The sequence below is a fragment of the Saccostrea echinata genome, unplaced genomic scaffold (assembly GCF_033153115.1).
Source record: "Saccostrea echinata isolate AGI-Se365-2 ecotype Australia unplaced genomic scaffold, CSIRO_AGI_Sech_v1 ptg000050l, whole genome shotgun sequence".
Taxonomy (NCBI): Eukaryota; Metazoa; Mollusca; class Bivalvia; order Ostreida; family Ostreidae; genus Saccostrea; species Saccostrea echinata.
This window is the reverse complement of record NW_026889799.1, coordinates 1,156,510-1,228,598: the sequence shown is the minus strand read 5'-3', so window position 1 is coordinate 1,228,598 and position 72,089 is coordinate 1,156,510. Positions and strand designations below refer to the sequence as shown.

Sequence of the window (72,089 nt, the reverse complement as noted above, 5' to 3'; positions counted from 1 at the left end):
GTAATGCAGTGCCTTGTGTGTATCCCCCCCCCCCCCACACACACACACAAACACACACATTATGAAAGTTGCACACTTTTAAACATGATGTTGTCCATTGGCATACATATACAAACATGTAACATAATATAAGCACAGCATGTCATGATATCAAATTATAATTTAGATGCAGTCACACTTACAATGTATATTTTGTGGAGTCAAACTGCACAGTGTACAATGTATGTGCACTGTACATACATGTACAAGAGTATAAGACCCTATAAATTTTAATTTATACCTCTGGCAATCAAAGATATGTGAATTTTTACCAGTGGTTCATATTTTAAATTCATCCATAGAATTTTTATCTACCTGTATCACTAGGCTGTAAATTTGTAGATTTTCTACATTAATGAAGATAAAATATTTGAATTTTCATTTGTCTGACTACATGTACATTAAATCAGTCTTATATGTACATGTATATACATGTACATGTATTTATGAAGTGTTTATATTTATAATTTTTTTATCATTGTAGCTGTCACAGAACTGGTTAAAACTGGCATTTACATCAGACAGAACTATCAAAATAGATGCATCAATTTCTCCACTGGGTATGATCACACTAAAGCATTTCACATTAATTTTATAGTATGCCAGTGTTAAATATTTTTTTTAGAATTGTGTATAGGTGAAAGAATTAAATGTTATCTCTAGTATATTGATTTAATTTTTTTTTACTTAAATTAAGTATAGCTACCAATTCTACTTTTGCAAATGTCATAGGTTTTAATTTCCCAGATAAGTTTTGTATCAAAAGTTTGTTTCCATTTATTTTATGAAATTCAGAAAATATAGTATAGCATGGTTTGTTTTGCACAATGCAATGTCATTTCATTCTACAATAGTAATCATTATGTATTTCACTCATTACATATATATTGTGTTGTAGCTACTCCCAAACAATTTGGACAATTCATTCAGGCAGCAAGCGTTTGCACCAATAAGATAATAAGGTATGCTCCATATTAGCTATAAACCATACATATTCCTAGCAAGATTATTGAAATGTTTTGATAATAAAAACAGTAGAGTCATGTATATGCTTTCCATGTTACTCAATGCATTGTTTTGAGTATCACTTTTTTAAAACCCCAGTGAACTTTCCGTAATGGTATTTCATTTTGTTTTCAGAATTGATTTCATCCAGAAGAATTGTCTGAATTGTGGACTGTTTGAAATATTTTGCACCTGCTCAGAAATCCCTTCACAGCCTGCCTTTGAATTTGAAAAGCTGTTTTTAATTAAATAAATTTTCTAGATAAATAATACTTTGAATTTTTAACAGTACAATGGTGTGAAAGTTTGAAGGTTGTTAAGGTTTGAATATCTTTACTTGCATATTCTGACAAGCGCGTAGCTGCCTATACGCAGGTGCGTACACATCGTTTTCAAATAAAAAAAAATTTGGGGGGGGGGGGGGGGAAGTGAGAGATTTGTGAGAAGAGAAAAAATATCAATACCATCCAGCAGATATTTGTGTTTCAAATTATTTTATTTCATACTGTTTCGATTCCATTTTTATATTATCATGTCTTTATTAAAAAAATGTTGTAATGTTTTATTAAATCATTGCCAAAACCAAGTAAAACATTCATTAATTTGTAATTCTTCTACAACACATTGATAATTATTTTAAAGATCTTCGAGAAAATATCAACCTTTGAATGCTGTGATCCACTAGAATATGATTTGAAATATAACATTATTTTTGTTAATAATTGAAATTAATTATATTTGTGATGAAAGTTAAAAAAGAAGAGAAAAAACAAGATCTAAATTTCAGCATGTATATTAATTGTGTTCACCTGTTCTGTTACAGAGTATATGTTTCTTGATTACAAAGTTTTTACTATGATTATCTTGTTTGCGCATGGATTGATAATAACTCAAAAAATGAGACTTAAGCCCTCCCCCTCCCCCCAAACGTGATTTGTGCTACAATACCCAAATAAGTAAAACCTGATGTCAACATTGTTTAATAATTTATTTTTAACATGCAAGTAAGGTACATGTATTTATATGGTATCAAAGGAGCCAGAGGCAAACTAGTGATGCAGAAGGGGGGGGGGGCAGATCTGTAGAAAGAAAAAAGCAGGTTATTAAATACAGTAGTAAGCACCCCCATCCCTTCCTTCTGTGGGGGGGGGGGATCCTGTCCACAAGTACCTGTGGAAATTTCTTGATACATAAACAGAATTTAAAAGCATGTATTAGACATCTTTTGAAGGGGAGAGGGCACAGCCGTAATTAAAAGTTATATAGAGACTAGGAAGGAATGAACTGTCATTAAATTTTGGCTAAGAACTATTACCTAAACTCTTCACTTTCACATTTTCAATTACAGATTCTTGTTTTTAAAAAGCTATACATGTACATGTATCTATTAGATGCATAAATTATGTTATTAATCATTTTATCTTAAAGGAAAAGTAAAAATCTCAATCAAACTTGTTCCGCATATTATGCTCTCTGATTCATTACTCAACAGATGCTTCATATACATGTAAGAAGGGAAGACTGCAGACTGCAGGTGTGATAAATTCACAGCATGCAGCTCCAGCCTTAATTCCAACTTTGTTCCAAAATATTATTATTCAACGCGAAAAATTAGAATTAGCCGATAGAATATTTTGAATCACTTCGGAAATGCTGCCGTAACACCAGACAGAGTTCACAATATCGAGTGATTTTGATTGACAGGTGTAGCGCCGTTCTGCATGGATTTCGTGTAACTATACATGTACTGCAGATTGTGGTTGAAAATAATAAACAAACAGATCTAAAGAAAAGATAGTGTATACTGTACATATATTTGTTAAGAACCAGTTCATTCATAAAACGAATTTAGTCGTATTATGTGGGCCCATGTTAGATTTGACAGGTTGATTTACTAGTAGAAATTCAATGGACCACAGTCATTTAGGGTATTCCGAATCACCCCGCACATCGCGACTCTCGGTAATTTACCTTACCGCTGTACCTTACACGACACATGCACAGGTGTGACAACCAAACAGTCATTATTAGTAAGGTCTATACTTATTGCATACAACAAATAAAGAGGTAAACATAATGCGTTAACTAAAAGAATTAATTATTTTAATTCATTAACTTCCTATCCTTTTCGAAGAAAATGCCCGTGTAGAAACGTATTTCTCATCGATGTCGTAGCGTTGTTGGTGGATGAAACATGGCATATAAGGTATCGATAGAACGGCAATTTTATAAGCTTTTGTGAGTATTATTTGTTTTTTATAACACCTCAAAAATATACTAGTTATGGCCGCATTTGTAGCCCCCTACAGTTTCGAACCACGTGTGTACATGCCCCTAGCCAAATAAATTGCACACGCTACATGTATACTTGTTATATGTCAGATTATTATTTTTTTATAACATTGTTTTTCTTAAATGCAAGGGGTATGAAAGTAATGATTTGACAAAGCAAGAGCTACAATAAGACTATCCCGGGTCCCGGTATACACTTGATCAGTGTTGATCAATGTTCATATGTACGAGTACACGTATGCAAATAATTCGACAGCTTTTGAAGATTTCAACATACATTTTTGTAACACGCATATTTGTAATAACCACTTTATATGCAAAACAAAATTTCATTCTCTTATATGGTAATATGGACGTCGTAATAGATCTGACTGAATGCTTGACATGCCTGTTTCAAAAACGTTTCCTAAGTTATCTTAAGATATGCCTAAGTTATAACTTTAGAAGTTCCTAAGATTTATCACAGCTGTATCGCGAAACAATCTTATCTAAAAAAAATTTATAAGTCATTTCTGAAGTTGTGCCTTTAGGGACTAATAAAATATCATTCCCGCTCTTTATACAACTCTCAGTATGGTATATATTTTTAGATTCAAAAAGGAAGGGTGCGAGGATTGGGGATTGCCCCCACTTTTAAAGGATTTGGACACAAGTATGCTTAACTTTGCGAAGTGTGTTGCGAGATCCAAGCATTCACAGACACACCCTTTCAAGCCATCTTCCCTTCCGAGCACACGATATTTGTATTTTAATTTTTAAACATTGTTCTAGGTGTTATACATTTACTTTATTTTGTTCTTATAAGGTATCTACATGTAAATAAAATTTTAAACTGAATGCTTCATAGCGAACACATGCGAGTTTATATTTTTCAAACAATCTTTGCCAATTACTACACTGCATGTACACGTTAGTTGTTTGTGCGGTGTAGAGCAACTATCAGAGTACACAATGTATTTCAACATCGAGGTGCCCGCGGCTCTCTGTGGCATCGTGTATGTAAACGAGGACTGGACTACAACACTTAAGACACAAAGCGGCAAAGATGGATGAAACTGTTTGCTATCTTACAAAGACTTGAATTATAGTACATTTGAAGGAATTTTTATTTATGTTAATGTTTATTTAATTCTATAAATAATAAATGGACATTCACAAGAGTGATGGTAAAAATAATATGTGCGTAGCATCCGTAGTAATTACAATTATTTACCGAAGCCCCCATTCAATTACAATTGCAGATGAATTAAAATACAACAACACGGGATAGAGCATTTTTTTAAAAATGTATTGTTGCGTGAACAGACAAAAACAGCGATTAAAATTCAAAATGATTTTTTGCACCAGTGTTTGGAATTAAGATTATAAAAGATCGGTAAAGTAATCTTACTGATTCGATATAATTAAAAACATACCTTTCCATTAATTAATAGCACTTTGTACAAAAACCACGTTTTAAACCTTATTAAAAAGAAAATTAACATTAAATACCGCAGGGTATATTATTGATAGCAAGTCTGTTTAAGTTATACACATGAAGAGGTCTGATTTCCTTGCCGAATGAAAAACGTTACCTGTTTACCTGGCCTGCTTTCTAATACGTATTACGCAATACCCATGGTATACTCGAACAAAACAACATTTTCATTAGATCAAAAAGGTGTAAAAGAACAATTTTGTTCCCAAGATCCAGATCGAAATATTTACCGTTTTTGAGTTATAAAGCAAAAACTTTTAAGGGCCCAAGATCCCTAATCATAGGGGCCAGCCCCTTTTAAATAGTATGATATGAAAGCCCTTGCAATTATGCACAACTTTTGTTCTACATGTCTTAACAAAATATTTCTAGTTTTCAAGATATAAAGGAAAATATGTCAAATTTTTGCTGTTTTCCGCGTTCTAACTTTTGACCCCTCTCTAGCGCCATTTTTAATGCAAAAATCAAAAAACAAAAACCGATGTGCACAACTTCAATGCTTCCTCTTTTCAATTTCAAAGCGTTTTGTGCTCCAATTATAACCATTTCTGAGCCTTTGTCTGGAAATCGGAGGCATGCTAAATTCAATCAAAGGGGAATAACTCGTGAACAGAAGGTAATTTCCGAATTGTATTACGGTATTCTGACAGTGTTTTGTAAAGTCTAAAAGCTCTGAAAATTTGAACGAAATCTGTTTAAAAATGAGGAAGATATGAAGCGTCAAAGTTGGCGTCTAGGAAAAAAAAAAGAATAATAAGAATAATCTTAATCATCACAATCAGTAGAAGGTCTTCCGTTGGAAACGGAAGACCTTAAATATTTATAAGGGTATAACAAAACTGAATATATTTTGTATATTTAACCAATACTCTCTGTTATTGTTGTTTCATTTGTTTTGCGGATCAACTTCTATTTTTTAATTAAAAAAACGGAAATAAGATTTACTCCAGATGCACCTCTATGTTCTGGGGAGGGTCGGCGTCAAATAATAGTGTTCATCTAAACTAGGTTATAATGATTACATAATATTTCACTATACTTCCCGTATTTTTCGTTATACGACTGGGCAAGCTCAAGTGAAATTTCCTTTCTTTGTAGAATAAGAAAGCTGCAAGGTGCCAGAAATTTAACTTTAAAAAATAGATATAAGGAATCACGACGATAAGAGTAAATTAAGTTCATGAAAATAATCGGACGTCACTTAGAACAACTTAATTGAATTGTTCAGTATAAAATTCAGTCTTTTTAGTCAATTTTGTCTTGAATTTATTCTAAAGATAAAAGCTCATCCTGTTAGTTCAACTTCGAGTGTTCCAGGGGTCCGTGTTTTTGCCTGTTCATGATTCGTTTTGTTTACTGGTTTATGAGATTGGTCATTATCAGTTATTTTATTTATCTTAAAATTATATTTCCAACTAGTTTACTTTTCTGCAAAAAATATGTTTTTAAAAATGGATTAAGTGGAGTTTGAACAATGAACTCATCTCTAATTAAGTCCTATGGTGTTCGAGTCAGCAGGAATCATCCTTATTCTACACATATCCTGGTCCATAGGACCTCTACATAAACATATCCTGGTCCATACGACTTTTTCATTCAAAGTTTTCCTAAAATACTGATTTTTCCCCTTATCATGTAACTATTTTTCTTCCTTCTCATTAAGTTATTTTTAACATATAAAGATTCAGTTTATTTTATTTCAATGAAACATTAGACCTCCAGACCATAAACAGAGATTTTATTGTCATCAGAGAATATGAAATAAAAAATCAACGACAGAAGTGTGCTTTCTAATAAAAATAATTTTATACTTCAGCATATGTATGAAATCAAGCACTTATTTACATGAGGTACTGATATTATATATAAATAAATTCATGGCCGGAGGAACCGGGGGGCAAAGGGGGGGGGCGCCCACCCCAATAATTTTGCAGATATGTAGATTACAATAGTAAACATAGATACTATATGCTTGTGGCCCCTCAATAAAAACGTCTGATGACCTTTTTTTGGCTTGTCAAGGAAATGATTGGTAGTTGACGACCTTTTTTTGCTTGTCAGGAAAGTTTTGGTAGTGTCCCCTCAACTGTCAACAGAAAATTGTTTGGATGTGCCCCCCAAACTGAAATTGCTTCCTAAAGGCCTGATGTTAGAATAGTTTATATGAGTTATGCTTTCACACAAGGTGACCATCGCTTTCTTTCATATTCATATAATAAATTAAATGGACCTTAACCTGACCAATATCTTTGTCATAAAGAATACTTACATTATTTGAATCATTTTCAAATTTTCTCCAATGTCATGGCTTCTAGTAAAATAGGACAGAAAAATTACGGCAAATTGGAAAATGAACATACCCTAACTTAAAATTCTCACAATAAATCTTTAGAAAATAAAATAACTTGCATCTAAATTGAAAAGTAAGAGACACTATTTGAGATCATATCATTTAAGGACCCTCTATACACTAATGAAATATGTTTTGGGACTTTGAGAAAATTATTTAGCAAAAAGGAGGATATTTTGAAATTAACTAACTCATTTTTTATATAGGGAGCGTGCCTTTTTTATTCAGGAAAAATCTTCAAAGACAATGAAGTAATAGAAAAGAAAAATTGCCTTCGCTTACTCGAATGGATAAAATACATGCAAATAAAGTTTTCAAATACTCTATCTTGGTCTAATATAATGTTTAGAATACTTGGATTTATTTCAAATTATGTGATTTAGTTCAGATTACAATTTATTCTACTTGTATGTCAAATGGTAGGTCAGTCTAATTACACAAAAGTACCCTGAAAATAGGGTGCAGTGTGGAGAGGGTCCTTAAGATGTCAAAGATAGGGTTGAATTAAATAGTTCTTGGGTGTACTATTTATCTTTTTATAGTAGATTTCATAGTGAGTATTATAATTTAATCAACAATAATTAGAGAAAAAATGCTTTTAGATTATTGAATAAAATAAAGCATTTTTTTTATCATGTATTTATTTATTTACTTTTTTGGTTTGTTTATTTATTATTAGCAGTATTATTATGAACAAGGTATTAAGTAATAACCGCCCCGCCCTTATATCCACCTGCACACTTAACACAGACATTTTCATAACTCATTTTGTGTGTATTCTGTACATCGGAACGTTTCACATTGTCTTGTCTACACAAAAAAAAAATATAAGCACTTCATCGTTTTGACAAATTTCTTGTCAGACTCACAGATGTGTACATTTAAGTACTACATGTAATATTTTCAGCTTTCATTCAATTAAGATTAAGAGAGTTACACAAAAGATAATTCGTTATGTTAGTTAAATCATAAATAAAGGCGATTTTCTATCTCTTTGATCAGAAGAGTCAATAATTTCCTAAGACATATTAGCAAACATTAAACAATTGGGAAAAAAAGAGTTTCTAATTAATTAACATAGCGAGTTATTGTTGTCCCATCAAAATCAGACGGGTTTGGTTTCATTATTTTTATTATAGAACTTTTTTTTTTTTTTTTTTTTTTTTTTTGTTCAAGAGAAATTCTAAGATGTGTGCTTTCTTAAATGATTAACGTTGTAAGAGTATTTTCCCTTGTTAAATCCACCTTGTCCTTCCTTTGTTAGCATTTCTACTGAACGCTAGGGGGCGGCAAAGAACGATAACTCTAAATCAGCGGAAGTTGTGATTTGTGGAGTGGAGTCCGTGCAATCAAATACGCGCCACACAGTCTTTCGGTATATCTCGACGCAGGACATTACCTGGGGAATGACATTGTGTAGGTAAGTAAAATTAAACATGTATAGGTATTTGGTTTGGTTATTTTATTAAGTTTATGCTACTTACTTGATTAATTCGAAAGAAAATTGAATTTAAAAACAAATGTCTGAAATGTAGAATACAAAAAAAAATATTTTTTTGCACAGGTATTTCTGCTTCTTGCAAGTTCTATCATTGATTAATAGATGGGGAAATATGAAAAAAATATATGTGGAAAATCACAAGTGATATAAATGAAGCAATTTTTGTCAATCATTTTTAAAATATATTGAAGCGGTATTTTGTTCTTTTAATTACGTCCCTTTTCAATCAGCTGTTTATAGTTTGTTTCTATATTATATCATCATGGATAAGCCCACATAAGGTATGTGGAGTTCTTTAATAATTATAATATTTGTATTTACATGTTTTCTTTTACTTATAAATAAATATTTATAGTAATGCTAATTTATTTCACTATTTATGATGATGATTACAGTATAACAATCACAGTTATAATAATTTTAATTAATAAAGATAAGTTAATATATACTGGATGTATCGTAATAAAGTAATATTATTTTAACTTTATGCATCAGTTTAATTTTTCTTTTTTATTTTATTTTATTATTATTATTTTTTTATGGTTTTATTTTTTGTAGAGAAGACATAATTCCAGAATTGAATCCAGTACCATATATGCAGAAAATAGGTACTTATCCTTTTCCTAATTTTGTTTGTGTGTGTGTGTTTTGTGCACAAATTTCATTGGAAAGAAAAATATTCTCTCTTATCTGCACTGCCATTGCCTTATCTTAACGTGTAAGTTTCCCATGGTATATAATAGAATATGTTATAAGGCCTATAAAAAAATTTGATTCCGCTTTCAGATTGAAAAAAAAGTAGGATAGGTAGACCAGTATGTTTTTGTTTGTGTAGCTTTATAGACAAAAATAAGGGTCAGTGCTATAAGTGGGAACAAACCTTTTTCTTTTTTGTAAGGCTCAATACATGTATAAAATATTTTCTTCTGTTTTAAATACAGAAAAATACATGCATATATACGTTAAGACATGGAAATTTATGCTTATCATTTACAGCATATATGGTAAATATTTCGTTATAGTTGTGAAACTCACCAACATGATAAATTATTCTGACATTCAGAACATTTTTCAAAAGGTGCAAGGAGATTCCAGAGCATTTCATGAAAAAAATTGTAAAGTGCTTCAAATAGAAAAGGACCTTGTAAATCCTATAAGTTTATTTACAAAAGCAAAACGAACTTTAAATGAAATTAAAAGACTTAAGAAATTTCCAAATAAGGACAAGTATTTAGAAAAATTAAAGTTAGAATTCATTTTGCCTTCTATGAAACAAAAACAAGTTGACAGTGTACAAAAAGAAAATAAAAGACAAAAAAACTGAACACGATTCCTGTGCTGATTGTGATCATTTGAGAAAAGAAAACAAAAAAGTAAAAAAAAAAAAAAAAAAAAAAAAGGCTAAAAAAATATCAAAGTACATGTCCTGAATCAGAAGTTAAAGAGAAATAAATGCACTATTCAAAGATTACAGGCCACAGTCAGCAGCCTCCGTATAAAATTAAAAGAGTCTGTGTCATCCAGAGAAAAAAATAAACAAAATAAAAATTTTACTACTGTTGGTACCCAATGTAACACGATGAAAACGGATATAAATGCCTTAAGAGAAGAAATTGAAAACTTAAAATCATCTCTGGAAGATAATGTCTATGAACATGATGAAGAAAATGAAAATCAGAAAATATTAAATTTCAGAAACACTGAATGTAGAGGCAATCCATACCATTTCAAATTAAGAAAAAATTTATATGAATTTAGAAGTAGAAATATTCCTTCTCAACATATTAGTCCCATTATTGAAGAAGTGTTAGGTCTAGTTGATGTTTGTGTAGAGGAGTTGCCACATCCATCAACTGTTGCAAAACTAAGTAGTGAGTTAGGTATTATTAGTCGTGCTCATATTTGTTCGGAAGTAAAAGACTTAATTTTACAATTCACAGAGATGCAACAACAAAGAAAGGAAAACATTATTATGGAGTGGAAGTTTCCACAAATGAAAAAAGTTTTACAGCTGGGTTGAGGGAGGTTGTAGATGGCAAAGCAGAAACATATGTTAGTTGTTTGAAAGAAATTTTTAATGATACATGTACTGACTCAGAAGACCCCAATTTTGATATTATGAAAAATGTGAGTAATTTTATGACAGATAGAAGTGCTACAGAGCAAAAAGTGAATAACATTTTGGAGGTTGAAAAAAAGTGCCATTCAAATCATGACTGTGCTATAAATTCTTTTAAATGTTCTGTGCATCCTCTTTTGCAATTTTCGGATGTTTGCCTGAAAGAAATATCTAAACTAGAAAACGATCATAAAATAAAATTTGATACAAATATAAATGAGTGTGCAACCATGTATTTATTGCGTTGTGTTTCGAAACTGTTTCACAAAGATGGATGTGGTGACCCCTTACTTGCTGCTACATATTTGAAAGACAAGTTGAATATTTCAAGGGTACCAATCATGAAGTTTAGGGGAAACAGATTCAATACTTTGTTTTACAATTCAGCAGGAACATTTTATCTTCATGAACATATTTTAACATACCTAAAAGAATCAAAGAGTTCTTTAAATTATATTTATACTTACATTTGTACAGCTCTTGCAGATAACAGTATTTTATGTATTTTACGTGCACTAGGAATTCTAAATGTACTTTTTACACAACCTTATTGGACTTATGCAGAAGTTTCTACTTCTGCAATTGAAATTGGAAGTGTGTATAGAAGACTTGTTTATTTTCTTGAAACCTGTATTGAAAATCCTAAATTGCTTTTACACAACAAAATACGATTGTTCTGTGGTCCAACTCTTTATGATGAAGTGTCATCATATCTTTTTTTACCATCTGCAAATGATGTTGGAACTTGTCATGTTTTAGAATGTCTTTGTGTTGTTTTAAAAGAAAAATGTGAGCACCTTTTTAAGGATATTTTAAATGGGGGTAAATTTTATGACCCACCCAAAGATGTTCTTTTAAATAGTCAGTCATGTCCTCCAAACAATATAAATGTAGAAAGGCTTATGTCAAAATTAGATTCTAACATTGCAAAAGCTCCTACTTACAATATTAATACAATGGAGAGCATTATCATGTTTAAAAATAATAAAACATCTGAATGGTTGAAATCAAAATCTGAATCAGAACAATGTGAAATAATTACAAAAGCCAGGAAAAGAAATACAAATGTTTTAAAAGTCGTGAAAGAACGAAAGCAAAATTTATTCAAAAAACACTTAGAACAAATAAGGGAGAGACAAAAATCTGTACTGTTAAGAAATCAAAAGAAAGAAAAACAGCTTAATTCTGCAGTTGAAAAAATAAAATCACATGGCTTATGGAGTGATAGGAATCGTGTTCAGAATGAATTAGAAAAACTTCCCTCAAAAAAAGAAAAATTGTCAGCCTTGAAAGAACAAATTAATTTATTAAAGACTGTATTCATTTTGCCTCCTTCAGACAAACATTTAACTCATTTTAGCAAAAACAGAAAAATGCATGACGTAGAAACTCTGACAAACAATTTCCTCACTTTAATTGAAAAAACTATATCAAGAAGTTCTGTGAAGGATACACCATTAAAACCTCTAGAAATAATAGGAAAATATTTCGAACACCTTTGGACAGACCAAGGTCAGGACACTCGTGTGGGAAGGAAAGATTGTTTCCTGTAAGGATGGAATATTTAAAGTATTTATAAAATATATTATGATTTCGAACTTTTAATCTAATACTGTTATATAACAATATTGTAAAAAATGGTGTTGATTGTATGGGGATCTTAACATCTATATGTTACTGAATCTCCTTTTCTTCCTACTTTCCTAAAGAAAAGGTGCTTGGTGGTTACTTAATTGAATGATATATTACATTATTAACTTTTTTTACCTCATTATTTCCAGATGATGCTTAATTGTGCATATAACTTATCAAAATTTGTCTGGAGTGTATGTCTTCATAATTTTAAACCTGTATTTTTGTTCACTAAATCACTGTGTTCTCTATGCGCACACCATGTTTGCATTAATCCTTCTGTATGCTTATGTAATGAAAACAATGTGTATTCATTCATTATATTAAGTTTCAATTTTAGTTTTGCAATTAGCAAGATAAACACTTTTATGTTGTACATGTATTTTATAATTATACCTCTAGCACACAGTTTGAATGGTCTGAGGAGCTTATTTCATAGTTTGCCTTACTATACTTATGTATAATTTTAGGTATATGCCATTCATGTAATAAACTTTTCATTTCTTACAGGTAAAATACTGGGAAAGAGGCCAGGAAGAGGTAGATGAGGAGGAAACTTTTGAACTTACAGAACAAGAAATTTTGCATGATATAAAAGAGGGACACTTAAACTTCACAGACACAGAAACTTCCAAACCTTCATCAGTGCTGGATCATTGCTACTCTTTACAAAATAATTAGTTATTCTTCAATTTAGTATCATAATGTCAGAAAACAAGCTTCGCAACCCAAACCTACACAACCACCATCAGGTCAGAAAAGCTATGTACCTGTTGTGTTATCTGATAGTAAAGGCAACTGGATGAAAAGGTTTGTTCTAAATAGTACAGAAAAAGAAATTTTATGGTGGGCACATAGTGGTGCAAAGATTGAAGACAGTACAGAGTGGCTGAAAAGAAATTTAGCTGAAAAGATTAAACGTCATGGAAACATATGGTTGTATGTTTGGTTAGGCACTTGTAACTTAACTTCAAAAAACAAACATTATATTTCTTTAACATCTGATAATGATGTAGAAGTTGATAAAATTATTATGAACTCCGAAGAAATTACAGAAACTATGCAGAATTTTCCAGGCTGTAAAGTAACTTTTTTAGAAACTCCAATATATTCAGTTAAAGAATGGAATAAATGCAAAGGACACAAAAACCCCACCCTTTTTGAAGTTGATGATGAAAAATTAGAACAACAGATTTACACCTTAAATAACAGAATTGGAGAATTGAATAAAAGTAACAAGGTATACTCCCCCCAGTTTTCTTCAGATTTAAGTGCTACTGATAAATACCGTTGTGGAAAAAACAGAAAATTGAAAACAAAAAGATACTATAATTTTAAACTCTATAAAGATGGTATTCATCCTGACACCTTATTAGCAAAATGTTGGTTGAAAAAAAATATCTGAACAAGCAAAAAGAGACTGTTGGATTTAAAATAAAGTAGTGTGCTTCTGACTTCCCATTTCATTCTGTGATATGTTTCTTTACCATTTGCAAAGTTGGTCATTAGTCTGGAGCTGTGATGGCAGGAATTTTAATTTTAATTATAGTTATAACCATATATAGAGAAAATGATCAAATCTCAAATTTATTATCAGGAAATGCATTCTAAAGTAACAGCTGTGCCTTTTCTAATTAAAAAATAATTTCATTTTGTTCATACTATATTTTGAGATACTTTTCTAAAGTTTTGTAACCATGCATAGTAATAATTTGAAGGTTTATTTGTGCCTTTTTAGGTAAATTTACACTCGCATTAGACATACATGTATTTCATTGAAACATACAAATCAACTGGATGACACAACCTTCCCCTCATAGAGTTGGCTCCTAAATGGTTATATTTTCTTAAATAATGTACATCGCCATAAAGTTCTTTATGTAAAAAAAAATTCTGTCATATCATTATTTCTTATAGATTTTGGCCCACTATTAATACTAGTACTTTAAATAGAGAAACAGACAACTTTATATAAATAAAAGGTTTTATTAATTTATGCAAGACACTTAATCATTATTTTGTAATGGTATCAGATTTATTTTGAACACCCTGTGTTTGAAAGTGCCTAACCAGACATACATCCTTTATTTAAAGGGACACAGATTTCAGGTTAATATTTTCAGTATGATATCATTACTAATATTTTTCTAGAAAGTTCTTTTATATGGAAATCATTAAAAGTACAAATTTCAGGATGTGTTTTATTGACACACGCCCTTGCACTTTCACGAAGTAAACTTTATCCTTCATATTTATGAAAAGTGGCGAAATTGTTGTGTATTAAGGTATTTCCACTCCTTTGATGTCAAAGGTTTTTGTAAAAACTGTTACAGATTTAAATTCATACCCAATAAAAATATATCCATTTAAAGAATGTTTTTCAATATATATACTGAAAAATATTATTCAGTAAAAGAATTGAAAAATTGAATATTTTCTTTAAATAATCAATTAATTAATCTTTAAAAAAAGTTGGTAAGGGCAATAACTCCTCCTCATGTATCTTCATTTAGGAATTTTCTTTATTGTACTTCTAATGTAAAAAAAAAAGTTTCCCCGATATTCACAATTCAAATAAATTTAAAAAGTAAGAATTATTTTTAATCTTTTTGCATCAGAGTTATGTAATTGAGCCAGTTTTTACATAATTTTTATAATACTGTTTACTAAAAATGTACGACTTTTTAATGCTTAATGAACGATATCAAAACTATAATCCATGATGTTTGGAAGGAACACTTCCCATTGTGCTTGTTATAAAGAACTTTGTTAACATGAAGTTTCAATCTCCTTGATGTTTGGAAGGGATTTTACCAATTGTGCTTGTCATAAAAAACTTTGTTAACCTGAAGTTTCAATGTCCTTGATGTTTGGAAGGAACACTTTCCATTGTGCTTGTTATAAAGAACTTTGTTTACCTGAAGTTTCACAGAGTCCTTGATGTTTGGAAGGAACACTTCCCATTGTGCTTCTTATACAGAACTTTGTTAACCTGAAGTTTTTTCCTTGATATACCCTATTAATCATTTTAAGTTACTAAACAAGACGTTTCTCCTTGTACTCGAGAAAGAATAATATGATGATGAATTTTTTTTTATATGTCATTTGCAAAGTAAGTCATTAGCCTGGAGCTGTGCCGGCGGGGATTTTAATCCCTGGTACCGCCACGGAAGCCGGATTGGTTCAGACTATGACCCAAAAGCAAATCTTTAAAAAAAAATCATAAATGTCTTTCAAAAATAATTTACATCGATTTTTCATGAGAATGAGCATGACAGGGACAAGGTTTGGCACTTCACAGTAATACTAGTTGCCTTAAATGTCTAAGTTTATACAATTAACTGAAATAGTTTTTCAGCACCTCTCCATTTTTTCAAAATTTTTATCCTTTTTTAGCATCAGTCAGTTGCCTTTATATCAACAATATCACAAATATGATACATAATATCTTGCAAAACTTTTACAAGTAGGAATATTTTTTTAATCTGCAGGATTTATATTTTTTATCATTAGGAGCACGCTTTTTACATATGAAGGAAATGATGGGTTTTCAGGAACTTTCCCCTCAATTGACTTTTTCAAATTTGCAAAACTTAATAACATTTTTTTTACATTATATACCTAATGACGTTGTATTAGGACTGCCTTTCTATAATAGTAAAGTTGTTGTAGGCACAATCAGTCAGCGTGGGTTTTTCCGCACTATACTGAATCTTCATGTTTGCATCAACTTTAAAATGTTTTGTCTTACTTTCTTCATCAAAAATAACATACAAGCTTACTTCCCATGAAATACAGTTATTATCTGAAACTTATGTGATGTTGCACTGCAGTAATGGATTTCTAATATTCAGCACTGATGAAGGGACTTACATATACAGGGTTTTTCTAAGTAGTAATTAATTCTTACTGGACGATGACATACATTTTTGCTCTTTCAAACCAATGGCCAACTTCTTCATATTTCCATAATTTCATTCTTACATTTTTACTATTACATACCACTTTGATTTTTGACTGCCTTAGTAAAGATTCAGTCAGGGTGGGTTTTTCCACACTACACTGATATTTAATATTTGCATTAACTTTAATATTTCTTATACCAGTTCTCCTCATCTTCGTATTTAATAAACCTAGCTCGGCTCCCAATTAGAATGCAGTTTTAAAACTCTTAATAATTATCTATAATACATGTGATGTTTCACTGCAGGAATAAATTTGTAATGCTTAGCACTTCTGAAGGCATTTACATGAATTTCTAATTAAAATACCATGAAATAATCATATTAACATATACTTCTTACCAGGTAGAGATATACATGTTTGAACATCTTAGTGAACATTCAGTCAGCGTGGGTTTTTCCACACTATACTGAAATCTTTTAAATATTTGCATGAATTTAAATATTTATTGTATCATTTTCTTCTTTATTATGATTTATAAAGTTGCCTCTGCTCCCTTGAAATACAATTTTTATCACTTAAATAATATATCTCTGAAATATATATGATGTTTCACTGCAGGATAAAATTATGTTATTCAACTTGGATATTGGAGATTTACAAATTTCTTCATGAAATGCTATGAAATCATTACCACTGGATACAGACATGGATTTTGGATGTTTACCATCAACTGACTTGTTAAAATTCCCATGATCTTTTTATCTTTACATTTTTCAATATCACAACCCAGGTGACATTATATTTGGACTGTCTTGAAGTGAAATTATGGACAGAATAAGTAACCGCAGGTTTTTCCGCACCACACTGAATCTTGGATGTTTGTGTGAACTTTAATATTATTTGTACCAGCTCTTCATAAAATAAAAAACAACATACCAGCCTCTTGTGAACAAACAGTTTTCAATAAATCTTCTTAATCATCTGGAATATGTCTGAAGTTTCACTGCAGCAATAAATTTGTGATATTGAACTTGGATAATGAGGATAACCGAATTGTTATGGAATCATCACCACATATGCATGGACGTGGATTTGAACTTTTCCATTGATGGACTTTTTGGAATTTACATCACTTTTCTTTTACTTTTTTTTAAATTTTTATGTTACATACATTGAGTGACATAATATGGCCGGAATGTCTTTAAGTGAATTTGTGGACAGAGTGTGCACAGAGTGGTTTTTTTTTTCCATACTACAGTGAATTATAATATTTGCATCAACTTTAATATAAATTGTTCCAAGTCTTTTAACATCAGGATATTCAATCACTTCTACAACTACAATTATGACATCAACTTTGACATGTTTGAGCAAGTGTGTTGTGATATAGCATCTTGGAAATAAAGAATCAGACTATAGATACAGAGTTATCCTTCCTTACGGTAATATTTTTTATTACTCTTATTGGATTACCTCCCTTAAATCACAGATAGCTACTTTTGGTAGGTATGGTTATCATGTGACTAACTTGCACTTTACAAACCTACCAATAGTATATCGTTTTACATTGATAATTGGGTGCAGAAAGGAAAGTAAAAAAATAGCTTTTGAGCTCTCAATTCTCCACTTTAATTTTTAGCAAGAAATATTACCTTTGTTATAATTTATGGAGGGAAATACCGATACACTATCAATTTTCTTTCATATGTTTGATACTTTAAAAAAATTATTTGCTTTTAAAAAAAGTTATTATTCAATTATGTATTATCCCTGAAAATTTCCTAGCCACGTTCTGTATTGTCAACCCTCACTAAAATTAAGCCACCTTTTCACTTCGCTTAATGAGTTCCAGGGAATTCGAAAATAACGTAAAGCATGATGAAATTAAATTACATTCTTTTTACCTTTTGTGTATAATTGAATATGTTTTGTATACATGTATTATTCCTATATAAATTGTACATCGCAACAATGTAGAAAAGGGTAAAGAATTCATACTTTTAAAAACCGTCTATCTGGATAAAATAAACCAGGCAATTATTCCATATGTTAAGATCACGAGATGTATATTAGAGCTGGATTATGTATTATATTTCTTATAAGGTGACAAATAGGTCCAACGTGCCGGGTGTTTGTATTCTGATGATAATTATTATTGTACGGTCGTTCATGTTGTTTAACACATGTCACTAGAATAAATAAACAGTACTACTATGTAGAGAGAGAGAGAGAAAGAGAGGAGAGAGGGTGGAGGGAGAGAGGGATTCCCTGTACCTTATTAGCTCTCATTATCATTCCTACATCGGTCGCCCGCGTGGCGCAGTGATTAGAGCGTCTGCTCTAGAGTCGCGCCGTTAGGAGTTGATCCTTACGTCGCGGGTTCGAATCCCACTGTGGGACGTGGAGACCAGTCCTTCGAGATGAGACCGTATAAACCGAGGTCCCGTGTCGCAGTAGGTGCTGGCACGAAAAAGATCCCTCACTGCTCAATGGCCGTAAGTGCCGAGTATAGGACAAAATTTGCAGCTCTCCACCGCCAGATGGTGGCGTCTCCATATGAGTGAAAAATTCTCGAGAGGGACGTTAAACAACATAAAAACAAACAAAACAAACATTCCCACATCGACCTTCTTTTGATTTTTTTTTAAAATTTTGTTTGTTGATGTTGATTGTTGATTTGTTTAGCAGATCAACTTTTATTTTTGGGATTCATATTCATTCTTGATTTTAAATAAAACACACATACACAAGTTTTACTCTAGATGCACCTCTATGTTCTCGGTAGAGAGACGGCGGCAAATAATGAATAATGGATACTTCAAAGATGAGCGATATAAATATTACATCTTGACAAATAAACGAGGACAGAAACTAAATACAGAAGTATTTAAATATTCAGAACCTTTTAAATAAACACTTGTGACACCCAATATAATTTTGTGATTTAAAAAAACACACTGATTCGCAGTAATTAAAATATGTTTAAAATGCCTCTTCAAAGCTTGGCAAGTAAAAAAAAAAAACTACACACACCCTGCTTTACCGTCTGTAGACATATTCTAATAATTTTCAATGTTTTGAACAGTAAGCTTGGTAGTGTTTATTGTGTGTTTCGAATGGAGAGCACGAGACAGTATTAAGGAATAAAATGTAGTCATGTTCACTTTCACAAAGACTGTTTATTGACGTTAAGTTGTAGCATAACTGACAAACAAACAAATTAAAAATAGGGGTTTCCCAATAATTTACCCTTTAATTGCGTTCTACTGCGCAGTATTACGTCCTTAACGATTCGTCCAATGAGGTTTTGACTAACTAATCCAGTTCTCAAGTACCCCGTGTCAAAAGGATCGAACTTCTTCCTGGTCTGCATTACTTAAATTTAAATCAACAACGCTTTTTTCAATTTTTTCTTTTTAAGTTCTGGAGGAAGTTATTTTTAATTTAAGAAACTTAACCTTATTTCGATGAAACGTCAAAATTTGAAAACCCTATCTCTTTCAAATGTGTTCTTTCGTACCTATCATTGATAAGAATAAGATTTTTTCCCTGTGCCTAATTTATTTATCTTTTAAGAAGGACACTTTTTCATCTAAAATTAAAAAAAAAAGGCAACAGAAAATACTCTGTCATTTTCAAGTAGTCTTTTGTCAATCTATGAGTATATTGATTCAAAACATTTTACGACAGGTGTCTAAAACTTAAGCATTTTCCAGGAAGTTATTCCTAATTAGAAAATGTACTTTATCCCACTTCAATACAAATCTAAGATTAACGATTTAAGCATTTTGAACCTGAAAAAAAAACAATCTTATTTATAATTATACAGTATTTCAGCGTTATTTCTGCAACGATTCATTGCACTATAGCTTAGCCTTAAAATGACCTTTCAAAGCTGCACAGATTAAACAAAATATATAATTATGGGATTGTTTTATATTAACGGCACGGATTGATGAAATATGTGGGTTTTTTTTTTCTTTTTAATTATTTACTAATAATATAGTGTGTATCGGCCTTGAGGAAGCCCTTCATATTCAAGAAACTCATAATTCATGATAGGATGTTTGGAATTGCATATATTGAACACTTACAGAAGAGATGCAGATATTGCACGCCTATACTGGCGATATAAAATGTACTAAAAATCCTCATTAAATTGTATTTTTTAATTTAAAAAAATCAATTTACAATGAAAATCAACAAGAAAAAAGTATTAGCTACATGTATTAGGATACAGTATAAGAGATACAGAGCTAATTATTGGCTGTAAAACATTTTACGGCTTACTTGTACAAATATTCAACAATATGAGTTCAATAAAACTGTATTATCAAAATTAATAAACTCTCCTAAAATTAACTGAGCTAATACACTTACATGTACAATATCTAACATTTTCAATATGCTAAATTCGTAATGGCATACATAAGCATACCATATTCTCGCCTTTATCAGCATATGTTTTCACTGTATAAAATGTAGAAATATACATACATGAAAATCTGTCTAAGGGAAGAACATGCAACATGTTATATACAATACATAATGAGAAAAAGAAGACATTTCATGCATCAAACTAGGAGCATATTGTTAAAAAATGTCAAGTTTTCTCTGGCATTAAAAAGCAGACAGTTACCCACAAGTATACCTAACAACACAATTTACAACATGATTTATTATATCAAATTGATTGTACATACTTTGTTCACTTTAACCTTTAAACATATACGGTGATATACGTGTATATGAATATTCCAGAATCAGGATTAAACATGTCACAATTTACATAGCCCTCGCTATGAAGTCATGTGATTACGACGTCTTTGTTTCAGTAACGTGAGTAACTAGAGTAGAGAACCACTCGCAGTATCACGGAAAGTGCAATGACAATAACTCCAATCACAACGGAAACGATGACAAGTGTGCGCGCGCGTCCTGACTGTTCCTGTGCTTCCGCTACATCACCAACAGCAGCTGCATTTTTTGCCTGTTAAGAAATAAGAAATGTATGAGAATGAAAAATGGATATATACATATGTTTACAGATAACACTGCTTCTATATATAGATAAATAATCTCTCTCTCTCTCTCTCTCAAAAACACCTAATAACCAAAAAATGTACCTTATTAGCGGCAAGGATGGCAAATATCCCCGTTGGCCAGAAGCAGCACAAACACGAGAGAATAGCGGGTACCATCCAGTCTTGTTGAGGGGGCTGGGCTACGACCATTGTAGGCCCGGGCTGTGCAACCTAATGGGAAGATAAAGGCAAAAAAATTATGTTTACATTCCACAGTTTTTTCCCCAGTAATCTAGATTACCGTCTTTTCGCATTCAGTTCTATAAGAATAGGAGACAGAATAAGTAAATGCACGGGGAGCTAATTTAGATTGAGCTCGGTACAAAAATTTAAACAAACTGCTCTTAAAGTCATAATTGCGTTATCATTGTTTTATTTGTGAAAGTTTACAACTCCTTTAGTTTCAACTTTTTTACAATGATATATTGATGGAACTTGTCTACCTGCTAGATGGTAGTGAATAAGGTTTTCATATAGTTGTAATTTACTCGTAGTTTCAATATTTACAGGTGTATTAACGTTAACAATTAAGCCACAGGCCTGAACCCTTAACGCAGAGGTAACGAATTTTACAAATTTTGGTAAAGGCCTCATTGCTTGATATACGGGGAATATACAAGAATTTCTAAGATATCTACATGTATTTTAATTTAATTTAATATGAATTTTCAATATATGATCAACGTACATAAAACAGTTTCCTGCATGAATTATACCAACAGTTTCCCTGCTTTATGTCCATGAATAAAGAAAAACATTTTTGAACATTGCATTAATTTTTTATGGTCAGGGCCACACCCCTCAGGCTCAAGGTAGGCAGAGACCGTGAAATTGAATGGCTCTATTCCCCGTCCCAAAAATGCAATCTACACTGCAACAATTTCTGTTAACATTGGATAAACCATCCAAAAGTAGAAATTTAACGTTAATTTAACGTTCACGACCGACGGACGAGGCACGACGTCGGACAAAATTGGACAATAATAGCTCACCTGGGTGACTAAGGTGAACCCAACTATTAGATATATAATGTTTAAATCTGTACCTTTTTGCAACAAAACCTCAGGCAGGCAGACGGACCAAAAGATAACCTACCACAACATTGTGCTGCTGAAATTGACCGGGATACTGGCCCTGAACGCCACCTTGCGGCGGATATTGACTTCCTGGATACTGGTTGTACTGGTTCCCGTATCCATACTGAGGCTGAGGCTGAGTATTGGGATATGCTGCTTGGTTGTATGATGGTGGTGCTTAGAAAATTAAATTAATATTATTTATTATAAATAAAATCATTAACATAAAAATCCTAGTATGCGAGAAAATGAAAGATAACTAAAGTATGGATATTTGAGAAAGAGAGAGAGAATCAAATTATGTTCAGATCATGGTCCTAATGGGCTGGGGTGTGACCTCAAAAGTGGGTCAAACTTTTATCTAAGGATATAAATGTTCGAATCCTGACAAAGGGGTTCAAACATTTAAGTAGAGATTAATATGCAGATGTTAACTTCCTCCAGGACTTTAAGGGGACCCTTCCTCCTCGTGAATTGCGGGAAACAATATTTAGTCCTGTCAACACAAGTCATATATTGATATGAGAGGTCATTTCAGAGAAATTCTAATAAAGTAATTATGTCCGTTGATCTAAAGATGGAATTTTTTAGGAAATGATGACGATCAGAAATTTAAACATTAATTTTCAGCACACTAAAAGACGTGGAAATTATGATTTTATACATGTGAAGTACTGAAGCATTGTATAATAGACTTGATGAAAAGCAAATCCAGAAATGAATAAGAGCTGTTTAATTGAATTCTTGTTCCAAAACGATTCAAGGGAATCTTTGCAAATGGAAATCGTAAATCATAGAGATAAGTTAAAGCAAACTTGAATATTGTCAAAGCCTTAATTTCGCAGGGAATCGCAGTTTTCCGATGAGAACGCAAAACAAAACATTCTGACGAGATCAAGAGTTCCACTGTTCCAGGGCCCATAAAACGTTGAAACGTTACTACAGTGGTCAATTTTGAATAAATTAAACCTGAATTTAAACCACACTGACATTTGTTTGTTTGGTTGTTTACCGTCACTTCGTCAATTTCTCACTCATCGAGACGCCACCACTTACCAGGGGACGGCTGCAGATTTAGATCTTTACTCGGCACTTACGGCCTTTGATCGTGAGTGATCTTTTTCGTGCCAGCACTAACTGCAACACGGGACCTTGGTTTATATACGTTCTCATTCGAAGGACCAGTCTCCATATCGCAAAGTGGATTTGAACCTGCGACGTAAGGAACAACGCCTCGACTCTAGAGCAAACGCTCTAACCAATGCGCCATGCACTATTTTGAATATCGACAAACACGAATGGGAAATTCAAAGAAAATGAATCCATGTACAAGACATACAGCCATATATCATGTTAAACACCGGTATGCTCGAGCAAAATCTTTATTTTTTATTTATTCACTGTAATTGAAGCGATTTTCATCTGACCCTAATTGACTATGTGGAACGCACTTTACTAGACCTTGTAAAGATTTCGCCATTTCCGATTTTGTGCATTCATCTTTGTGCATTTATCTTGTGATTATTTAATATCTTAGTTCTATATTTCCCCTTAAAGTACTACATGTATGTTATGACACTTGATATGTCATTCATTATTCTCGGTGGTTAAAATTTGCATTTAGCTATGAGTATATATAGCGAACATTATTGATATCTGTCACAACAGACTTCATTTTGAAAAAAATACATCCATGCACTGAAGATATTTATGAAAACCATTTCTTTCATCATTCAGTAGACACCAGTTGGAACCGTTTTACAAGCCACCTGCATAGATTTCTATCAGTGAAACTTGCAGTGACGTAGACACATGTATCAATAATACTTAAAGCTACTTTATACGATAATTTATACAGACATTAATATAAACAATAAATAATAAAATGCATTTCTTTGTTTGAATGATTGCACCATTGCAGAAAAAATTACATATCCTGCCTACGCGTGTTTTGCATTTTTTATTTTTTTTTATTTTATTATTTTTTTTTTTTTTAATTATTATTTTTTTTTTTTTGCAACAGCTGCAATGATAATCCCCATACTATCAAAGATATTAGCATTTTATTGTTTAATTGAACGAAATATTTTTAAAATTAAATCTTTTCAATATTCTATTGATTTAACAAGTAAACTGTCTTAAAAAAAAAAACAAAAACAAATAAAGAACACCAGCAAATAAAAATAAACACGACAAACATAAGGAAAGACGGTCAACGAAGCAGAATACTAGTATATATCTCTCTAAACCAGTCTGTATCAGTTACAAATGCGTTTACTAATTGATTTTCGATAATCATGAAAATTATGCCATTTTTTGTTACACATTTTTTTTATATTATGTATTTTAAAAAAGCTCATGTAACTCTTACACATGTAGGGGAAATGGATGTACATGTGTGAGTTACTGAGTATCATCAAAATGTAATTGTTTTTTTTATGAAATGCTCATTGTATACTACATTGTATGTTATAATTTTCCTCATTAAATTAACATTTGAAGTTTATCAAGCTTAAACGGGAGGAAGGAGAGAAAGGAGAAATTGGGAGAAAAAATATGGATAATCACTCCAATTTGGACACTCTAAACATTGATTTTTCAAAGAATTTTTTTTTGGGGGGGGGGGGGTGGCGCTCGTCTTTTCTTACATTTCAATTATCCGTTTTCCTTTGCTTGTTGTTTGATTGATTTTTTTTTTTTTTTTGGGGGGGGGGGGGGTTTGTACTCAATTTAGCGGTTAAATTCAGTATATATTATTTTATCATTTCCCAAACTTTTAAACAGAAATATGCAGGATAGTGTGAAGCGTGGGATATTTACACGAAATATGGTAATTAAGGTTTTTTTCTTTTGCATACAGGATTGGAAATTACAACACTAATTTTAAAATGTCCCACCATTTCAATAACAATTACATTTAATAAATCAATGCAAAAAGGAAAATATGAAATTACTCACATCCCTTCTTACTATCGACGGACATACTCCTCCATTTTGAGCAATAATTAAGTGTATCGTACAATGTAGTATTCCACCCTCTTAAAAGTTATGTCATCACTTAAGCGTCGTACTCATATTTAATTTATCAGATTTACTTTTCAAAATTTATAATTGAAGACTTCAACATTAGCCTATTACTAGCATTGCTTAATATACAGGTATGATGGATGATATTAATGGAATCTTTAAAATTAATAACAATTCGAAAGTATAAACGTATTAATACAATTGAATTCTTATTATAGTACTCGTTTACTTGTCTCTGCATGTACATAAATCATCCAATTTAAAGTTAAGCTAGGTTTTCATGTACATTGTTGTAAAAATATATTTCCTAAATTCAAGAATTAAAAAAAACATTTATTTGTTGGAATTGTTTGTAATATACCTGATACATGCATGTAAGGTAACATTTGATGTGTCTGGTAATATAATGTAGTTGTCATTGCCTTGTAATGAAAAAAAAAGTCGTAACTGGGACCCAAACCCACGTTCTCTGGCGTACTATGTCACGCTCAAACCAATTGCTACTGAGACCTCATACATTGTCCGATATTCACATACATGTATCTGTGTATCCGGCGACATATACAAGTAGTTTCTGCTCGAAGTTTATGAATTTTAAAGAAAGGAAATGTTGTAGTGGATGTAAATACTAAGGGAATGATGGGTTTTCTTTCTTTTTTTTATTTGGAATGTTGTGCACATAATGCAACAGGTGTTGGTATCTGGTGTCAGGTATCGAGTATCACAAATATGAATTCGTATCAACAGGTGAATATATACAACGGAACCCGTCATTGATCTAAATAAATTACAATGTAGTCACTTGATAATTTTAAGCAAAAACAATGCAAACCTTTTGTAAATTAACAATCATAAACTCATAAATATGATATGGTACTTAGAAAGAGACAAAGGTACTTAACGTAAGGACATAAGGTTCTCATAAAAAATTATAGATCTCTGTAAAAACACATTGCACAGGGTTAAATATTGCTAAAACATACGTTTATCACGATAATACCTATCAAACAAGTCTTATTTTTTTCATTCTCCCAGAATTTATGCGTATACATTGTAAATTATACACAATCTAAGACGAGTTATGAACTTATAACTGTTTTCGCAGGCACGTAGTATCAGGTTGGGGGGGGGGGGGGGTTCCCGTCCTCATTTTTTCCAAAAAGAAAAGCTTTTACTATATATAATGTTCATTATGAGTGTAGTTCCCCACCTCCTTTTTTTTTTGTTGCATAGTCAAAATCAGGGTTATATACATGTAGTACTGAATGTAGACAATTTGGTTGTGAAAAAGTCAAAATCAGGATTATAAAGTATTATGAAGAAAATTTGCCCCCCCCCCCTACACGAAATAGGATATTTGTGTTAAGAGAATTTTTTTTTTTTATCAAAGTTTTTCAAAGGATCTTGATTTTTCCCCCCTGACTACGTGCTGCCTGATTCGGAACACCCAAGGATTTTTTTTTTCCATCGGGAGAAAATGATATATACTATTCACGCACGACTACGCAAAAAAGGTAATATACATGTATAACACAGCCTGACAGGCGTTTGTTTCATACAGTACGCTAGTTTTCTAGTATACAATTGTACACTAGAAAACCACAGGTACTTGTGGACAGGACCCTCCCCCCCCCCCAATATTCAACCCCGGGGCTTGTTGGACATTTTTTTTCATAAATTATATTTATTGCACTTATTCATCACGTGTACCAAAGGAAAAAATGGTGAAAACCCCAAAACAATCGTTCCACACAAAAATACCACACTATACATTAGTCTTATAATGTATAGTGGGGTTTTTTTTGTGTGGAACGATTATTTTGGGGTATTCACGGCTTTTTTCCTATAGTACACATGATGAATAAGTGCAATAAATATAATTTGTGAAAAAAATGTCTAACAAGCCCGGGGTTGAATATCGGGAGGGGGGGGGGGTCTTGTCCACAGGTACCTGTGTAGAAAACTAGCGTACTGTATGAAACAAACGCCTGTGATATATAACGAATTTCATTTAGGCTGGATAATTGTATCATATATTCTTTTTAACCGTTCCCATTTTGATAGAAAAAATTCAATTAATTAAAAAAACAGGAAAATGAATTCCTACAATCATGTACCAAGACATTTGGAACAGAATAAAATCAAAGACATTTTTACTGAATTGATTTCGTTATGCAGTTATCGGGTGACATGTGTACGAACCGCTTCGAACAGATATAATCTACTCTGTGTTAACTTAAATGGGGCCCATTTCTATCGGCCTGTCTCTGGGCGTTCTTCTAATCTTGTCTGCTCTATGCATGACTACATGTAATTTTAATGCGCAGTTCAAAAACTTTTTAAATCAATGTTATGTTAACAAACTCAAGCAGAATATTGTATGTTCATATCAACAGCTGATAAATGTTCTTTGAATATGTGTCTTAAAAAGATTTATTTTGATATAGATTAATTTCTAAAAATATTTATCTTATTTTTCACCGAAGTTTGTAGTCAATACAAAGACATAATTATGTAGATCCTTCTTTTTTTTATTTTTTAGGAAACGAAAAACGACACCGACTTAAATTCTGTGTGATGTGCGTCACTTGAGCTTTTCCAGATTAAATATGGCTAGATAGAGTCATGTAATTATTGGTGTACGGTGTTTAAAGCAGTTTGTTATCTTCTCCACATTGAAAAAAAGAGAGTAATTCATTTTCCCGTTTTAATTCACCTTGAGACGTCTTAACTGCTTCAAATTTTCCTGTGAAATGCCTGAAGCACTTCTTAATAATCATTGTTTTGTTTTTAGCATTGTTATTGGGGCAGCAGACATATAATGCACGTGTGTAATGGGCGGAAAACCTGAATAATAAAGAAAAGGGTCAATCTTAGGTCAGGCGCTGAAACCGATCGATGGCATCAAAACATCTTCAGGCGAACCAACCGATAAAATTATTGTATTCACAAACACAATAGTTCTCTACAGATCTGTTTTAATTATTTGAATTTCATATTATTGCCTTCCTTCAAAATTTACGTGCATTCTTGAAATACGCATAGAGAAAAGCGAGCAGCTCTGTGTATCTTCAATCGTTATCAAGAATGTTGTTCTTCGAGCATCGTGGAGTGATTAGAGGTAAAAAGAAGCAATTTAAAGAATCTCCAAAAATCTTATATCAATAAGCTATATTATACTTACGTCCTGTTTTTTCCTGGTTAGTAGACATATTCCAATATATTTAAAATACTTTGCGATGTACAATTATAGATGGCGTTAGTGTTTATGTTATATATCGTACACTCTCGATCGACTGTTCCGAATGAATGGTTCACTCCCGCGTTATAGAGGTGTTTACGCCTCGGAAATTTACACACTTGACAAACGCATTACGAAATGTTTATAGCAGTGGTGTGGGTTTTCCGTTTTCACCGATATTACGTATGAATATATTTGATGTCAATTGGGTTTGGTGATCATGAATTAACCCATAGGAACTCATTTAAGCAGGGATAATTTATTCTCATTAAAATCTTTCTCTAATTTGGACCTTTAACACTGTTTAAGACATGTTAATGTTTCAATAATTTAACCACGGTACATGTATTGTGTCTGTAATGTAAGTATGTATTATCTGCATATACTAGTCTATAGAGGCAGAAAATAAAAAGGGAAAGCAACGGTTGTGAAAAAAAGCAGTCTATGAAATTTACTTCAAGAAAGTAAAATCAATTGCATGCAATTAATACATAGTCCATGTACACTTTCATCAATAAATTTTGAATTTAAAGAAAAAAAAGAGTAAAGAACGCGTGCGTACCCTCAGCACAAAATAAAAAAAAATGTGCCTTTATTTTAGTAGACAGTCATTAGTTTGTTTACAAATTCGAATGAACCTTTATTGTTCTAAAGATTTTTTTAATGAGCTTATTCACGAAAACAAAACGTTCAAGCATGAAGTGCGGATATTTGTCACCTATAAATGTGTCATTGTACAACAGTAAGTAATAAACGTGACAATCCTATAATAAATGGATTTTAACAGATTGTTTTACATGTACAAACTAGTAGCTAGTACATGTATTACATATCAGGAACAACCTACCCCCTTCTGGATATGATGAACGTCAAGCAAAAACCACCCTTAAGTCAAAAATTTGACATTTCGAGTTGTTTAGCGATCCTGATAGACAAATTTCTCCTCTTTCAAATGATATATAACATGTCATTGTTTATAAGCTAGAAATAAGTGACAATTTAAAATAAAAAATACATACTCTATGTCATGACGTGGTGTTTTATCGGAAAACGTCATTTATTTTGTTTTCACATTTCCATGGTTGTGTTGTAAAAACTGCACAACAAAAATCACCCCGGACTACAAATGACATTACATATGTGATTTTTATTTAATAACTTTGTTATTGTCCCTTTTTATGATCGATAATTTTAGCATTTTAGAAGAAAAATCAGGTTTCTGTTACCCCCCCCCTTTTTTTTTTTTTACAAAGGAGACACGAGATGTTTTGTTTCTTCTTTTGTAATCATTTTTCAGTTTATATTTCTTTTTGGGGGAGGGGGTTTATTGTGCCTTTATGCCCTTTATATGGTTTATGCTAGAGACTTTTTTGCACCCCCTCACCCCCCCCCCAAAAAAAAACTTACACAGTTCAGATCAGATTGATGCCCAGATGGTTTGTATGCTTTTTTGTTTCAGAGTTTTAATTTCTATTTTATGATCGAAAATTGAACAATTTCATGATCAGGATATGTCGAGTCGACATATGAATGAAAGTAAATGTTGCTAATTGATAATACGTTGTCGAAATATATCTAATTGTGTAAGGCCACAGAAAGTGTTTACTGTTTCTCATGTGTACGATTCTGAATAAATTCGGCTTCATATGAATACAAAAATTAGGTCTGCTAATAAGGGGCATTCTGATAACAAAAGGCCCCACCATTTTCCAGAGAGAGAGAGAGAGATCAATATATTATTTCACATATAAATTAAATCAAGCCGTTCGTCGAAAATACTTTCTGTCCTTAAGGACAGATGATACAAACAAAAAATGGATGTTTGGATTGGCATATATTTTTGGGCTTGTTTCAATGGTAAATGATGCAAATAATAAATTTCTAAAATATCAAGAAATTGTAAACCTTCTGTTTAAAATTGTACAGTGTACCTTTCAGCAACCATACTTCATAATCTATATAATTTTTTGTCACTTCAAATCTCATTTTTGTGAAACTTTGAATGAAATATTAAAAACTATACGGTTAAACTTTTTCATTTTACTTACATAAACACGATTCATGTTGTTATTATCAAATTTTTTGACAAAAGTTTGTTTGTATCATCTGTGCAGACTGCCCTGGTGTTTTTTGTTTTTTTGTTTGTTTTTTTTTTTCAAATGATGATTTTGTTCCAGAATTTATTCTTTTTTTGGAGCAGTTTGAGGAGCAGATTCGATTACATCTTTCTATTAATCTCTCACAAATGGCCCTAAGAGCTTTATAAAGAAATCATCCTCTCTAGCCGCAGCTACACATTTTACCGGAAGCAGATGAACAAGATTTGCTGAAGAGACACTGCATTTATATGCATATAATATATATCGCTGTAATATAATTTTTACCAAGTGAAACTTTTGGCACTGAACTTCGTTTTCCAGTAAACGGAAGGAAGTTCCCCCTTTCTTATCTGCTGAAAATGTGCATTTCTCACGCCTTGTGGTAGAAAGCAAGCTCACAAATCAATCAACTTCTCTCCGTCTATATAGCTTACATATTAAAGGAAGTCCAACATCCACCACCTCTTATCAAAGTACAGGACTTGCATAGGAAGTAAAGTTTTTAACTGATAGCAAGTCTTCATGATAAATAAATATCTGTTTTAGGAAAAGAATTAATTATTTGAAAATAATTGACAAATTGAATGTGTTTTTTCCTGCTTGATTGTAGACGACAATTTTGCTAAAATTAAGACAATTAATACCTGACCTACTTGCCTATTTGTTTCAGCTATGCAGATAAAAATGCATTACCAGAAGTGAATTCGTAATTTACAGTGTGGCTGGGGTCCATATTTTTGATGAAAAAATAATTATCAGGATGAAGATTTCCGCACAAAATAAAGTTTTTAAAACGTAAAATTTAGAGACCAGTCATGAGGGAGGGGTACTGTTTTTTCTTTTAAGCACACGTTTCGTGCACCCCTCCTCCTGACGTGACATACATTTTTATATTAAAAAGAAATGAGATCTGAAGCATTGTCACAAGTACACTTTTAAATAACACCTGATTTCGCCTTTAGAATCTAAGACGTTTTCCCTGAAATACACCATCGGAAAAAAAGACCAAAACATACGATCCTCGCACATTAATTCTGAACAGATTTTATGCAGATAGAGAGTGGCATGAGACGAAAAATGCAAAAATGCAGCATTAAAACAATTCCTTTTTTGATAGAGAGAGAGAGAGAGAGAGCGTTGCATGTACTAAGTACCATGTATGGCCAAATATGTACTCCAAAACACAGTAGGTCAACTTGGCATACATGTACATGTACGTGGTGCGGAATTGAGAGCGCTTAAGAAGAGTCCAGTGCATAATGAACCTGTCATAAATCTGTTGAAAATGGTGCAGCGGGTTGTACAAAGAGCCTTGAATGTTGTTAATCCCACTGCATGTCTATTTCCTGCTGGCTGAGCGTCGTGAGCGAGACCGTACTAGAATAAACTTCTTTTTTCCGTGGTTGCACGGTAGAAGGAGGGAAATAACCCGACAGCACGCTAACTCCTAGAGGTTTCTAACACAGTTGTACAATTGTGGTTTGATTGGTCGATTAAATGACACATTAAAATAGCTTAAATAGTTATTCGCCAAATGCTAAATATTACATCAGTTTCAAGTTTTATTTGAATCAATTTAATTAATTTTATTTCTATGACCTCATCAAATTTAAAGTTGCTTATACCCACCTTAAACCATGTATTACTAGTATTATCTCCATTTAGGATACAACAGAATTTAGATCTAAATGATTTCATTTTCATGATAATTTCTCATCTTTTCCCAAAACATGTAGGTTGTGTTTGTCTTTAATTAACTGATCGAAGGATTCATAATGTTGCAGTATTATTCCTTTCAGAGTATGAACAGATTAAAAATTTTAAAATATCAATTTGTTTTAAACTCTTTTTTAACAACTATTTTATAGAATGAATAATCAACAGTTTATACTTTCCCCTCTAAATATCGATAAACATGCAAATAAAATACACACAGATACCGAAAAATCTTTGGAGGAAGTGGTGAATACTGAACGCTTCGAGCCTGTTGCCAGGTAGCAATAAATAATTATAATGCAGGTTACTTCCCTTCTGTTAACATCCATGTAGATTATTTCAGGCACGTAGGAAGCAATTTTTTTTTTTGGGGGGGGGGGGGAGGATTCTTGGCAAGCAAAACAGTACAGAACGGGGATTCTTGACAAGCAATAACATAAAGCAAAACAAAACGAACTTTTTCATTTGTTATATATAGTATAAACCGGCCAAATTGTACCGAGGGTGCACAACCGTAAATTTATAGCTTTGTTTCCCAAATTAAATTATATACTGATAAATCATATTCCTGTGAACCCCCCCCCTTTCCAGTTCCTTCAAGCTTGTTATTGATTTTTGGTACATAATGCTGTTTAGTATGCAAATAAACTTCCATACCTTTGTATAAAATCCAACACCTTGGCTTTACCCTTTGATTAGGTTTTCTGTGATTTTTATTATAAATATAGAAATATTAATTAATAGTGACAAAAAATCATGTTGAATAAGAGTAGATCTATATTCTTTTTGTTATTGCCTCAAGATAATGTGCGATTTCTCCCCATATTTGTGTTTTAGTTCTAAGTAAAAAGAAAATGCTCCTTGAAAATGAAAACAAGGTCGAAGATCGTGCATTCGCTACTTCGAAAGATTTTCACCTTCAGTTTGCTATAAATTGTTAAAAAAATTATTTTTTTTAATACTAAACAGTAGGCTTTAATAATTACACTTAAGACTACTCATTATGTTGTCTAGTCTAGGCATTTACTTTATAAAGAAATATATTAATTTATGATGCGTCTTCACACTGCATTTATTTGCAAAATACGGCAAACATTTATGACGTCAACTTTACCGCTCGTTTTCTCGATAACGTCACAATGCACATAAGGGTGGTTTTCGCTTGACGGTCATCAATATCATATAAGTACACATACATAAAATGTAACCCGATCCTAGGGATGCTAAAATAAAATCAAACATTACTCCCCCCCCCCGCAATGAAACACAAAGGTTTTATATTTTCCCTGTATTTTACCTAATTGATCGTATTACATACATGGGACCAGTTTTTCAAAAGGTTGTTAACCCTAACATGGACCGGTGTTAACTTGTGCGTTAAATTTGACCACATGGAAAAGTGCTTTTCAAAAGTTTGTTAGCATTTAACCATGTGTTAACACTGCGTTAACTTTAATCCACCCTTATACTAAAAGCCAAGATTCAGGCATATTAAGATATTTTTACTATATTTTTTTTTTTCTTTTTTATAATTTTGTTCTCTGATGTTTCTAAGAAAATACGCTTTTTTTCATTGATGGAAGAAGGGGAAGTGGGGAAGAGGGGGTTGCTTACGTCAATACTTTTCCGCCCCTTATTTTCAAAAATCGTGAATCCGCCCCATTCTTAATGATTTCTCATTATTGTTCTATTCTCCTACCATGCTTACGAGGGCTCTGTTTGTGAATCGTACAAAAAACTATATACGGATTTTTTAAAGTGGCCTTAAAGAACATTAAGGGATTTTATTTACCTTAACTAAAAATCTTACATTTTTTCTCTAACAAAATTGCAGCAAGATTTATTATTTTTCAAGACAATAAATTTCATGAAAACTTGGTTCCTTTCAATACAACATGTACAAGTTTTCCACAAAATGATATCAATCAAAGCTTCAACATTATAAGAGGTCTAGATTATAGTCAATGGTATAGATCCCCAAGGCCATGGAATTTGTATTTGACGTTTGTAATTCCAAATGTCGTTAGCTATATCAAGGGTCATACGGAGAATTAATTGTGCCTCGGTTAACAGTCAGAGGAACTTCATATACATGTGCTTTAGTATCGATGTTAATTAAGAGGTACATGTATTACCATTACAGAATGTACCTTACTAGCTTGTTAAGGGGATATACTCTGGTAATCCTGCCACATGTAAACTTCGATCTGCTTCAGCCTGTTCTGTCAAAGAGGCAAAATCAAAATAGACTGCTAATTATGCCAGGTCGTTCCAGAATTGCCATGTTGAGGACTTAGAGGATTTAGGGGGCAATTTCGGTTAATATTTGGAGGGGGCACAGTCGAGCACTAATTTCTTGAAAAGCAACGAAAAACAGTTATCAGACTTTTACCTTAATTATTGTTTGGGGAATAAACAGCAAATTATCACTGGTGTTTTTAATCATTCTACATGATTGTGTATATCGACCCTTAAGTCCATGTACATGTATAAACTTGTATTTCTTGAGTTAGGGGTGTGGAGAAGGAGATATTCTACTTTCACCCGATGTTTGGCATGTCGGTTAACTTACTGTTCAGTAATTGGCCAAATTGTTTCCTCTTAAGGATGGGGTCTTGATCTTCGTTGTTTCATTTAAAACACGTTCCCTGTACATTTTTGTATGACAAACGAACCGAGCCAGTTCCGATCGTGCTGCGAGATCTAAAACAGACCACAGGTACTTGTGGACAGGACCCCCCCCCCCCCCTCCAATATGCCCCACAGGTCAAAAAATATTTTTATGTATTTTTTTCATAAATTATTCTTCTAGTACACATTTACAATGTATTCCATAAGAAAAATCCAAAAAATAACGCAGAATTAACGTTTTACTAAAAAATCATACCCGCGGTATTATAAAATAGAGAAGGTAAGTCACTTCCATTTGTTTACACTGGACCCCTCTTGGATATCAGGCCCGAAATATCATTTACCTAATACATGTCACCGAAATGTGTCATGATATCTTGTTTCGGTAGATATTTTTGTCTTTAATCGTGCTATTTAATTGCCCAGGCATCCCATAATAATCCGAGTATTCATCGTCAAACGTGAAAAATGCTACAAGATTTGGAAATGTCAGAGTAGAAATTACGGAAGTGATGCAAAAACGACACCTAGCGTGTAACTCTCGAGTTCCGAGTGTTATAGAACTAAGGGAAAAGTCAGAGGTCTACGAAAAAGTTCGGGAAAATTTTGATAAAGAAGTCGAAATTGATTCATTAGAATTAAATTCTGCTTAAGATTTTCGAGATGAGCGAGGGTATCTAACTTTCAGGTATATGAATTTGTATTCTAGATTAATCGGAGATAGATTCTTATACTCCTCTACATGTTATACATGCTTAAAGTTTTCATTTCAGACATTCTTTTAAAAGTACCTATAGTAGGTCACTTTTAACATTTTCATTTTATGTTATATACATGTATCTTCTTTTAGCAGCGAAGAAAGAAACAGTTTGTGCAACTTCTATAAAATTCTGTCAATCATATCAATTTTAAATGCCCATCTCTCATGCAAGAGAACTGTTTGATTTGTGATTACACATGTACTTTCATTAATGCTCGATTACCTCTATACCTGCTGTTAGCTGTAATCAAGGGGTGAGTATTTTAGATTCTTTGCTGAAGGTACTCAAATACACCTATTTTCTTAACATTGCAAATTCACAAAGCCTGTTTTTCAATATTTAGACTCTCAGAGGAAACTTTTTTATAGGAAATGAAAGCACTAAGTCTCTACTTATATTAATGTTTGAAATGGGACATTGGGGTTTGGTCAATTAATATATCATCTTCCCAAGTCAAGGGTTTCCGATCCACTCCGCTCCACATAAACCCTTGACCGAATAGACTGACTTTGACGGGGTTTACTATCGCGCCATCTAATGAGGTTACACATTTTTACCTCTGCTATTGACCAATCAGAGTAAGCTATTTAAAGAGAATACGAAACAACATTGAAAGTCGGTAATAAATTCACCATAACTTTAGCTCCATAGCTGAGACAATCCTTTAACTTGGTTTACGTTTTCGTTGGGATTAAAACTGGTGTGTTTTTCTGTTTAAGATTTAGTTTCAGGTAAGATAAAACAATTTTTTCGATTTGCTCATGCAAAATCTAATGAGGCCAATCAAAGAGCGCAATTTTAACCCCGTAAAAGTCAGTCTATTCGGTCAATGGTCTATGTGGAGCGGAGTAGATCAGAAACCCTTGACTTGGGAAGATGTTAGCATATGACACGGCCATTTCATGGATAGAATAAACCTAGCTCTTTAATAATAAATTTTGCATGAACTTAATCATCGAAACTTGTTTGATGTGCTGAATTTTGAATTTACAGGATCGGAGCACATCGTAAATTTTGAATAGAAAATGTGAAAAAATGTGTATTGGCTCCCAGCCTTTTATAGAACTTGATACATGTACCATTATGTAATACCACTATTATTAAAAGAAGATCAATTGAAAGATATATTGCCTTTATTATAAGATAGGTATATCGTTTACATTTACTTTCTCTTGACTTTTAGGCCCACCCCACATTTGAAAACCCTTAAAAACATTAGTGCTAATGAGTTTTTTCTACCTATTTGTTTGATCATTGCATGTATTCTATAAATCTTTACTCAGTAAATGGGGGAAATAAACTTCCCTCGAATGAAATGTCTAAAACACGCAAAAATTCAATCAACCTTCCCTATTATAATGAACTGTTGATGTTTTCCTGGCGTGAACTCAATTTACCTTTCCCAGCATAAATGTACATAAATGCAAATATCACGTGATATACATTCTTTTCGCCTCTTCCGGTAACAGTGTTTGAAGTTTCTTCTACAGTAACTATAAATTGATATGCAGTTGAATCTGAGAGCATCACTCAGACAAAACCGTTGATAGTTAATTTATCAAAATGTTTTATAAGCTAAGCTTGAATTTAGCTGTTTGAACATTTATTACTTTTCTTGAATTCTAAAAATAGTCATTAAATATTTTTGTTTCCTTTTTTGTTCAACGTTGGAGAAAAGGGACTGCATTTAACACAAGGCCTTTTTGGTAGCTTATGTTACTTTCATATCTTACATTATTTTACTTTTTTGTAACCGAATTTTAATGTCAAAACGATTAATTTAACACTATAAAACAGGAAAATAATTATTTTTCACCCTTACTACTTCACACAGACGATGGGCGAACAAAAAGGGAAAATTACCTATGTTTCGACAAAAAAAGGAAGTTAAACATTAAGTCTCAATTATAACAGAATCTTCTGTGGTATTTCAGTTAGCATTACGGTCTAATGTCCCTCTGATTGATTGATTAATTGTATGCTGTTTTACGTCCCTTTCGAGAATTTTTCACTCATATAGGGACGTCCTCATATACCGGTGCAGGGCTTCAAATTTAGACCTATAATCGGCACTCAGGGCCATTGAGCAGTGAAGGTTCTGTATCGTGCCAACGCCTACCGTGACACGTGACCTCGGTTTTTCAAGGTCTCATCCGAAAGACCCGTGACTTTCACTTCTAGTGCCGGGCACTTGGCGAAGGAACAGTCACTACCTATGTTAACGTCTTAGGTTTGACGCGTCGCGGCGAACGAGAATCGAATCCGGGCCTCCCGATCTCGAAGCAAGCGCCCTACCACTAAGCTACCGTGACCGGTAATATCTATCTGATAGGAGATAACTTCGGAAAAGTATTATTAAAACTTTCATCTTTAGCCGAGTATTTGCTTATTTTCTGTAGGTTTTCTAGATTGTATTTCCCTGTTAACAAAAAAGATTTCAAACTTACAAAGATTTAAAGAACAAAATTACTAGCATGGCTTACACATAAATATAGGTTCAGATGATTCTTAATCAACAAATGTCTGATAATAGAAACGTGTTCAAACAATATTGCCGAATAGCTCAGTTGGCGAAGCATGTGGATCGCTTTACCTTAAACGGCAGGTAACGAAAATTGGTATTGAGTATTAACAAAGTTATTTGGAGTGCATTCAAGATCTTAGCGGCTTAGTAGCTTCTACGTATAACTACGATCTGAATGATGTGCTAGCCCTGCCTCTACGTAGGGAAAGCTAGAATTAATATTTTATTTTAGGTATTAAATCAAAATGGCTTCCTATATTACCGCTTCGTATCATGCAAAATACTATAAAAAGAATAGGGTGTTGTTTTCTCCGTCCATCTTAGCGATTTAAGGGTCCTTCCCTCCCGATATGTGACGTACATGTATATTGAAAAAAATTACTTCAGGTTTCATATAGTTTTTGCACTTAAGCTTTGTCTGTCACTACCTTTAAAAAAGTTTTGCAAACACTTTTAAATTTAGAGATGACAGCTTGACAAGGAAAACGTATGCATTGAAAATAATTCGTAAATAACGGATATATGTATGAGAAAAAAAGTTTTTGCTTATTAATGTATTCACGCTTATCAATCCAATTTATTGCGATACGTCAATATATCTGTTATGAAAATGGTTACTTTTGCAGACTGATTAATACCAATCTCATTGTATGTTCATAAAATAATATTGATAAATAGTTTGCTCTTTAGCTGTGTTCATTATCAGTTGCCAATGATGAATAACAGGAATATGATGACATACGCGGTGTCTTACCAATATTTTTTGAGACCTAGGTAACAGGGAATATACATTGTAACTCGTATTAAAAAAGAAATCTGATACCAAGGATTTTGAAAATTATTTTTGTATATCAATTTGATTTTAATTCAATTACTTGTTGTAATTTATTTTATTAATGGTTATTCTATTCCATTAGTGGTCTTCCCTAATTTTTCATGTCTTAGAAAAAATGAGTTTCCGTATATTAACTTTGTGACTTTTACTGACTTATTACAAAACTATGTTGTTCTGTGAGCTTATTAATATATGTCAGAAAGAAAACAAAATTGATGAGCTACTTAACAAAACAGCTTTTCAATTATAAACAAACCTTGCAGTGCCTAAATATTTAAAATTCAAAACAAAATCTTCTTTAGTGTTCTTGCTCTTCTTCTTTCAACTACAATCCTGCTGGACACATCATTAGCGATGATGATAATTTAGGTTAAAATGACGACCGAAAAGCAATTATCTTAAGAGGTCCTAAATACAGTGAGCTCCGATCTTTTAATTGGTGACAGAACTTTATATCTATTATGAATTCTGTCGAAGATCATGACAGACGTTAGGTTAAATATGAAACACTTTATAGAACCATTCCCCACGTTAAATTAAAACGTAGGCTTTTTGATATCATAGGCAACTGCCTCTACAATAAAAATGGAACTCAATAAAATTAATTTGTAAAAAAAAAAAAAGCACTCTGATTCTACACACAAATACTCTGAGGTTGATATTAAAAGGATACTGGAGTTCCCCATTGACAACATTTTGTAGTCTTTAGAGGCTAGGTCTTCCAACAAACCCTTGGAATTCCAATAGGTATATTGTGCTTCCTTACTTGTTGACCAGTTGTTATATTATTATGAAGCAGACTTTATTTTTAAAAAAAAAAGACTTCTACATGAGAAGACCTGAGCACTTGCTGTAGTCTTCAACTCGACATTCAGATATATCAACTTTTTTTTTTTTTATCAATTAACAATTATAGTTGTTTCTTTTCATATTTCAACTTTGTATATCCCAGTGAACTCAAAATAAAAGACACCATGGAGTCTGCCACATCTGTTTCATATTTGAATGTTTTACTGTCTATAGAGGATAAGGGCCAACTGAAGACTAATTTGTATGGCAAACGAGGTATCTTCAGCTTTTCCATCGTCAGTTTTCCTTATTTATGTACATGTAGTGATATTCCCTAATCACTTGCGTAATGTGTTTATGTCTCTCAGCTTATTCGATACCCAAGAGCACGATCAATATTTAAACCGAGACAGACTATTGTAAGATAAGATGCTTTTACAGGGATTTCAGCAACCTCGTTTAAAGACATCATTCCCATAGTTCTATGGTCTTTATAACAACCTTGCAAGCAAGTATTACCTATCCTTGGGTCGTATTTTGGCGTTTCATACCAATTGTTAGGCCATTTTTATATTAAAATTAACTTCAGAATATTTTGCTGACCTGATCAATACATAGGGCTCACGGCGGATGTGACTAGTTTACAGGGGATGCTTACATCCACCAGGTACCTGATCCCACCTCCGGAATTTTTAATGTGTTATGCCCTGTTCATAGATCAGTATTATTGTTAGATTTTTTTTTTTGATCGAGCACTGTTTGTTATATTCAACTTTATCATTACAATCCATTTTTCTTAATTCTTATGATATCTTTTGTCGTTATTTCAATAATAAAATGCTACAAGTTTGTTAATCTTCTGCAATGTTTGCAACCGTTAATCCCGTTTGAACAAGATTTATTTCAAATATTCATATTTGTATAAAAAAAAAAAAATAAAAAAAAAAATCATATAAAGTGGGGTTAAGAAAGAAAAAATATTGTACTCTTGATTTGTGCGTCAATATATGTTTCATTGATGGAAGAACCCACTGCTTAATTAATCTCTCTTAAGGGTGAAACACCGATTCTTACTTGGGTTGTGTAAATGGAATGATTAATGAAAGTGGTTTGCATGAAATACTCGGTGGATGTAAGTATAACAATTATCTTCCTTTTCTTTTAATACTTATTTCAACATGATCTTTTCTCTTTATAGCGAAAAAAGAAATATCGTTATTAGGAGATAATATACATAAATTTCTATTTCAAAATGGACTCTCTCTCTCTCTCTCTCTCTCTCTCTCTCTCTCTCTCTCTCTCTCTCTCTCTATATATATATATATATATATATATATATATATATATATATATATATATATATATTCAGAATTTACTCAGTTCGTACAGATAGAAATTCAACGTATCTTTTTTAAAATTCTGTCATTAAAGTACCCAAAACAGAACATGTAAAACAAGATGATAAAAGTAATCCAAACAGAGTGCTTTGAAACAAGACATTTTGAATGTCCAGGGTATGTACAGATTTAGAGATTCCCTTAATGTACGTAGCAATTCTATAGTAAAGTTGGATGTTACAAATTGCTCATTGATTGAATATTAAGTCACTCTCGAGAGTAAAATGAACGTCACTCGAAATACCACATATATTATGATACAGACGATCCCGATCACAAAAGAGATGATGGTGAGTCCGCGTGCTTCTCTTGCTTGCCTTCGTGCTTTTGTCATATCACCAACAAGGGCCACATCTTTCGCCTATAAATAGAAAAGGTGAAGATAATGAACAGTGATCGATCTCAGAAAATCTATATACAATGCAACTCTGTGAAGAGGGCTAGGACACGTACCCCCAGAAATTCCAGAGGTGGGATTAGGTGCCTAGGAGGAGTAAGCATCCCCTGTTCATCGGTACACCCGCACATTCATATATAAAAGTTTTTTAGCTCACCTCAACGAAGTTGGGGGGAGCTTATGTAATACCTTCCGCGTCGGTGTCAGTGTCGGCATCAAAGGTTAAAGTTTTACTTTTTGTTCAACCTTCTATGTTATTGTACATTGCAACAAATTTCCTTATTCCAAGGGAACGAGGTTGTTTTTTTTTGGGGGGGGGGGGTATCTAGGAATTACCTTGACCGTCTGTCCGTCCGTCCGTCCTTATACATGTAACTTCGTTATGGAAAAACACACTGGAAGCTCATACTAGGTACAGAGGTTGCTTATGTCCCGAAAGTGTGCCATGCCCTTGACACAGTCATGCCGGCAAATTCAAGGTCACTGGCAAAAAATGTATAAAATTGTTCTCCGATTTATAACTTTGCAATGGAGAATCACTCGAAGCTCATACTTAGTACAGGGATGGCTTATGACCCACGTGTTTTGTGAACTTGTACAAAGGCATTCCTGCATGTTCAAGGTTACTGGCAGAAAAGTATTAATTTCTTCCCTGAGCTATAACTTTGGTTTTGTAATGGAAAATCACTTGAAGTCCATACATGGAATATAAATTGCTGATGATCCAAGTGTGTATCTCGAGTGTTTTAACCAAAGGTTATTTTTACTAGTTCAATATCATCGAGAGAATAGTGGAAAATTCTTTATTTAATGGAGAATTACAGGAAGCTCATACCTTGTACAGAGAATACTTATGACCGGCGAGTTTGTCATTTACTTCACCCAAAGTATATTGGAAGGTTCAAGGTCACTGACAGAAAACGTATAAAATTCTTGTTTGGACTATAAGTTTGTGACCAATTTAACCTTGTCGTACTGGGTATAGTGGGAAAGATAACACAGAATTTCTTAAGCATATAAGCTTCCTTTAATTCATAACTTTAGAGATTTTAGGCCTTATATTTCTGCCATACATCAATTGCAGTCATGTTTAAAATTGGCTGCTTAAAGAGGAATGTTCACTAGTTTGTATATAGCCAATGAGAATTCGTGATCTAGGGAAAGGATCTATGTAAGAATTTTCTTATTGTAAGCATAAATATCCCTGTTTATGAAACAAATATTACATGGAATGCTTTAATTTAACACTGTTCAGTGATACCATACAACACAATCGTTAATCAACATTTATTTTATCATGACTCTAAAATTTAAGAACAAGTCTCAGTACATCACGCAAGAACTGTCATGGCAGCTGAAGAAAACGACTGTTAAACATAAGTTTTTATTTTACCTGGTTTTAGCGTCTATAGGGCTAGGTTTTTTAATAGTGAAAAATCACACCTTACTGAAAGTAAGTTGAATACAAAAGCAATTTATTTTGCCTGTAGTCGTCCGTATCTAAAAATATATTTGTACCATTTCTCGGAGATCCTGTGGAATTGTAGCCCTCTCCTGAAAACATCAGAAAAAAATCGGAGAGAGCTACAATATTACAGCTTGAAGATAACGAAGAGTGGTTATTCTTAAAAGTCCATCAACAATATAAATAATGAGCAGAGTCTACACATATCTTTAAACAAAATATCAAGTTTTAAACATTGAATATAAGGAAAATTTAGGCCTACATATTATGTACTATATTAAACTGAATTTTTGCGAATGAAATCCTGGTAATTATTAGTCCCCTACCGGTGAAACCGGAGGGGACTATAGGTTTCCTCTGAGTGTGTCCGCCCGTCTGTCTGTCTGTCAGTCTGTCCCACTTGGTTTTCCGCACTTTTTTCCTAAACGCTTGCAGATATTGAGCTGATTTTTGGTATGTGAGAGTATCTTGATGAGTTACAGATCAAGTTTGCATTTCGTTCCGCTTCATTGATTTTTGACGAAATTACGGCTTTTTCAATTTTTACGGGTTTTCCGCAATTTTCTTCTAAACGCTTGTAGATATTGAGCTGATTTTTGGTATGTGGCTTTACCTTGATTAGTTATAGATCAAGTTTGCATTTCGTCCCGCTTCATTAATTTTAAACGGAATTATGGCATTTTCAATTCGTAACGGGAACCAGATTACACTTGCCGGTAGGGGACTAGTATTGCTAATGCAATACTCTCAGAATGCTTGTTATATATGCTCATCGTACTTGTGAGAAATTCAAAAATCCTGCCCCTCTACTGAAACAAGTCCCAATACAACCATTACTACCAGATACTAAATACCCTCAAAATAATATTTATACCTTTTTAGCAGATATTTTGGCGAAAAATGGCTGTTAGACAACAGCAGAACAAAAAAAGAAGGGCGAGAACCGTCCAGTCCCTCGGAGGAACCTGGGGTACAATAGTAGTTCTCTGTCCAGGCTGTGGGACCTTCAGATATATGTGAAAAAGATACTTTATTAATGATTTATGTTACAGTTAGACTAAAGTACAATTTAAATGAATAAAGTAATTTAAAAGTTATTCTTCGGAGTGGAGTATACTAATTTCGTAATAATGAATTTTATACTTTTATTCATAAACCTGTCATTTTTCCAAAAAATGTTTCAAATGATAAAGTCAATTCTCTCATTTATTTCTTTTTTTTTTCAAATGTTATCTTTTTATTTAAGTTTTTGGTTCGTTGGATTTGGCCGATCTATTTGTGATTGGGTTAGAAGGTACACAGTTGAAAAAATTATTTTTTTCAGATTAAATTCGAATTCCTTATTAATAACATTAATAACCTCATTAATAACATGTATAAAAGTTATAAATAATTTATTTGAATTTTTAATTTTTATTATATTGTGTTTTACTGCTGTCATTAATACGATTTATTTATTTTTTTTATATTTTGTATCAAATATTACTTAAAAAATTAGCAAACAGTATTTACAAGAACAGGAGTCTGTTTAAATAAAAGCAACTAAATGCGAGTTCCTGATAATTACAGTAAAAGAAGATCAACATAGAAAAGATGATATATTGTAGTAGGTTTTACTTTGAATATTCTAAGAATGCAAAAGATAAAAGAATACATATTTGGACAATTCACATTCAACCTGCAGCATCATTTAGAGAAATCATCGGCATCATCACGTGACATAGATACCCTGATCAACAGATGGAACAGTTGTGGCTTATCCGTTAATTGCTTCCATAATTTTTGTTTTGTTTTTTTTATTGACTAAAATATTTTAAAACGGTATTTTTTAGGAGTGTGTTTTACGTGAGATCCAAGAAAACCCACCTCCTCTCCTTGTCAGGCATCAATAAAACTTCATGAAAAATGATTGAAAAAACACAAATTCAGCTTTTCAGTTCATGAAAATTTATCGGCAATAAAACATGCATATGTTACCATATGTATGCTAAATACCCATTTTAAAAATCTAAAAAATCATTTGTCTAATAGGCCTCTTGTTATAAATTACCAGATTAGAGAAGAAAGATCCAGAACATATACGGTTATAATCTAAATAGAGTTTGGTATGCTTGGAAACATCAGATTTGGATGAAAAAAGTGAAGATGGTGAACGGTGATCAAACTCCAAAAACCTACCAACAATACAAATTTGTGAATAAGACATAGAAAAGGACACCTGGAAATTCAAGAGGCGGGATCAGGTGCCTAGGTCGCATTTTTAAAAATCCCTTAATGTTATTTTTATCTAAAATTGGATTAAAGTTTCAAGTATTATAGTCACTTCATAATTCTTTTATCTTTTATAAACTGAACATGGGAAAGGATCTGATAACTGGTTGTTTGTTGGGAAAGCTAAAAATGAAATTTAGATGAAGTAGAATCACAAACTGAGATGATATCATCTACAGATTTTAACGGTTTGAACATAATTTTTCTCTGCTTTCTGAAATATCTAAAAGCCTTGAATGCTTCCTATTTATTAAAGTATTGGAGAAACAGAATCGATAGTTCTTTTCTTTAGTACATGGTAGGTTATATTGAAATGAATACTGCATGTAGTATTTAGTATATTTTACCTAATAAACATTTGACAGGTCTTTTTTATCCTCCATCCAACTTCTAACCTGTTTTTGTGACCTAATTAAATGCACAAGTTGATATATTACTAACAAGCAAAGGCACAAATAAAGATAAAAAATTTTGCCTTTTATACTAGTTTTTACATTCATTATTGACATTTTCTGTACTATTATTAAGTTATCCCCATTTTGCACGAATTACTGCCTTAATGTCACTAAAGGTTGAAATATCTTCCATATGTCTTTTTTTAAGCCGTTGGCATGATTAAACGAAAGTCTTCTTATTTCATCTTAAATTTTACTGTAAATTTATGAGTCTGAGTTTCAATCGGAACTGCTTTTGGGCTGTTTTAGTGTGAAAATACACTGCGTTTTAGAAACTCTCCTGTGTTCATCAAGAGATACTGAAAAATGTAGGTAACTTGTGTACTTATTATGAATTCGCAGAAGTGCTTCTGATTTGTATGTATTATACAGTAGGAAACCATAATTTAAAAGGCACGACAGAGTTTTCAATTTTGCAGTATTTGATTGACTTCATTGATATTCAGTCATGTGCTTAGATTAATTACAGTTCTTACAATTATTTAGGTACAGTCTAGCTGACTATTGTAGAACAAGAATTCCCTCTCTCTGTCTGTCCTTTCTTCTGTCTAGCTGTCTTTCTTTTTTCTGTCTTCTGTTCTATAATCAAGAAATACACATGTGAAATATGAAAGCCATAGCTCCAACCAATCAAAAGTTATGGGCAGTGTTAAAGTTTTTGCGGACAAACAGATAAACAGACAAACAGACAGACAGAGAGACAGACGGACGGACAGGGCAAAAACTATATACCTCCGAATCTTCGATACGGGGGCATAAAAATCAAAGGAATTTTGACTGATAGTGATGATAATTAAAAGTCTTATTGCTTCATTTGCTCACAATGCTAAATACAATTTTTATTATACTAACACAGGAGACATCAACACTCTTGGGGTTACATAGAAATGAATTAATTCAAATCATTAATATACGCGCGCATTAAAACACTTTAATCTATTATGAGGTAAAAAATATATATATAATTAAAATAATTAAAATGAAAACACGAAGAAATTAATACAGTAAAGCATTATATATATGCTTTACTGTATTAATTTCTTCGTGTTTTCATTTTAATTATTTTAATTATACTGCAATACCGACCACTGTGGATCTATGAACTTTTGATATATATATATATATATATATATATATATATATATATATATATATATATATATATATATATATATATATATATATATATATATATATATATATATATATATATATATATATATATATATATATTAAGCAGATTTGTGTATACTATCAGGTGTCATATAGGGGGTTTATTTATTTGAACAAATGCAATGCGTATGTCCTTCAAGTAAGGCTGCATTTAATGGCATTGCCTTTAATCCAAAAGGTTCCCTTAATTTTCAAAATAAGCTGAGAAATATTTTATAATTGATATAGCAAAGTATTTTAAGATATATAACTGTTTTTTTTATACGCAAGAGCATGTTCTACGTATGTACAATTTCTAAAACGAGGTAAATTATTGACAAATAAGTTGATGAAACAAGAATATCAGCTGTCTCGTTTAAAGTCATCATTTCGTAAGTTCTATGGTCGATACAATGACCTTGTCAGCAAATACAATTTATCATTGAGTCAAATGCTGACTGACGTTTTTCATACTAATTGTTAGGCCATTATTTACACACTGAATTGTCGACGGATTTTTCCGTTATTTCCCGATCATGACAAGGAGCACACGGCGGGTGTGACCGGTCGGCAGGGGATGCTCACTCCTCCATGGCACCTGATCCCACCTCTGATGTTTGGAGGTCCGTGTTTGCTCTGCTCCTATTTTGTATTGTATAATGGACTTTTGAGCCTGAATACTGTTCGTTATCTCCATATATTTCATGCTACATGTATTGTATACTGAAAGGAAAAAGAAACGCAGGGTAAATTTTTTAGGTGAAATAAGATTTTATATTTCAGACGTATTTTCCAGTTTTCCTATCTAACATTTAAAGTCATCTTTAATAAAAATGTAACCAAAATCTCATTTGATTTTCCCCACTAATTCATGAGTTATTGAAACTCATATGACAGTACCCCCCCCCCCCCCAAAAAAAAAAAAGAAAAAAAATGAAAATTCTCATTATCTCACATGTCTTCCTCGCGTATCTGTCACAGCCTTGATTCTCCTATGCATGGAGTTCTTCAGTGTGTTTATCCTTCTAATAGGGATATTATTCAACCCTTCCGAGAAGGTAGCCCTTAATTGATTGAGACCAGCTTGGACATTTTAAACCCTATCGTCCATGTAGTCCCACAGACGTTTGATGCGAAAAAGATGGACTTGACGGAGAACAGTCAAGTGGATAAATGTGATTGTTTGTGAGAAAATCTTGACAAGCCCTGCCAGCATTGGGAGGGGGGTTAACATGCCCCACCCCAAATAGACAAACGACGCGCGCATGCGCGAGTTAAAGGAACACTAACGTCAAGTTGACAAGCTCACAGACCAAAATCGCACTATCGATTTTCTTAAGTTTTTGGGGTGAATGTAACGATTATGATAGCCTGCTGTATTAATAGCAGTTTTAGGGTAATGTGATGGTGATTATACAACTTGCAGGATGAATTGCCCAATCTTGACGTGGCGCTGTTACCCGTCAACGTCATCGTCACAGTTGGTTGGAAACCTTCCTACGCCCTCTCTGAGGACGGGTAAGTCGTTCTATTGTGGACAAATTCACAACAAACTGCACAGAAACTTGTCGTTGCCTTTATCTTTACTTAGGCACTGCAATAGCCAGACCTCATGGTACTTCCGTCAACCGTACCTTGATTTCAAGAAATGCAAATCGACTGTAGATATCGAAAAACAATGTGTATAACTTAAGTGCAGCAAATGCTACTACGAGATGTGTTGAAAAACATGTCGTCATCGATATGCACGTATTTTCGGCTTTTTACCACTTTCCTTATGTGACGTCATACATTTCACGGTTGACTAGTTCTGAACACTGGTTTAATGAACAGTAACCAAGATATCCCTCTGACCAATTTTCATAATTTTCGGTTATACAGTCAAAAAAATTTCGTATATTATGTTACCCTGCGTTTCTTTTTCCTTTTCAGTATATATAGAAGAGTTGAAGATAAACTTGAACTTTCATGGTACTTTCAAAACATCTCTGTTAGGTAATGACGTATAATTCTGCAATTCAGACTTAGAAGTGTGCAAACAAGATTTTGAATACTACTGAGCAGATCAGAAAAGCAAGTTTAAATTCAATTTTATACTACTTTTATTAGAAGTATTGGCAATTCTTTTCTTTTTATATTTTTTAAAATAGGCATTTAGACTCCGTGTTAAGAAAGTGAAGATATTTCCCCGAAGGGACATATTAAATCTGTTTTGGCTGGTTGAAGGAAGAGGTTAAATGGTGTTTTTTGATCAAAGCAACAGGGCTGAAGAAAAACTGTGAAACACTCTTTTCCCAGGATGATGGAAACTACTATTAATTCCCACAAAATAAATTGAAGCCATATGTTCCTCTCTGTTTGGGTATACATATGTAGCATTGCAGTATATCATCTTTAGAAAAGGGAAACCTGTAAGTTCAAGTTAAAGACCACTCCCTTTTTTAAGGGGAGAGAAATTAAAATAAGTAATTTTTGACATCTTGTATCACCGTGCAAAATTGACTCTTTTTGTAAATCCTATTTTGAAATGTTGTTTTCAATTTAAATATGTTTTATCGGTTATTTTTCTTGAGATGAATTCCAAATCTTTATTTTTGGACTACGGATTAATTATTTACTTATAATTGCATAGTGACACTTACTGGACAATTGTCCTGAACTACAAAGGGACAGAGTGTCAATTACCCTCAAGACTTTCTAATACCTTATAAAAACATTCGTGTAAATATTCAATTTATCCATTTTTTATGTCCATCTTTTCAAAGCCTTTCACACACTGTAATTTACTCAACACTTGTCAATTTATTACTCAATTCACTAATTATTGTCAAAGAACTTATTTTATATACCAGTGTCTGAATTCTATGTGTCAGTTCGGAGGACAGACGCATTACCGGCCACTTCCCTCTGTGTCCCTGCATTTAATTCTTTATTGTTAAAATTGTTGTCCATCGTTCAAACCTTTGATGAATTCGGAAACCAGATTAGTCGTTACTTTTGACTTATCATATACATGTATATGTGTTTTCGGGAAGAGCCCTAGGAATACGGTACTCTACTTCCGGCCCGCAGAGCCACTCATTTCACTGCCAACATTCCCTCTTACCCGTACAACGACATATTACTTTAGACCCAAACTACACGGTTACAAATGTCTTCTTATGAAACATTACTGGCCAAGACAAGATGAAAGTTATGTGAAAGGTTCATTACAAAGTGAATATTCAATTTTTTTTCAAATTATGACCCCAGTGGGATAAGGCCAAATAAAAAATTATTGTGTGTTTCTGGTTACTTGCCAAATAAAAGTAGGATAGGTAGGTTGGCGACATGCATTCAATTTTATACGACTTTTATTTTATTGACTAAGAAGTATTGGCAATTCTTTTCTTTTTAGATTTTTTAAAATAGGCCTTTAGGATCCGTGTTCAGAAAGTGAAGATATTTTCCCGAAGGGACATATTAAATCTGTTTTGGTTGGTTGAAGCAAGAGGTTAATATGGTGTTTTTTGATCAAAGCATCAGGGCTGAAAAATAACTGTGAAACACTCTTTTCCCAGAATGATGGAAAATACTATTCATTTCCACAAAATAAATTGATTGATTGATTGATTGATTGTATATTGTTTTACGTCCCATTCGAGAATTTTTCACTCATATAGAGACGTCACCATATACCGGTGAAGGGCTTCAAATTTTGACCTTTACTCGGCACTCAGGGCCATTGAGCAGTGAGGGATCTTTATCGTGCCAACGCCTGCCGTGACACGGGGCCTCGGTTTTTAAGGTCTCATCCGAAAGACCCGAAACTTTCACTTCAAAGTGCCGAGCGCATGGCGAAGGAACAGTTGCTACCTATTTTTTATCGACTCAGGTCTGTCGCGGCCGAGATTCGAACTCACGACCTCCCGATCACGAAGCGAGCGCTCTACCGACTGAGCTACCGTGAACGGTCAAAATAAATTGAAGCCATATGTTCCTCTCTGTTTGGGTATACATATGTAGCATTGCAGGATATCATCTTAAGAAAAGGGAAACCTGTAAGTTCAAGTTAAAGACCATTACCTCTGTCAAGGGGACAGAAATTAAAATTATTTGACATCTTGTATCACCGTGCAAAATTGACTTTTCTGTAAATCTTATTTTGAACTTTTGTTTTCAGTTTAAATATGTTTTATCAGTTATTTTTCTTGAGATGAATTCTAAATCTTTATTCGTGGACTACGGATTACTTAATTATTTACTTATAATTAGTGACACTTACTGGACAATTGTCTTGAACTACAAAGGGACAGAGTGTCAATTACCCTCAAGACTTTCCAATACTTTATAGAAACATTCATGTAATTATTCAATTTATCCTTCTTTTATGTACATCTTATCAAAGCTTTTCACACACTGTAATTTACTCAAAACTTGTCATTTTATTACTCAATTCACTAATTATTGCCAAAGAACTTATTTTATATACCAGTGTCTGAATTCTATGTGTCAGTTCGGATGCCAGACGCATTACCGGCAACTTCGTCCGTGTCCCTGCATTTAATTCTTTATTGTTAAAATTGTTGTCCATCCTTCAAACCTTTAATAAATTCGGAAACCAGATTAGTCGTTACTTTGTACTTATCATATATATGTGTTTTCGGGAAGAGCCACTCTATATGGCACTCTACTTCCGGCCCGCAGAGCCACTCATTTCACTGCCAACATTCCCTCTTACCCGTACAACGACATATTATTTTAGACCCAAACTACACGGTTACAAATGTCTTCTTATGAAAAATTACTGGCCAAGACAAGATGAAAGTTACAAAGTCAATATTCATTTTTTTTTTCAAATTATGACCCCCGTGGGATAAGGCCAAGTAAAAAGATATTGTGTGTTTCTGGTTACTTGCCAAATAAAAGTAGGATAGGTAAGTCGGCGACATGCATTTTATTGATTTTGAGAATCCTATACAAGTGGATAAATGTATAGCTCAAATACAGATTTGATATAAAACGTAGGAGGGACATTTGGATTAAGCCATAATAAAAAAAAATTCCTAATTTCTCGCCCCCACCCACCCCGACTTTTTACCCCTGCCTCGATTTCTTTATATCTATTTTTTTTTCTTCGTCTTGATTACGGTCACGGCAGCCTAGTGGTAGGGCGCTCGCTTCATGATAGGGAGGCCCGGGTTCGATTCTCCTTCGACGCGCCGCGTCAAACCTAAGACGTAAACAAAAGTAGTGACTGTTCCTTCGCCAAGCGCCCGGCACTAGAAGTGAAAGTCACGGGTCTTTCGGCACGAACTTTCACTGCTCAATGGCCCTCAGTGCCGAGTATAGGTATAAATTTGAAGCCCTTCACCGGCATACAGTGACGTCTCTGTATGAGTGAAAAATTCTCGAATGGGACGTTGAACAATATACAATCAATCATCGTCTTGTTTATGATCGGGATCGATATTAACTACCATTCAACTTTCATTTTAAACACCACAAATGTTGGCATGATTTTGACAACTGACAAGATGATAATTGCTGTAATGTATATTAATCAAGAATCATTGGTTGTGAAAGATTGATGGGGATGGGTTGTATGAGTTACGCATAATTAAACGGATCTATAAAAAAAAAAAACTAGCATTCTCAAGAATAGCAAAGTGATGATTAGCCATATTTATTGAATTGAATTATTGATATGGAAGCATCCTCAGATTATAAAAAAACATTAAAGTTTGTTCAAATTATGCCCCGGCCCTGTGGTGGCGGGAAAGTTATGAGGTTAAAAGTATGAGGTTATAGTATTACAATGGATGAAAATACATATTAAGGTAAATCTTTTTTTTTTAAAAAAAATCTTTGTCTAATGAACAATGAAGCCGTGGTAAGTCATATTCTTGCACAAGCATCTTCAGGTAGTGTAGATTTACGTCTGTCCTAATTATGGTCCTTGGGGAAAGGTTGTGGCTATAAAAGAGGATCCTATTTTTTCAATGAACATAATAATATGATCTTTTTCAATGAACATAATATTATGACCTAAATGTCGACTTATATAGAGTGAAAAGAAGAACATAAAATTCAAATATTTTAAATAAATAAAAATACACTTTAATATGATAAGGAATATTCAATTATCATTTAATTGAACTTTGGAATGATTGTCGATATCAAATCAAACACTAATACATTTCATGTTCATTTTATTGACCATTCGCAAACTGTAAACTTTTTGGATTGCGTTAAATCATCAGATTGAGTGTGAGACAAATTTTTATTTTGTGGATAATTGAATAAGTTTAAAACAGTTTTTTTTTTTGTTCCTTCAATATCACTATGGTCGGTACGTTTATGATTTAGCATTTTATTTGTACCTCCCATGTAAGTAAATTCAGTTTCAAGTTGACTTAATTGCTTGTTTCTTTGAAATGAACTCATTTTTGCTACGAATAAAAAAAGAGACAATGCTATATTTTACTGAATTAAATTGAACAGTGATATCCAAACATGATGTATCCCTGGCTATAAACAAAATGATGCACTACCACTGACTTGGGAGCTTATGACTTAAATTGTTGTCAAAACATGATTTGATATTAAATGATACATAGAATGCGGTTGAAAATTACAAAAAAAAATGAAGAAATACTACATGGTTTTATTTCTTCTAAATGTTGGAATACTGATTCTTGTATTTTATACCTGGACCTTTCGACGAGTACTCAAGTACAAGTGACCAATTAATCTAAAATTCTGCTCTAAAAGAGCAAAACAATGACTTACATTCTAGATCAGGTAGGGTAGATTTAATTGATTTTTTTTTTCCAGTTCATTATCCCCTGTGGCTGGGAAGGGTAGGGCCACAATTGGACATAAAGGTTCCGCCTATGAATATAAAGAGTAATATCTTTAAAATCCATTTTTTATTACTTTATCATTTTTTATTAATTTATTAAAAAGAGGAAGACCATAATTACACATCTTCAGGTGATGTTGGTTCAAGTTTGTTAAGTTGGAAAGTATTCTTGAAAATCACATAAAAGATCCACGAATAGTTTTATCTATTAATATGCAAGCAACCAGAGATGTTCTTAACTGTTGGCTAACACAAAAATAATAGCTTCCATATTTCTTCACAGATTCTTTAAAATATAGGTATACGTCATACTGTGCTATGGGATGATTTATGTAAGATTTAAGCTTACTCCAGTAAAGTCTGATTGGTTAAGGTTATGTATAAAGTTAAAAATAAGAGCAAGGTTATGCAAAAATAGATCTTAGTGCAAAAAGGTCAAATTTCTGCTCTCATGTGAAAACATGCATAACTTTAAAATGAATATGATGATATATAATTTTTAAATGTAAATAAAGATTAAATCATTTGTTTTATCATAAATATTGCTCATTTGAATTTTTGCCAAATATTTTTGAAAATATTTGAAACTAAACATTTATCTTGTGAAAAATTGACATTCAGGAATATACAACTGAGGTGTATTATATCATTAGTATTGTGTATACAACTTTGCATTTTTGAATTTTTCATCTGAAAAAAAAATATATTTTTGTATACTTATCAATAAGTATTATTAAAGTCTAATAAATCATAAATAATTCTTTCCTTATCCTTGTTTTCTTTGTTTTATACATAGCCTAATATGAATCATCAGAAGCTGATTTTGTCATTTGAGGGTTGCTCTGACTGTACCCCCAACTTTAAGTGGCACTAGTGAAAAAAATATGATGACCATAGCTTCTTTTTTCATACATTCTATGTGAGCTAGTTAAAATATGTTTGGAGTATGAAAAAATTCCCTCAGAAATAACCCAAGTATGGCACTTCCTTATCTTTTCAACATATTATAGGGTTATTGAACTTATACATGCATTGGTTAATATTGGCACGAGTTGGTTGTTCAAATGCACAAGCTTGTGAGTGCATTGTACAGCCAACGAGTGCCAATATTCATCAATATAAGTTCAATAACTCCTTTATTATATTGCTAAAACATATCCAATTGATTTATATCATTTTTAAATTAATTAACTCAAATTCAAAAGTATTTTTCAGTATCCATGTTTAAATTAACGTCTGTCCTGCAAGTGTTCAATATCGCATCATTCCAATGACCCTACCAAGCGTTATGCTTTGTTTACAGAGGTTTAAAAGAGGCTTATACGCACTAAATTATTAATTAATAAATTCAATTTTGTTTGAAAATAAACACAACTTACCTAGGTGCCACTACCTATAATAAATTTACCTTTGAGAGTTGACCAGACATTTTGTTTTCAACGGGCGTTCGATATTGAACGCCCCTATTCGGAATGTTTCGGTCATACTCATATACAAAATACAAACTCGGCGTTCAATAAAACCCCAAGATATAGAACGCAAAAGTTCTCCAGACTTTTTGTATTTTTTATTATAAACTATTTATTAGCTATATAATAAAAGGTGATACAGTGCATACATGAACTTGAATATATTCCAGGATCTGGATAAAACATGCCACACTCATGATTTTAATATTTACATAGCCCTCACTATAAAGTCATGTGATTAAAGAATCATTTTTTCAGTAATGTGAGTTACGTAATTAAAGAACCACTGGCAGTATCACAGAAAGTGCGATAACAACTGCGATCACGAGGGAAGCGATGACAAGTGCGCGCGCGAGTCCTGCATGCCCATGTGCTTCCGCTACATCACCGACAGCAGCTGCGTGTTTTGCCTGTTAAGAAATATGAAATGTATGAGAATGGAAAAATAGATATATCTTTACAGATACATGTAACACAGCTTATAAAAAAATAAGTAAAATCTCTCTCTCTCTCTCTCTCTCTCTCTCTCTCTCTCTCTCTCTCTCTCTCTCTCTCTACGCCGAAATATAACCGAGTCGGCGTTAAACAATCTCTTTCTCTCTCTCTCTCTCTCTCTCTCTCTCTCTCTCTCTCTCTCTCTCTCTCTCTCTCTCTCTCTCTCTCTCAAAAACAGCCTACAAAAATAAATTTTCAGAATATTGTGCCAAAACTGTAATTACTTTATAAGCGGCAAGGATGGCAAAAATCCCAGTTGGACAAAAGAATAAACACGATAAAATGGCGGCCACCATCCAGTCCTTTTGAGGGGGCTGGGTTACGACCATTGTAAGCCCGGGCTGGGCAACCTGGTTGGAAGATAAGGACAAAACATTTATGTCTGCATTCACCATTTATTTTCCTCCATATAATCCATATAACCAGTCTTTTAGAATTCAGTTCTTTCCATAGCAGACAATATAGGTAAATGCACAGAAAGATTATTTCAATTGCTCTTATTTTTCAATATGGTTGAAATATATAAGCTCAGTATAAAAAAATTAAAGAATTCTTCTAAAATTTTTGCGGTTTTTTTTTTCACAAGGCTTATCATTGTTTTATTTGTGAAAGCTTACATCTCCTTTAGTTTCATCTTCTTTGTAATGATATCGATGCAGCTTAGATGGTAATGGATAAGCTTAAGATTTTCATGTTGTTGTAACTTACACTGTACTTGTTGTCTCAACATTTAAAGCCTTATGAACGTTAAAGATTAAGGTGTAATGCCCCTCTTATAGGAGGGATAACTTTCCAAGGAAATTTTTCCAAGCAATCCAATGAATTGTTCTACCAGAGTTTAATAATGAAGACCATTATACAGTCAATTAAATCAAATCTGAACTATGTTACAAATCGTGATTTCTTCTTTCTATCGCCAGTATTTTTAATACTTACTTAAAATGATTACCTAAAACACTTGTACTCAGTTTCTTTAAACTGATAAAATTAAACATTTCTATCTCTTAACAAATAATTCTTTTAATTGTTACAGGGAGTAATCATGTATCAGAGGCAGAATTTTCTCTCTTAAAAAACATTTTAATTTGAAGAAAGATAATTCCTGAAGATGGAAAGATAACTCTTGTAGATGGATGCATTTTTATTTTATAAGCACAGAAAACAATGTGATATTCTGATTTAAAAAACAACGCTTAATTCTGTTTTCTATTATGAATTAAATAAGTATGAGAGTAAATATTATTTTCATATATACCTCAAATTTTTAATTTTATGTTGAGATAAAAAAAAAAAAGTATTGATCTTTCTATTCGCTGTCTATAATTTTCTTCTTATCAGGATTTGACATAATATTCATTTCTGAAAACGTAAGCAACGCTTCATAGTTCAAACTATTTTCCATTTGAATCTAATGCTATTGCTGTTAATGAAAATCAATGTTGGGAATTTTTAAAAAAAAAATGGGGAACTTAAGAGCAGAGGGATATTTCACCTTAAGATACATACATTGTACTTGGGACCTGAACTCTTAACCCTGAGGTCACGATTTTTACAGTTTTTTGGTAAAGGCCCCATTCCTAGATATACAGGGGGTATAAGAAGAACTTTCGAGATAGAAAATTGCATTTTTATTGAAGTTCATATGCATTTTAAATATATAATAAACTTGCATGCAGCCACAAACTAAGGCATGAACTTTGAACCGATTGGTCATAAATTTCACAAGTTTAATATACGACTCATTGTTTTCTGCATAAATATTTCAAACAGTTTACATGTACCTGTTTTATGAGTAAAGAAAAAGAATTCTGAACATTGCATTCATTTTGATGGTTTTGGCCATACCTCGGAGACAACGTAGGCAGCGGCTGTGAAATTCGAGGATTTTATTCCCCATTACCCCAAAATGCGATATACACTGCACAGGTTTTTGTTGACATTGGTTCAGCCATTCAAGAGTAGAAGAAAGGAAATGTTGATTTAACGTTTACGACCGACGAACTAGGCACGGCACCAGATAATATAGGTGACTAAGGTGAACCCGATTGTATTATTATGCTTTAATAAGTATTCTATGCAATAAAACCCAAGGCAAACAGGCACCAGAAAAAGACAGACCACAACATTGTGCTGCTGAATTTGACCGGAAGACTGGCCCTGAAAGCCACCTTGCGGCGGATATTGACTTCCTGGATACTGGTTGTACTGGTTCCCGTATCCATACTGAGGCTGGGTGTTAGGATATGCTGACTGGTTGTATGACGGTTTTGCTTAAAAAAGATTTAAAATTAGGTATTAATCATTATATATTTCTAAAATCATTTACATAAAAATACCGTGCAGAGAATTAAGATGACTAATCTCTGGACATTTGAAAGAGAAAGAGAGAGAGGGTATAATCCATATATGTTCTGATCATGGCCCACATGGGCTGGCATGTGACCACAAAAGTGGGTGAAACTTTTATATAGGTACACCGTATATAAACTTCTTACTCTACAAGAATTGTAAGGGGAAATAGTTTCCTCCTTACCCTAAATTATAATAACAAATGTTCGAATTATGATAAAGAGGATTCAAACTTATAAAAAAGGATAAATACGCAGAAGTTAACTTCCCGCATGGTTTTTAAGGAGACTCTTTCGTCTCATTTTGAAATATTCCTTAATTGTATATAAATGCGGGAAACAATATTTTCAATCCTATCAACACAAGTGTTATATTGATAAGACAGGTCAAGTCAGAGAGAGTGTTACATGTACATGTATAATGCAATTGGATCTACGTCCGTTTATATAAAAGTGGAAGTTTTGGAGAAGTGATGACGATCGATAGAAAATTTAACATTTTCAGCAAATTAAAAGGCGTTGAAATTGGAATTTTGTACATATATAGAGCTGAGGAATTGCATTTAAAAGGCTATAAGTAAAGCAAACCTAGAAATAAATAAGAGCTTTGTAATTTGAATTCTTCTTCAAAAACGATACAAAGGATTCCCTCCTTTGCAAATGGAAAACATAAATTAAAGAGATATACATTAAGCATGTAAAGAAAAAACTAGCTTGAATATTGTCAAAGCTTAATAACACGGAGGACTGCTATCAACCAATTCAATGCCAGCGAAAAATAAAAACATTTTTTGGACAAGAACAAGGGACATAGAAGTCCATAAAACCCCTCCGCAAAGGTTTAACAGATGTGTTTTCAAAATTTTGAATATTCATTCCGCTTTATGATATATTTACAAAATAAAAGCTTTGAGAAAGTCTCCAAACCTCTGTTATTACAAATTTTCACCGCATATTTTTTAAACGTTTCTCCAGTGACCAACTTTGAATAAACCTGAATTTAAACCACTGGCGTAGAGTGTTTTTTTTTTAATTCATTGTCTTGAATTGACGACATGAATCACAAATTTTATCCCGTAATAAAGAGTTTTAAGCATACAGAGAAAGGCACTTTATGACTTTATCAAAATACTTTTTTGATTATTGGCGAACAGATATGAAACAATGCGAACGAGAAATGCAAAGAAAATTAATCCATGTTATGTGGTTGAAATTTGCAAATAGCTGTGAGTTGAAATAACGAACATTATAATTGTATTATTTGACAAAGTGGACTTCAATTTGATATATGTACATCCATCTTGTATTTTACTGAATTTTATTTTCTCATGAACTACCAAGAATGAGCATGAGTATCTTTATTGTTTCGTCCTAATACCGTACTTGACGACAGAACTATAGTGCAATTTTTTTTTTCTTTCAAAATGACAATTGAATGGCGATATTTGTGGCAACACATCAGAAAAATAATGTAAATGTAATATATGACTTGCTAACACACCTCAGGAAATATGACGGCGTAAACAGTCGTAGTTCGTGTCTTCATGAATTTTCCAAAATTAAATTCATTTCTTAAGGAACTTTGGCGAGCGCTCAGGAACGTTTGCTCTGTTGAACAGGCCTCTGATAAAACCGTTTTATAAGCAACCGGTATAGATTTCTTAACATAAAGTGTAATTTTCAATCAATAAAACTTACGTTATTATTCACAATACTTTCATAATTATGTATATAGATATAAACAATAAAATGTCTTTGTTTGTTTGTATCGGAATAAACGATTGCAGCCATGGCAGAAAAATAAGGATTTTCACGCATGTTACATTAATTTTTTTTAAGTATCAGCTGCTATGTTCATTCACGGACTAAGAAAAACGAAACCATTTGATTGTTTAGTTGAAATAAAATAATTCTGAAATCCTCTCTGTCAAATATTCTTTTTATTTAGCAAACTATGTGTCTCCAAAAGAAGAAATAAAGTACACCAACAAAGAAAACTTCAAATATACATATCAAACATAGGGAAACAAAGTCAATGAAGCAGGGATATGCAGAGATATATAAATCAACGCACGAGTTATCTAAGCTGCGAAGATGGCAGATTTTTTTTTTCAATCAGAACGTTTGGCTAACGTTTTCCTTGATATTGAGCTGCTTATAAAATGCACTTGAAATAATTTAAATTCTCTCTGCATATAACAATAGTATGGTCTAGTCCCTTGAGGAATTTGAAGCTTTTATGAATAAAACATGTACAACTTACACATTGAGCCCAAATGATGACACAGGGACAGTCTCAAAATTTCATGAAAATTTAGCCTATTTTCACCTTTTCGCCAGATCCGCAACAGCTTCCAGGCCGTGCTAATGCCCTACGCTACCACATAAAATGCAGACAAACACCTGTATATACCACTAAACAGCAAGAGATACTGGCTCAACCACCTCATTTTCAAGCTACAATTCATCCTATGAACCCACCCCGCTTTTGTGAGGAAATCCCGGATGAGTGATTTTTTTTATTTTAATTTCTTCTTTCTAGTCCATTTCCTATGAATAGTAATAGTGACACTAAAGTGTCATATTTCAATAAAATATACAAGGCCACAAATTCCCTCTAAATGCACACATAAATTAATCTGGCCATAAAATCACATATAAAATGCATTAAAACCTCAGGTTTCTCTATTTTTTTTATATTTTTGGACCGGTACTTATGTCAAGATGATATAAGGCTTCATAAAGCAAATTTTGTAAATGTGAGCATAGAAATGAAAGATTATAATCATTTTCAATATTTCTTTCATAAATGTCAAAAAAGAATTAAAAATGAGGTTCAAAAGAACAATTCAAGTTGCCCTTTATTTTCAACACAACTGAGCTTGTAGTAGCCCATAATTATATAATGCATTGCGACTCATTCAACAGTCGGTAAAGTAAACACATAGCTAATTTACATGCAAATTTATGCTGACTTCAGAAAATCTAGTGGTCTCGACCTATCTACAACTATTTAAGGATTCTCTCCGTCTCCTCCATGCATGACTTATTTTTTCTTATGCGCAGTTCAAAATTCTTTAATTATTGTCACACATGGCCTGAAAAAGCTCAGACAAGATATAATATTACAGTTTTGTATTGAACATATTTTATTGGATAAATCAAAAGGATTGGAAACAAGTTCTTACAACTTACTAGTTCCTCTCTATAAATATAACTACATGTATATGGCATGCAATTGAAATAGTACAAAAAAAATAAATTTAAAAAGTGAAACAAGTGAAAAATCTGTTACAGTGTACAACATGCATTCCTTGGTTAAATGTATCATATAGAAATATTTATTTTTAAATAAATTTTGAAAATGTTTATAAGAATACATGTACACATGCTGAAGTACATGTATGCTGTCGAAATATAGACATATGTATTTTTTCTTTAATAAATGAAATGGACAGTGCAAAGTATGTGTCACTTGAGCTTGTGGAAATTTACAATCTAAATGCATCATTGGTGTGTAAACGGGTTGTTATCTGTCCCACATTGAAAACAAGAAATTAATTCATTTTTCCCCAGTTAATTTACATTGAAATGTCTTAACTGAGTTAAATTTTCCTGTGAAACGCTTGAAATACTTCTTAATAATCATTTTGCTTTCTTTATATTTACATTGTTATTAGGGCGGCAGACAAATAAGACACGTGCGCAATGTACAGAAACGTGAATAGTAAAGAAAAGGATAAATCTTAGATGAGATGCTGAAACCGATGGATGTTATCACAAGATCTCCAGGCGGACCAACTGATAAAATTATTATATTTACAAACACAATAGTATTTTGTAACTTTGATTCTTGTATAGAGAGGATATTTATAGCCATTGCCTGTTGCCCAATTTATTCATTATTTTGAATAAATATTGTTTAAATCAAATACAATAGTTCTCCACAGAGCTGTTTTAATTATTGTCCCCCATTTAATTATTGTCCCACAATTCAAAGACATTATGGCCCTCCGCTTTCGGTGTTTGAGTGGATGGGATGCCATTGTGTTAAATATGAACGCCCTATTAAATGTCATTCAGAAAAAATAACCATGATTGATATTTTTCAAACTTAGGTCAAACATGAAGTCAAGATCAAGGTGTCAAAAATAAAAGCATGCTCGGAAACATCTTGTCACAATGCACATGTCAAATATGAAAGCCCTATTTCTTCTCCATCAAAAGTTATAAGAAAAAATAACATTTTTGAAAAGTAGGTCAAACTTCACGGGGTCAAAAATCATAGTATGTTTAGAAAGGTCTTGTCAGGGGTAATAAACATGTATAATATGAAGGCCCTATTTTTTCTCTTTCAAAAGTAATGACCAATTTAAAGTAATGTTAAAAGTTTTGAAAAGTTGGTCAAAGGTCACTGGGTCAAAAACCATAGTATATTTGGAAAGGTCACAAGTAATTTACATGTGAAATATGAAAGCCCTATCTCTTCTCATTCAAAAGTTATGACCAAGGTTAAATTTTTGTGACAGACGGACACTGACAGACGAATGAGATTTAATGTCCTCTCGCTATCTCGAAAGCGGGGTGCAAAAAGAAGCCCAATCACTTAAAGGAATCTTAAAAAAAACCTTATTGATAAGCTATACAGTATACTTACGCCCTGTTTCCTCCTGGTCAGTAGACATGTTCCTATATTATACTTTTGAACTGCACAATAGTCGACTTTGGCGTTTGTGATTTTCCCCCGATCGACTGCTCCGAATGAATGGTTTACTGCCGCGTTATAGACAATTCACGTTTCGTAAAATTTACGTACTTGACAAATGCAGTAGGAAATGTTTAGCTGTGTGGGTTTTTCCGTTTTTCTCTGATTACGTATGAATACATGTAAATTTGTAGTCAGTCGATTTGGTAAACAAAACACGTTAATCAATCCAAAGGAACTCATTGTAACGTTGATTATTCATTTTCAATATGATTTTTATTTCTCATTTGGACTTTAAAACAATTGTTTCAATAATTTAACAGCACGATAGTATTTGATTCAAGAATGAGTAAAATTGATTGATTGGAAATATCTGCATATACTATTGACATGATTGAGACAGAACTCTGTGACAAGGTAAGTGTCATGAGAAATTGTGATTAACACTTACGAAAATAAAAATTAAAAGTAATGGTTGTATAAACATGAGAGAAGTGCAATCTATGACATTTATTTCAACAAATTTAAATATGCTAAAAAGTCCATGTACACCTACATCAATAAATATTTATTTAAAAAAGCTCCAACCAAAAAATAAAAAGAGAAAAAAAGAAAGAAAATTGGGACGCGTGCGTACTCTGAGCAAACATAACTTTAAGTTGACAGTCAGGAGTTTGTTTACGAATTCGAATTCATATTGTACTTAAGAAATTTTCAAATGAGGCTATTAATGGAAACAAATCTTTACGTGGAGCAGATATTTGCACTGATTTATGTTTCATTGAAAAGCAATCATTATAAAACGTGATGATCCTATAGTAAATGGATTTTGACATCTTTTACATGTATATACAGTACCCGCATCTTTATTCTCTGCAGGATACACGATACGATAGGATACAAGCACGATACGTAAACGGAAAATACAATAAACGGAAAATACGAACAACGCAAAGCACGATAAATGCATAACACGAAAGATCTGATAAACGGTCTTCATGATAGGATAAACGCAAAACCTGATAGGATTGTTTCAAAATGTGGAACATTTTTTGACAAGACGAATAGATTTCTTTGTTTGATGTACTACGGTATGTTTTAAATAGATAGAAAGCTGCAAATCTAAATGATTGATTGATTGGTTGATTGTTGTTTTACGTCCATTCGAGATTTTTTCACTCATATAGAGACGTCGCCACATACCGTTGAAGGGCTTCAAATTTTGACCTTTCCTCGGCACTCAAGGCCAGTGAGCAGTGAGGAATCTTTATCGTGCCGTGACAAGGGGCCTCGGTTTTTAAGGTCTCATCAGAAGGACCCACAACTTTCACTTCAAAGTGCCGAGCGCTTGGCGAAGGAACAGTTGCTACCCATTTTTTATCGACTTAGGTCAGTCGCGGCCGAGATTCGAACTTATGACCTCCCGATCACGGAGCGAGCACCCTACCGACTTAGCTACCGTGAACGATACGACTTAAGAAAGTCGTAATAACGAGATAAAAAGTCGTTATTACGACTTAAGAAAGTCATAATAACGAGATAAGAAGTCATAATTACGAGATAAAAAGTCGTTATTACAACTTAAGAAAGTCGTAATAACGAGATAAAAAGTGGTAATTACGAGACAAAAAGTCGTTATTACGACTTTTTTTGAATTTTCCTTATCCCTTCTAGGCTTTCGTACCCATGCTTGTAATAACGAAAAAAAATAGGGCGAGGTCAAGTTCCTTGTTTAGATTGTTAGAATTGTTTTACCCTATTCTTCGATCAATAATTTTTTTTCCGAAATCATTTCATTTTGTATTACAAAGGAAACTAGAGGTACTTTGGGCACTGAGCTCACAAAATGATACCCCCGCCTCCCATATGCTTATAATGGCAAAGTCCATGTTTTGCTTTGGGAGACCCGAAATAAGTGTCGGATCAAAAAATAAATAGGAGGTGCACAATGTAATTATGAAGTAAAGAATCTGTGAAAGTATCATTAATCAGTGGTATAGGATAATAGATGGGTACCCTTCAATAATGTAGAAAGAATGGCAGTGTCCATGTTTTGCTATCATGGGAAACCCAAAATATGTGTTCGATCAAAAAGTAAAATAGGAGATGCACAATGGTGCTATAAAACTTAACAAGTGAAGGATTCAAGGTGCTTAGACACAGTTTTGAAGTTTATATTTTCTCAAATTTTCTGTATAATATCACGACTTATATGTTAATTGCTATAGCATTTCACACGAAAATAAAATTTAAAACTTAATTAATCTGGAAATTATTGAAACTACGAATTTCGGGAGGCGTTTGATTACACATCCTTGCACTTTCATAATTTTTAACTTTATCCTTGATAGTTAAGAAAAGTAGCAATTTTGTTGTGTATTAATGAATAATATTACATCTATAATCCAGAAAATTCAGAGTAAAATGTGCGAAAGCAAAACACACTCACTTAAGTATTGTCAGTCCGTGCTCAGTGTTGTGTAGTTGTGTACAGAGTTTAACAAATTGAATCCACCAGTGAAACGTAAACTGTTTTTGTTAATAGGGCACGAGCTCTGTTGTTGTTAATGTTTACGTTTCACCGGGTGTGTTCAATTGTTAAACTCTGCACACACCACTGAGCACGGACTGACAATACTGGTGAGAGGATTTTACTTTCTACATTTCTACTCTGGAATTTCTGCATTATAGTTTTAATATTATTCATTAATAAACTTACAATAAAATTGCTACTTTTCTAAAGTAATAAGGATAAAGTTAAAATTTGTGAAAGTGCAAGGATGTGTCTATCAAACGCGTCCAGAAATTCGAAGTTTCAATAACTTCCAGATAAAATAATATTTTATCAGATTTTCGTATGAATGCTATAGCAACATATAAGCCATGAAATTAAACAGAAATTTTGAGTAAATATTAACTTCAAATACGTGTCTAAGCACATTTAAAGTGGTTAATGGTCAAAAAGTGAAACAAGTCTAGTTTGAATGTGAACAAATTAGTTGGAACTTTTTTAGTATCGGTTATTCGTTTGTTGTTTTGTATTTGTACGAACTATCATTTATCTAAGCATATTATCAATTAAGTCAATCAAATCCTCCCAAATGATGTAAACATCATTAATATTCCTTTTGACAAACAACAAAAATATGCATTTTCGTCAAAAAAAAAAACATAAAGAATATAGCACAAATGTTCTTCTGATCTTTTTTGTATTTCGAATGTTTTATGTAATTACAAAAGGCAAAAACAAAAAAAAATCTGTATTTATATATAGATCCGGGTTATTGATGTGCCGAAACTGATTTAAAGATAAAGTGCACATACACTAATGCAAAGCGAGATTGTTGAAATGTGTAGATACATGTAGATACATGCATGTATATTTTTTAAGTATATTAATCGCTAAGACAGTAAGAAATCAATACATTATGTACTAGCTTTTGATTATCCGTTCAAAATGTTTAAAATGAATCCAATGAAATCTTGTTTTGTATCACACTTTTTTATAGTCATTTGAAAGAAATATGGAGAGAGATGGGGTTCTGGAAACTTCATGTACTATCATACTATTATTTATTACTGTCGTTTACTGTTAGTTCAATTGCATCAGAGCCTTAATCATTAGATCATACTATGTTCCTTAAATGCTGATTATTGCCCTTTATGCAAGGGGGGCGGTGGTAATGCTTTGTTTGAATGAAAATCAATTGATTTTTCAACATTTTTTTTTAATTTACAAAGACTTTTCTTTAAAACACATCAAAGGAATCTTGTTTAATTATGATGAAAATTAACAGTCTTATATTGTTTCATTTGCTCACAACGCTAAATACAATACAATTTTTATTATACTAACACAGGAGAAGGATTAACGCAGGTTTTATAAATTTATTAGGAAAATGAAAAAGCAATGGCAGATATTTCAAGTGGTGACAACGGGCAGCTGGTAATTTGTTAGAGTTAAATTTTCCGCACTTATAGGAATGGGCCCGTGCCCATTGCTATCAGTGTGGGGAGGAAAATCGGTTAAACAAGATTTACTTGAGGGGGGTACAAACTTACTGGCCAATGAAATTTCATGAGTATAATTCAGGAATGAAATCCAACACTTAAATTGGCTACTACCAAATATGGCATGTGCGGATTTAGAGGGGGGATCCGGACCCCCCTCCCCTGGAATTTGGAAAGTTATTGAGTGTATATACTAAACCAACTAAAAGTGACCTTGGAACCCCCCCCCCCCCACACACACACACACACACTACCCCTAGAAAACGCGGAAAAGTCATAGGTATGAAGCATTAGAAATCAACGACCCCCCCTCCCCCCTACGAAATAGGTTTTTCAAGTTTGGGAAAAGAGTTCACATTTTTCATTTTTTAAAAGTATTTTACATGGGTGGAAACACCCCCCCCCCACCCCCCCCCCTCGAAATAATTCCTGGATCCGCGCCTGAATATGGCATATAGTAAATAATGGTTCAGCTTGGTTTTTTTTTTTTTTTTTTTTTTTTTTTTTTTTTTTTTTTTTTTTTTTTTTAGAAAAAATCGAAAAATTATTTTAAATAAATATCACTCTTGATCTGCCACATGTAAATCATTATCACGGGTCATATAGGAGGATTTTTTTATTTGAGCAAATGAAATGTGTATTGTTCTTCAAGTAAGACTGCATTTAATGACATTGCCTTTAATCCAAAAGGTTCATAAAATGTTTGAATTAAGCTGAGAAATATTGTATAATTGATATTGCAAAGTATTTTAAGATATTTAACTGTTTTTTATATGCTACATGTATTGTATACAGAAGAGTTGAAGATCAAGTTGAACTTTTATGGTACTTTCAAAACATTTCTGTTAGATAGAACCCTTTATTGACGTAAAATTTTGTAAATCAAACTTAGAAGTATGCAAACGAGATTTTGAATACTACTGAGCAGAGCAAAGTTGCAGATCCAAATTCAATTACATGTATATACGACTTCTACTTTATTGACTTAGGAGTATTAACAATTCTTTTCTTTTTAGATATTTTAAAATATGCTTTTGCGTATTAATTGAAATTTTGGTAAATTATGCAAAGATGTAAAATACTTGGTATTAAAATGTGAATTTTTGTTCCTTTTGATTTTTTAATGTCACCTGAGCTTTAAGCTCATGTAAATTTTTCTTATAATCCATTTTCTGACGTCCTTCTGTTTACGTCTCTTTCTGTTCAGCTGTCCGACTGTCTGTCTGCAAACTTATCACAAAAGTGTGATTCTTTATAACAAATGGGCCAAGTGTATTTATAATGAAGAATCCTTAGGAAAGGAAATTCAAAAAAGGTTCAAATGATAGATCATGCCCAATTTCGAAATATAGATAATCAAAAACGGGAGGAGGGTCATTTTAAAACAATCTCAGGAACAAATGGGCAAGAATTGATTGAATGTTTTTATCTCAGCAAATTCTTTATTGTAATTTCTACATTGTTCAAAGCATGTGCCCTCGATTGGGTGTGGGGTCTACAATAGGAGATCAGATATTTACATGGGAATATATAAGGAAGAAAATCTTCAAAATCTTTAAAGTCTTCCTCTTGAGCCACTAGGAGATTGCATATTAAAATAAGAAAAAGCATCTTGACATTGTATAGATTGTGCATTGTTAAATTTATGGCCAAATCATGACCTTAAGGGATTTGGTTAGGGATCAGACTGAGTTTTACATGTTATTATGTGGGAAAACTCTTTAAAATTGTCTTCTTCTAAAGAATCAATGGGACAGACCAGAAATGATAAAAAGTATATAAATGGTACTTGAAAGTGCAGATTTTAAATTTTAAAAATTATGGTATCCAAACATACGGTTTGGAAACATTAATATTATGATCAACATATTTTACAAGGGCATTTATATTTATAGACACCTTTTAAGGATAATACCGAAAAAGCGGTGAGAACATAGCTCCTTTTGTTAATGTATTTTAGTAAAAATAAAAGAATTTTTTTTTCTTGAAATTAATAAGAAATTTTGGAATTTCAAAATAACTTTTGTATTTTTGCCATCGTAAATGACAAAGTTAGAATTTAAAAAAAAAAGAAAAAGAAAAAAAAGAAAAAAAAAACCAAAGGAAAGAAAAGATACCAAAAAAAAAAAACAACCAAAATATTTCTTTTTTATTTTGATGAGGTCCTTTTCTTGTACCAGATTTAAACAATCAAGTCGGGAAAAAAATGAAAATACCTCCTCTTTAAAATAGGACGAATTTTTTAAGCCTCTAAATAAATAAACACATACACATGAAGAATTATGAAATTTTCAGAAGGTGTATAATCATATGATTATTAACCATTTTTCAAAGATTATGAAAGTAACAACTAAGCCATATTTCTATGAATAAAATAAATGATTTTAACTGCGTATCTTTTAATCTTTTAAGGTAAAGTGTGTCTTTGTTTCAAGTTTGCATGATAGGAAAAATTTAAGAGGAGTATCATTTTACACAAATTTATCATTTAAGGAACTTTAATCGGTCTCAAAAAATCTTTAAACAACACAAATTTTGTGAACAAGGCATAAACACGGACATCCGGAAAATCCAAAAGTGAATTCTGGTGCTTAGGAGGAGTACGCATCCCCTGTTGACTGGTCACACCCGCCGTGAGCCAAATATGTGTTGATCTATCTAATTATCTATCTGCCATCTAATAATCCATCCATCCATCTACTACAAGCACCTATCCCTTGAAGAGTTTATCAGTTCGTCGGCATTTTTTCCGACTTCCTAGAAGTGGTAGGAAGCATCAATCTCTCTTTAAAAATGTCATGTTGTAGACATATAAGATGTTCAATATAGAATTAATCAACAAGCATTAGACTTTCTTTTAATTACAATGATCCGATTTTCCTTTTCGACCTGTCTTTTTAATGTAATATTGTAGGTTGTATTTAAAATATATACATTTGTGGTATCTCTCTATTATATAAACATGCAGAGAGCAAATATCTTCATACCTGTATGAAGTTTTTCGAAGGTCATAGGTCATTACGTGACCTAATCACACAGCGCAGTAATATCTACATAAAAAGACTTACTCCACTAAGCAATATAGCATGTTTTTCATGCATAAAAATGTACAAAATACGCAAGTAAAATAATAATCATTTTATTTACAATGTAAACGAGTATTTAATACAGTTTTTGATCGGTTTTACATAGAGAATAGAAAACTACATGTTATAAGTTCCACGTCTAAGCTGCATAGTCTCAACGTTTACCCTTATTTTTCTCGCAGACCTCTGAATGCTATAATTTTTTTTCATTAAACTTTACTCACAATAAATTTGAAAATCTGTTGAAAAATATCAATGTAATGCAATCACGCCACAAACAGCTGACAAACACTGCACTTTGGAAGTTCGGTAGGCACACCTCCATCATCGAGATCGTTGTGACGTTGTCTTAACAATGTAAGCTGCTAGCTGTCGCCAGTGTCTCCACGTCAACATCATAAATTAATAAATATGCCTTACTAAAATCGTAGATTTTATGTTTTTGATCAAATTTTGTACTTGATTTCAAGTTATCTGGTCCGGACAAGTGTCTCCATCCATCCCTTTCCGACCGAAATTCCTCCAACTTTTTATTATCAAACATCGGACGTGTTTCTTGTGTTTTTTAACATCGAATATGGGTTCTCATGAATACAAAAATTCCCAGACACCAATATGCTCACTATAATTGATCACAAGTAGCCTTTCACAGAATATTCCCTTCAAAACAGAATCTTTTGCCTGATGAATTTGAAGCGTAACCGCTTTTCAAGCCGATTTACACCTAGCGTAATTTGTCAAAATCTACGACGTACAGTTAGTGCAATATTTATATTCGATTACATTCTATTGTCCGTCTCAAATGTATATATAAGTAATAAATAACAAGTTTAAAAACTTCAATGGGAATTGAAGTGGGTCGGTACGTGATCAAATCTTCTGAGAAGGCCACAGGATTTGATCAAGTGACCGACCCACTTCAATTCCCATTGAAGTTTTTAAACTTGTTATTTATTTCTTAATTGGAGCTGTTGTGAGGGATCATATCTGAGCGATTGAAAGTTGTAAACATGGATTTTAACAATAATTTGGAAAAAAAAAACTTATAGCAGTTTCATTCCGTGTCGGGTTAATTGATTTTTTGTAGTTATCTATACATACGATTTCCTTTATTTTCTTAATGGAGGAAAGATAGTGTTGACACATTTCCACAGTGAAAATTGTCTCCTTTAAAAATACATAAATATTCAACGATTAAATTGCATTATTTCACTGTTGAAAATGCTGTGAATCTAAATCTCCACTTTTAACGTTAATCATTAATCAGGCATGTAAAAAATAGCATAAATTGAACTCTTAAAATAGAAGTTGATAGCATTTCTGCTTTGAAAGAACATATTATTTGAAAGATAATAACTCTGTTTTAAACCAAACAATAATCAAAGAAAAACTAAGGAAGCAAATGTTTAAGCATAATTCTTAAATGTACGAGAAATACTCTTGAGTACGGACGCTTGTTACTTCATTTTTAAGTTATTTTACAAAGAAAGATAAATACTGTAACATCGTGAACAATTGTACCTTTATACATCAATTTTTTGCTATCTATTTTTTATAATAATTTGATATTTTTCTTTATAAACGTATTCTTTGTCCTGTCAATGGGGATAGTTACGAGAATTCGATAATCTTTTATTTATTTTTGTTGAACTTCTTTGCAAGCTAAGTGCTTATATCCAATTCACTATATTGAGTTTTCTTGTTATCTTACACCTTATATGGTGTTATTAGCTGGGTTTGTTCTTGTGATGTTGAGTAATATTCTTAAAAATAAAATATAGACACACTCGCTAAGCTTTTAAAAGTTCTCTATTTTAGTTATTTCCACAGAACTTTCTTTTTCGAGGAAAAATAATAATTTTTTTATATATACATAGAACAGTATTGAAA

The 72,089-nt window shown here is 32.5% G+C and overlaps 1 protein-coding gene across 3 annotated transcripts; it reads right to left on the bottom strand.

The window, feature by feature from the left end:
- Positions 1–19,480: 19,480 nt before the first annotated feature.
- LOC133203321 (proline-rich transmembrane protein 1-like) lies at positions 19,481–63,162 on the bottom strand. 3 transcript variants are annotated; one of them, XM_061339130.1, is made up of 4 exons: positions 63,055–63,099; positions 22,501–22,658; positions 21,448–21,576; positions 19,481–21,311 (listed from the first exon to the last, which is right to left on the bottom strand). In XM_061339130.1, the coding sequence occupies exons 1-4, from the start codon at positions 63,080–63,082 to the stop codon at positions 21,153–21,155; spliced, it is 474 nt and encodes a 157-aa protein (XP_061195114.1). In that variant the 5' UTR covers positions 63,083–63,099; the 3' UTR covers positions 19,481–21,152. The 3 variants fall into 3 exon arrangements, with proteins under 3 accessions (XP_061195114.1, XP_061195113.1, XP_061195115.1); XM_061339129.1 differs by lacking the exon at positions 63,055–63,099 and adding an exon at positions 28,693–28,812; XM_061339131.1 differs by lacking the exons at positions 19,481–21,311; positions 21,448–21,576; positions 22,501–22,658 and adding exons at positions 55,638–55,964; positions 56,274–56,399; positions 58,168–58,319 and having other exon boundaries at positions 63,055–63,162.
- Between the last annotated feature and the right edge of the window lie 8,927 nt (positions 63,163–72,089).

Excerpts from the sequence above, each read along its gene's own strand:
- LOC133203321 (XM_061339130.1), bottom strand. The coding sequence starts at position 63,082 with ATGTCTACTGACCAGGAGGAAACAGGGC. Across the intron at positions 22,659-63,054 it reads TGACCAGGAGGAAACAGGGC|CACCACCATCATACAACCAA; the intron begins GTAAGTATACTG and ends TAATTTTCTAAG. Across the intron at positions 21,312-21,447 it reads CCATCCTTGCCGCTAATAAG|GCAAAAAATGCAGCTGCTGT; the intron begins GTACATTTTTTG and ends ATTTCTTAACAG.